Consider the following 71,138-nt stretch of genomic DNA (forward strand, 5'->3'; position numbering starts at 1 on the left):
TGACGCGCGCCCCCAACGTGAAATTCGAGAAATAGCGTGGGGCCCCCAATTGCTTGGGGCCGGGTTGTGTCGGCAAACATGGCGGCACCCTTTAGGCTTAGAAACGACCAGGATCGGGGACGATCTTTAAAAAGGGGCGAGCCCACCGCTCATTCTTTGTGATTTGAGCCAGATAAAGCAAAGCGAAAGCCTGTTGCATCATTCATTGGCATTGAAATGGGCTTATACTGCAGCGACCACGACGAATTTGCTCCGAAGTGAGCGAAAAGAGCGCCGCGATGTTCGCCGACGCAACCCCGCCCCAAGCAATTGGGGGCCCGAGCGCCAACCCACTGCGCATGCGCAGTGGTGAGCTTTTACCTCGTTGGGGCCCCCAAGCTTTGGGGCCCCCTATTCTAAAACTCTCTAATGTCAGCATTAGTTCTATTACTCTCCCTAGTCTTCTATCCTGTGCGAACATGTCAAAGTTCCTATTGGATTTGATTCACGCCTCGAGTTGTCTGGGTTACCATTATCGTGTAATGTTATAAATCAATTGGCTAAATATTTATTTTAAAAATAAAGTATATGTAATCATACACCCCAGATTTTTTTTTTTTTTTAATATTTCTTTAGCTTTTAGGATTTTCAATTTATGTGCCTAGCAAGGGTTATGTATTTAGTTTTTCCTTGGTTGTATTTACTTATTTGTTTTCCGGCACTCGAGGCAGCGCCATATTTCCAAAATGTTGGGAGACCTCGGATTAAAAGCGAAACTGAAGCGGTCTTGTATTTGAGGAAAAAACACTTAAAATCGTCTTCATTTGGCCTACAAAATCCCAAATATAAGTTTTTCTTTTTATTTTGGTGCACGGAGATTGCAGAAAGAGGCAAGTGGGACAGCTCAGAAACGACTGGCATCGCTGCTACCAGAAGGAACTCCTTACCCTCTTCCATCCAATTACTCAAGGTGGGGAGGGTATGCATTCGACGCATCGCCGCCAACACAGCCCTAACACCTGTGCTGAGAAGGAAATTTTATAGATCACTCAAAGAAGACGACCCTGGTCCAGAGCTTAACTGCGAGACTTGCAAAACCCCGGCTACTTGTAAACATCTAACATGGGACTGCGAAGCGAACCAACAACTAAGACAAGACGTAGTCCTCAGCATTCATGTTCCATGTAACATGTTACTTGCTGAAACGTACACGAGTAAAATCTCAGTTGTAACTCAGCTCTGCTTGTGCACTCCTTCCACTTGGGCAAGTTAACCGCCGAATTCAGAAACCTCACTCAAACTAGACTCAAACTGAAGGGCCCCTCCACTTCCTCGAGGAAGGCGCGAGGGCCGGCGCTGACCAATCGCGACGGCGGATCCGTCCTCGCGATTGGCCAGCGCCGGCCCTCGCGCCTTCCTCGAGGAAGTGGAGGGGCCCTTCAGTTTGAGTGTAGTTTGAGTGAGGTTTCTGAATTCGGCGGTAAGAATGGAGATGCTCCGCCTCCAGTGCGATCTTTCTGCCGTTGATAGCACTTCGTCGCACGCGCAGTCAAAGCCCGGCGGAAGGGAATGAGCCCGTGCTGGAGACTCGGAGTCTACTGCATTCTTAAGGCTTGTTCACACTCCGTTTTTCTTTAGCGTAAGAGCGTTTCGAGAGCGTTCGAAAAATTCACTTGCGTAGCCCCACAAGTAGACGTTTACAGTACTAGTAAGACAAAAAAAAAACTAAACGTTAACACCGAGAGTGAAAGGCAGCGTGTTTGTAGAGGTAGTAATGATAATGATAATGATAATCTTTATTGGCTCAGGAGAGCCGTGGCACCGCGGAAAGGCGACAGCCCGTACCATGGAGGCCCGCGGTGCCACGTCTAGTGATGATGATTATGAGATGATATGTACAAGGGGAGGACGACGACGTATAGATGGCAGAGAGCTGCTGACGATATGCAATAAAGCCCGCGGGTGAGGGCGCGGGTCGATGTTGCGGGCGATGTGGGCCCAGTGCTTCCCAGTGGGCTGCTCGCTGGGCCGGTCCCCCGTCCAGCTGGCAGAAGTGTCCTGGCAGGCTTTCCAGGGTGGCGTCCGCAGGCCCCACCATGCTTTGGGGCTGGGAAAGCCCTGGCGGCCCGGCGGTGACAAAGACGCCATGCATGATGAGGACGACCCGCTCCTCCCAACCGCCGCGCGCGAGTCCTGGAGCCCGGTGACAGCCCAGGCGAGCAGGCCAAAGAGCCAAGGCGACCCTCGGCGGGCCGTCCGATGTATTAATGGCGAATTCCTGGCGCCTGACGGTGCGGTCGCTCGCTTCGGTGAAGGCAGCGGCTCCAGAGGGGTGGCCCAGTCGAGGTAGACGGTTTAGAGCGGTACTTACACTGCACGAGCGCTCGTGCTGGTCAAGGACGCTGAAAAGTCGGCACTCTCTCTTGTAGCTTCTGCCCTACTCGAATAGACCGATCTCACTAGCCAGTTTGACTACGCCACCGGTGCCGCAATGCATCGAGGGAACTTTAGTCTTTTTGCACGTGCGATAACCTCGCTGGAGCACTGCGCGTGTAAAGCACGAGAAGGCACGAGCCCGCGCGTGCACGGCCGTCTGCCTCCTGAGAACTAAAGTTATGGCGGCGTCACGCATGCGCCGAACGCTTAGTGAGATCGGTCTATTAAAAATGAAACGGATTTACGTATTCGAAGTAGAAAAATTAAAGGGCGAAGTTTGCGCATCGCGAGTACACCCTTTTGCGAAGTACGTGTACAGTGTTGCACGCAGCGGCGTAGACTTTCCCCGGGGGGGGGGGGGGGGGGGGGGGGGGGGGGGGGCAGGGGCAGGCTAAGAAGTTCTCCGGGGGGAAGGTGCTCTTCCGCGTATTTTTTTTTACACCGGCAATTATGAGTAGTTTATTTCAGGGGGCACATTTTACAGCGTATGTGAATCGCCGTGTGTCCGTCGCTGTGTGTCAATGTCAATCACAGTGCAAGCGTAGCCGTGAGTTCTTCGCCGGTACCACGGTGCATGCGCCGGCGAGCACAAAACTGAAAAACAAAAATGCTTGTGCCAGCTGCGAAGTTGTGGGGGTAGAACCCAGGCCCCTGTGCTTCTAAAGCTCTAATCCACGTAAACAGCGTCTCGGTAAAATTCATGGCCTCGGGGGGGGAAGGGCGTGTTCCCCCTGGATCTCACCAGGCAGAACACGAGTTCCGATGCCCCCCGTAGTCTACGCCTATGGTTGCTCGATGAATCCCTGCTGTTCTCAAAGAAGAAGACTTCTACTAACGAGATTAATCTGGCGAGACGTCGAATCTATAATTTGCACCACTCATGCCATGAAGCGCCGAAGCTTCCTTTCCGAACACGGTCTGCTGGACATTGCCAACGAAGAAGAGAAATCTTTTAGGAGGCAATCCCGCTTTCAGAAGGACCTGGCTGCTCTGCAAGCGGGCCTCCAAATCCCAGCACCTGTCAGATCAGCCGAGGTGTTGCCGATCTTGTCAGACGCTTTGCATGGTTCTTTGTCGACTGGCCTATTCCAACCGTCTGTTCAAACCTGAATGAGCGTTTGACGGAACTCGTCGGTGTTCTCCAGTATTGTGAGCCTCATCGTGGGTCACACCAACAAGAGGCTCGGCCACCTGCTCGCTGTCATGAACAAACATAGTTGTTAACCCTCGCGAAACTGGAGCTGTGCTAAGAGGCTAGACCCTGCAGGGTTTGTGTAAATTTCGCGTTTCCATTGTTTCACAGCTGCTCTGTCTGGTAGAAAGTTGCTCTTTTTGATACGCCAATAATTTACATCTTTACTTTTGTTTCGGCACGAAAAAAAAACAAAACAAGGTGTACATGGGCAGTGTCAGGACAAGTCACGACAAGCGCGTTTGTAATCTGCGAGCTTTAGTAGGCCACTTTTATGAGCCCTCTATGCTCTACTTTACACTCTGCAAGAAGCATCGTCCCCACCGCGCATGCGTGCCCGCTCTGAGTTCGAGCGTATGGTTAGCGGAGTGAGCGTGCGCTCCGCTTCACAAGTTGCAGAGCGGACTGCCTTCAGCGTCCTTAGCGTGATCGCTTAGATCTCAAGATGACTGCTCTTACTCAATACGCGTCGATGTTTTTCACCGTGACTTCAGCATGAAAGAGACCGAATCAAGAAGTAAAGCGTACGCCCCACGCGTGAAGAGTAAACCTTTCCGTTTGAGTTAATTCTATGTAAAACAAAATAAAATAATCCAACGAAGTGAACGAGTATCACTTTGCAACCAGCACGCTGTCGGTAAAGTTGTCGCGTTTTTGTGGACCTTCTATGGCTATGCAGTCATACGTACGGGAGCGCGTGCTTGAACGCCGATTATATTTGTGCACACGCCCTCCTGTCGAAAATGCCACTGAAAGTTGTCCACCAGCATAGCGCTCGCAAGCCGCAACAAAGGAACCCGGTTCCCTCTCAACTTTATTTATCCACATTCGCGCGAAACTTTTTAATTCTTTAATGCCCGTGTCCCACTAGAGCGACAGACAGAAACAAACAACAGCGACAAGCCTCAAACCAGAGTCTTTTGCGATTTGAGAGGCTTTGTAGAATAAAGGATGGTATGCTCAAACACGAGCATCTTGCACGCGAAGGTATCTTTGGCAGGCTTGCAATCGCTCGTGCTCACTTCACGAGCACCGAACGACTAAACGCCTGCCAAAAATACCACCGCGAGCATGCTGCGTGGGTTTGAGGCACTGTAATTTAAGGATTGTCGCTGTTTCATTTTTTTTTTTTTTTTTTTTTTTTTCTGACTGTCGCTCTAGTAGGATACGGACATAACTTTCCTCCGGAAATGTTCGCTTTGGATTTCCTTTGTAGATTTAGAAAATAATAGAAACTTGAATACAGCCTTTTTAAAAGTGCATGTCATGCTGCCAATATTCTTCGAGGACGCCTTTTTTTAACCATGCGCCTAGGAAACAAGAGGGCTGCGTCATTGTTTGTCGCGGATGCGAGTCTAAATGTATTAGACACGAATGCTGCGTCAATGCTGGATATGAACTCGGATTAGTCACAAGTCTCGCACTAAAAGCGATGCCCAAAATACGGCGGCCAAATATGTCCTGGCAGTGTTCAGAAAATAGTTACCAAAATCGGTCGAAATAATATTCCACGTCAAGTTTTTGTCTGGTAAAAACCAGACAGGCATAAACAATGCAAAATTTAGTAAACACAACGCTGGACTTAAATCAATAACGGTAGATTAGAACGGCTTCCAGGAAGTTTCGTTTTGAATTCCGGCGTAGCGGGCCTCACATGCACAGTTTGACGGCCTCAGAGCTTAACAGAATTAAGGAACAACTATTTTTTTTTTTTTTTTTACGATACACATTTTTTTACAACCCTACCATGAAAATACGCTTTATCTTATATGAGTAACAAGTCCCATCTCACATGTTTTGGTAGTGTTTAAATACTGCCGTGTTGTAAGTGTGCCTTTATGTTCTTTTTATTAGGCCGTCAAAGACAAGGGAACACCCCTGGGCAACTATTGGGGTTTCGTTGACCGCACAGCACGCCCATAGGCCGTCCATCAAAGAATCAGAAGCCATACTTCTCTGGTCACAAGAGGGTGCTCGTCGTGAAGTACCAGGCAGTGATGTGTGCAGACGGCATAATTGGTCAGCTGGACGAACTTTACGAAGATCATGGGCATAATGCAAGGGGTCTAACATTTTTTTTTTTTTTTTGCTCAATATTAGAATGCGTGAACTGAACACAGCGAATCATATCCAAGCTTTTGTACTGAGCGAAATACTTGTCCAACTAGGCTGAAGGGCATCTAGAAACAATTTAATAAAACAACATTTACTAACGACTGTCATTTTACTTCTCAGGTGTGCGTGTGAATATTGCATTTAATCAAATTAGTGTTACTATTGACTACAGCATTCTAAAAGTAGCGTGTATCGACACCATAGCACAAGTGAAGCTAAAACTAGGCAGGAGCTCGAGACGATAAACGCACTTTCAAAAACACACAAAATAATTTAAAAGAAGTGTAGCCAAGCAAAATGGCTTCAAGTAATCCCCCAGATACGTACACTGCGCTCCACTGTTAATACGAACACGATAAAATCGCTTTTATTTGCAGTTTATTTTTTTGACAGTTATCGAGAGCTGAAATTTTGTCGCTCACATTAGTGCTCCAAACGAGCGCTTTATTCCACACCAATAAGCAAACACGATTGATTGTTCCCGCTAACGTTGTCGCGCAGTGTGCATAAACACTAAGTTGCCCTATCACAAACCGAGGCATACGAAGAAGAAAAAAATAATTTCATTGGGAAAACAAAAAAGTAAAAATGTAAATGGATACTCACTTTCGCTAACTTGGACTATATTGCTGCCTAAAGTAACCTGACAAAATATCTGCCCGTTTGCCGACTGCTTGCATAGAAAAATCGAGCCCGCTGGCTTAGACAAGGCAGCACCTGTTCCCATCTTTCAGGGGCCTTGAAAGGATTGCGGCCAGCGATTTCCCGAAGCAGCCGGAGGTTCTCGACCACAGTTTTCTGGATGACGCCGTTTGAAACAAAGTCTGCGCAGCCACCTTAGTGCAGCGAGGTTCACAACGGCGAAGCGCGCTCCCAAACATGTTGTCAAGTGGCGAGCACCCATTCCGAATTCCCTTCAAGAAAAACACCGTCTACTGAAGCTTTACTGAGAGTGGAACGCGCTTCCTAAAATGGCGAGGAAAGCGGAGCTGACGCTTCACGCTCAAAGCCCAGAGCGGGTCGCGCATGCGCGATGGCGACTCCGCTTTCCATAGAGCGGAGCAAGAAAGCGAAAACGGTCTACTAAAACTCTCTAATGGATCAATTAGGCTGACGTAAAAAAACGCTGGTGCTTTGGAAAGACGCTCGCTAACAACATACAGTTGTCAGCTCCGGGCCGCTGACTAATCGGAGCAGGCGACGATGTCCCGGTCCTATACTTGGTTCCGCCGTTTGGATTAGGGCCCTTGGTTTCATTTGCGTGAAGTGTTCTCTTCTTTGTTAAGTGGTACATAGTAGAGCGCACAGATGCGGGCGAAGACTAGACTGAAAGTTCTGTCACGCAGGCTGCCGTTGACAAGATAAAACAAATTCCAAAGGCCTTTCTCGGACACGCGTACCACCGCGCGTTTTTTGTTTGGTGGACAAAAATTACATTTTTCAGTCGTACCCGGTCGTTTCCGAATTTCTTTTACCGGATTTTTTTTTTTTTTTTTTTACACCGTCATTGCACTTTTAGGAAGCTCTATAATTGTTCCAAAGCGGACGGACGTAGCTGAAAGACGCCATTTTGGACGCGAAAAGACGGTTTCAGACGTGTTTGCGAGGACGGGCCTTCAATCGAGTTCTTTTCTTGTTCAGGGAGTCCCAAGCAAGCAATGCTGAGCGCAGTCATGGAAGCGGTATCTGACCTTTTGTAGCAGGTTTTGTAGCCGTCAAAAATAATTGGTTTGGAGCACCCTCAGACACTTTTAGAGCAGATGCTAAGATCTGTTACCACATCTTGGAAATGAAATTTGTGATTGCATGGATCGCTAAATTGGTTCATTTGTGAGAATTATTAAAGTTATCTTTTTAATATTGAACCATATTAAAGGAGCTGAGCAACGATTTTAACGTTGAAAAAATTGGCATCTTCTGCTTTTGATATCGTTCACCTTGTCACAAATGACAGAATGACAGAATACAGAACCTCCTTTCATCGAAATGTTCCGATTCCGCCGCGTAATAGCGAGGCAAAACAGAATATTCCCCGACCTGCAGCCGCGAGCGGCGGTCATGAGAAACACGCGGCATGACGCCAATGGGGAATCTTGTAGAAAGGTAGCAAGTTGTGCGAAAAGCTGCTCGATAAAAGGAAACTTTTCTATAAATCTTGACGTTCCAACAATGCGTCAAAAACCTGGTATCATCGACAAAACTTTCATTATACGGAGTTTCAGTGGCGCCATCTATCCTAGGTCCACAAAACCGTCAGCTCTGAGCGCTAGTGCGAACAGCCGCCAGAAGCCAGAGGGGGAGGGGGACAGGGCCGGACGAGTATGGCCGGACCACGGTGGCCGGACTCAGATGAGTCTTTCCTCCTTTCACCATATTGTTCGCGCGGCGCCCGCCAGCACGTGGTCACGCGGTAGCGAGCGGATGAGTTCTCGCTGCTCACTGATGGCTCTAAAGAGAGAACTTTACCGGAACCACGCGCCTACCCCATCGACGTCACTGCGCACGTGACCCGGAAGACGATGTACGAGTTGAGAGGTGGCAAAGACCTGGATCTTTTTCACTTTTAAAAATAAAAACTAGGGTATCCAGGCAAAATCTGTTTTCTGTAGTTCACTTTAGAAGTGTCAGGCATAACCTTCCACAATTATTCAAGCAAAGCCCTGAAATTGTTGCACAGCTCCTTTAATAGCCTTCTTCTTAGAAAAGGGAAATAGTGCAGAGTAGGAAATTCAATTTACAATGGATTGAATCAATTTACAATGGTTTAAACTGAAGCATATATATGTAGATTAACACTTCAGTTCAGATAAAGCCTCCCTCCCCCTCCTCCTTTTACTCGGAAATTTATTTAGCCTGTTTATGTATTTATTGTAAAATGTCAGCAAAAACCAGCATATCCGCTAAAGCAATTAAATCTATCAATACAAAATGACCCTCCCCCCTCCCCAAACTTTATGAAGCTACCAAACTCAAGATCATATAAACTGCAAAAACCACCACCACCAAATATTATGAAAGCCTTCAGTTGTGCTTTAGAAGTGACACTGCGCTTTACCGGCGTTGGAAACAGAGTTGAGTCAAAGTTTGCTATCCTTGACTACTACACAGGAACTGCCTTGATTTAACGTGTTTATTTAAATACAGACCAGTTTTTTTTTTTTTTTTTTTCCCCTTTTCGGCACAATCTTTTTAGAAATAGAAGTCAACCTATAGTCAAAACCACAAAAGGTCGACCAGTAGTGGTACTCAGCTTAATTTCCGAGCCGATCGCGCTAACCCAGACGCATCTCAGTGTCAGCTGCTGCTCCTAGCACTCTGGTGCAAAGCGGTGAAGCTCGACGCGCGCGCGCTGGAGTCGGGCGCTGAAAGTTGACGCGAGCAGCGCAAGTGCCAGATAAATTGGGGCGTGTGTATGTTTATATAGACTAGAACTTAGTCCGCCTCAACGAGTGACTTGTCTCCCAGCTGTAGATAAGAAATTTAGCCAGTGCAGGACAACCGCTAGCCTGGGGTCTTCAACGTGCGTCACGCAGTAGTGATAAACGACCGCACGCCGATACGATGTTCATCCAGATCGAAACGAGCAGGGGTGGGGACTAAACCCAGGATCCTAAAAAAAAATTTTTTTTTAAATGCACATTGAGGTATTAACGATTGTAAACGAGGACTGGTTTCCAATTCTACGCTTTGCGAATGTTTTGTTCTAAGCATTTTAAACAGCCAAAAAGGTTTCACTGTCCCTTCGAATAACGGTTCTTGCCGATACTCGGTTGGATGATAGGCCCTTCGCCGACGCGTGACGTCTCGTTCGCGTCGGCGCGTGACGACGCGAACGATCACCGACGCGTGACGACTCGTTCGCGGCCCATTAAGCGCACGCCACAAATTAAACGGTCGTGAACCTAGAAACAGGCGCGTTAAGACGTGTCTTTAATGAGCATGTGTGGCTGGCACGGCAGTTTCGAGTACCAACACTATTTATTTCTTTAGTTTGCAAACGTACAAGCCACTAAAAAAACACTCCAAACGTCCGAGAAAAAAAATCCCGAGATCCCATTTTAAATCTTAATCGTCAAATTGGTCACACACAATTTCTGACGTCTTCGTACAGCTAAACAAAAATGAAACAATCACCCCCCCCCCCCCCCCCTTCCCCCATGCAATGACTTCACGAATTAGTAGCAATGAATGTTTTCCTTGGGTACACCAGAACAAGAGTCGACAAGGTGCCGATGGAGTTCGTAAAGCAGCTACCTTTGAGGAGGCGACCCGTCGACGACGCGGTTGAACAGTTCAGAGTCCGAGCGACGCAGGAGGGGAGCAGTCGACGTTGCCGCTGCCGGGCGACTTACCCTGAGGAGCGCCGCAGTCTCGAGTGATCTCTTGAACTTGAACGACAAGCAGTTCGCCACAGCCCGGCGGAGGAATACAAAGGCGCGTTCATGTAACAAAAACAATCACGCTGCTTTTATTTGGTTTTGCGACCGGCGCAGGGCCATTGGGGGCGTCTCGCGCCTGCATTTGTTTTGAAAATACGCCGCGGCGTCGTCGCCTGTTCTCCGTGGCACTGGCAAAGCCGCGCTTCGTCCACCGCTTTCGCTCGGTAGCTATGTACACAGGTTGCCACACGCATGCACTCACTCACACACTTCATCACGCCGTCCCACTGACCTCCTCCACTTCCGGGGGCTTGGGTGCCTCAGCCTTGTCCAGCACATTGTCCAGCGCCCTGTCTAGCGCCTTGCCTAGCGCCTTGTCCTCTTTCGACGACTGTGAGCTGCTCCCGTTGGCCTTGGAGACCTCTCCGTTGGTCTCGACAGCCGACGAGCTTTGTTCTAACGAGCTGTGGCTCCGGCCTGAGCTCCGTTCACGCTCCCGGTCAGTCTCGCGGCTTCTCCGGTAATCCCCTTTGCTGCGATCACGCTCACTCCGATCACGATCACCACGGTCTTTATCACTGCGCTCACGATCCTTGTCGCTACGCTCACGATCCTTGTCGCCCTTTTCTCTATCACTCCGATCTCGATCCCTATCACTTCGATCGCGGTCTCTACTTCGATCTCGGTCTTTGCTCCGGTCCCGATCTTTGCTCCGGTCCCGATCTTTGCTTCGGTCCCGGTCTTTGCTTCGGTCTCGATCCCTGTCACCGCGGTCCTTGTCGCTGCGATCCTTTTCACTGCGATCTTTGTCGCTGCGATCCCTGTCGCTACGGTCCTTTTCACTCCGGTCCCGATCTTTGTCGCTGCGGTCTCGGTCACTCCGGTCCCGATCACTACGGTCACGATCGCTTCGATCCCGGTCGCTCCGATCCCGATCACTTCTTTCCCGATCGTTACGGTCCTTGTCCGAGCGATCCCGGTCGCTTCTGTCTTTGCCGTCGGTACGGTCTCGGTCTCTGCGGTCACGGTCGTTCCGATCCCGATCACTTCGGTCACGATCGCTTCGATCACTGCGATCTGCGCGATCACTACGCCGCGAGTCCCACTCGTTGTCTTCCCGAGACCAGCGGCTCCTACGCTCCCCTCGACCGCCACTGCCGCCCCCACTGCCGCCGCCGCCGCCACCACCGCCGCTCCGCCGCCTTTCTGACATTTCGCCGAAGGCATTCGTGAACACGCGGCGATCGCCGCCAAACCCACCGCCATCTTCGCCGTCCCTGCCTCCCCAGGCGTTATCGGAACCGCGATCCATTGGCCCATCGTTGAAGGCAGGTCTGAAGCCGGACCGCTCTTCTGGACCGTCAAACCTCGTACGGGGTGGCCCAAAAAAGCCAAAGCCTTTCCTGTCGCGATCGCCGTCGCTCTGGGGACCCTTGTCGCCGTCGGGTCTTCCGAGCCCACCGTCCATTAAATTTGGTACACGGCCGTCTTCGGCGCCTCCCACCTGGTGATTCCAGTTCTTGGATGGCTCGTTTTGACTGTTTTTCTTTTCGTCCATATTTGCCTCCCTATCGCCCGAGTGCGCGTCTTTACCACCTTCACCGGCATTGCCTTCCTCTTTGTCAGTTGCCACCTTCTTGCCATCAGAATTTGCCATCTTATCTGCCGGGTCCGAGTCTGCTCCGCCTGGACCATGGGGCCCCATCTGATTCGGGCTCATCATGCCGAAATTGGGTCCCAGCATTCGAGGTCCCGGTCCCAACATTCGCGAGTCCGGCGGTCCAAGCTTTCGAAACTCCGGCGGTCCACCCATCATGAAATCGGGAGGTCCGAGCATTCGGTGGTCCGGTGGACCTCCCATCATCCTCTGGTCTTGAGGTCCTGGAAGCATTCTGTGTTCAGGTGGACTGCCCATCATCCTGTGGTCGGGAGGCCCGCCCATCATCCTATGATCCGGAGGACCTCCCATCATCCGATGGTCTGGTGGACCCCCCCTCATCCGGTGTTCAGGGGGACCTCCCATCATCCGGTGTTCTAAATCTCCTGGCCTGCCCATCATCCTGTGCTCCGGAGGAATGTTTAACATCCTATGGTCTGGCGGGCCTCCCATCATTCTGTGGTCCAGCGGTCCACCCAACATTCGGTGGTCAGGGGGCCCACCCATCATCCTATGATCCAGGGGCCCACCCAACATCCGGTGGTCTGGGGGCCCACCCATCATTCTGTGTTCAGGAGGAGGACCACCCATCATTCTATGCTCGTGAGGTGGACCGCCCAACATTCTGTGCTCCCGTGGTCCTCCCATCATCCTCTGATCTGGTGGACCACCCATTAGTCTATCATCCGGAGGACCCCCTAGCATTCTTGGTGACAAAGGACCTCCCAGCATCCTTGGCTCCTGCGGCATGCCCAGAAACCTTTGCTCCGGGGGACCCCTCAACATCCGCGAGTCCGGAGGCCCACCCATCATCTGTTCTGGAGGGCCCAACAGCCTTTGCTCCATGGGACCTCGCATCATCGGCTGTTCTGCCCCACCCATCATCCGCTGCTCCATGGGACCACCCAACATTCGATGCTCATGAGGGCTTCCCTGTCTGAAGTCCGAAGGCGGTCCCATCATCCTAGGATCGGGCCCCAGCAGTCTCGGACCTGGAAAGTCCATTCCAGGTCTTCCATCGGGCATCGGTGGACCATCAAACGGAAATAGGGGCGGTCCTCTGAAGCGTATGGGAGGTCCCCCCAGTCCTCTTGGAGGCATCGGCGAGGAGTTAAAGCCCTGAAGTCCGACCGGCAAAGGTATCGCCGAGGGTGACGTCTCGAAGCTGCGTATCTCCGTCCTTGAGTCGCTCTGTTGTTCCTGGGAGTTGGAGTCCTCAATCTGCATGCCTTCCGGTGGTGGCTTCTCTTGAGAGATGCCAGCGCCCTGCACATTTCCACTAGAAGTTTCTTGACTAGATCCCGGAGACTTGAACTTAGCTTCGGCAGGGTGCGGTTCCTTCTGAGCACCCACCAGTCCCTGAGTGACGAACTGCGAAGGAACTCCTGGCGGCGCAGCGAGAGGCGGAAAAGACATTGGTGGTGGCAGAAGTTTCCCAAACACTGAATCCTTGGACGCCTCGCCTTGTTGTTCCGGAGGGTCTGCCGGAGTAGGAATGGCGCTCACGCTGTCCATGACACTCGTTCCATCCTCGTCTGTCGGCGTTGCATCCCCGTCGATGGCCATGGGCGTCGCAGTGGTCGCAGTAGTGTCGGTCGTCACCGTAGCCGTCGTGGCCGCCGCAGCTGCCGCCGCCGCCATGAGCTGTGCTGTTGTTGCCACAGGCAGTACAGGGGCAGACTGGGAGGTGGTCGGGAGGCTCATGGGAGGGTGCAGAGAAAGACCAAGGGCAGTTCCTGAGATTCCCAATGGCGGTGGACCGAGGAGTCCCAGTGCACTGTGGCCCAGCAATGTTTGGGTGCCGTGGGGTGGCACCATCAGCATGTGGTTTGGAGGAGCGGGCACCCCCATGGGCACTGGTATCTGTGGCATCACCAAGCCCTGCGAGGGCAGCATGCCTGCAAGGGGGAAGTAAAGTGTCAGAGAACCTCCTCCTGCAAAATGCCCGTTCAGTCACCATCATCTGTCCGAGTTTATCGTGCCGTTTCCCACCGGCCGCTCTCACTATAGTTAAAAAGATGGTACAACAGGATTCCGGTCAACATTCTAGACACACAAGTATGAGAACCCAAGTGTCAAAACCACAAAGCCAGAATGGTCCAAGGAATTACAGTTCAGAATTTCACACTTATTTTTGTGGCCTAATATATTGAGTTTGTCTGACGTGACACTCTGCAGCTAGTGTCATATAAGAAAAAAATTATACAACTCGGAAAAGTTGAAATACAGAGATGCAATCGGTGTTACCAAGTCTCAAGAGTGGAACATCTTCTTTTAAAAATTTCCACACAGCTGCATGCCACAGCAAGATTAAAGCAAGGAAAAAACACCGGATAAGATAAAAAAAAAGCTTGCTGAATGCAGTTTTAATATTAAAAGCTTGTAATGCGATCGGATAGAAGACCACTCCAGGGTGGTCTCAATGCTTGACACTATCACAATTGGCACATCAGTAGAAAGATGCATGTGGCATCCCCAATTCAGCTTTTCTTCTGCTTCAAAGTCAATGCAGAAGGCCACTGCTTGATGGAGCAAAACGTAAAATATTACTGTTTTACTATCCGTTTATACGGGGTACAATAATTTGAATACACACAACCCTCGCCACTAATCTCTGCAAGGGAGCTGGATAACAGCCCACAGATTCCACTGTTAGCTCTAGCTTGAGTTTGAAGTTCATGTTTTTCGTGCTCTTTCCTGAACTGCTTTGTTACCACATTTGCCAAACCTAGGGTGCCTTCATGTCTGCTTCGCATAGAGTGATGCCAACTGCCTTTTTCCCTTTCCCACACCCTCTTCCACCGCCATTTTGTTTCTCATTGTTTCCCCGTGCACCGGAAAGTGGCCTTTGTGTCCATCGGTCCTCCCATCCGAGAGGGAAAATGCTAATCCTCCCTCCGTGGGTTCCACAACGCTGCTCCGAACTTGTGAGATAAGGGCTTGCTTCCGGGAGGGCTATAAGCCCCACGGATTATCGCCGAGACCAAAATGGCTGCTGGTTTGTCGGCGAGTGGCAAGGAGGATAGAAGGGTAGGAGAGGGCATGACGTTGGCCCGTAGCCTCCACAAGCCATGCTCCCTTGACGCCTTGCCTCTTTCTCATTTTCCTACTTACTCTCCTCACTTACCATGCCAATGTGACGACATCACGTAACCGTAGCTAGCCTTCGTCTTGCCATGAGGTACTAGAATACACCACAGTCTAGCCTTCGATCTGATAAAACCTACCGGACGGAGCGCGCGCAAGCCTGCAGAGTCCTTCCACAATCAACCGTCAATCTCACACGCGACATGTCACGCGCACCAATCGCTAGAGAGATCTGTGGTCACGCTGGGCACAAAATCGTTTAAACTTTTTATGACTAGGCTTCACCAATATTGCAACGTGCCCCCTCCTAGTACTTATAACCTCCTTGGCGAGTGGTATTACAAAGGGTGGCATCACCCTAGCAAAGCGCACATGAAGGCTCCCTAGCCAAACCATACATGGTTCTTAAGAATCCATTTCTATACTTTCATGTACCCTCAAAAGTGCACTGGTGGCATTACCTTTCTCGTGGCTTTTTTGTGAAAAGCTAGCTTCTTCAATATACTAACAAATTACTATTCATTTTTAACAAAAAAAAAAAGAAAGCCGTCTACAACTCCCTGTAACGCCGAATTACAGTGCAGTTCTTGAGGAGGAGGAGAGAATGGTACTGAGGGGAGGGTACACCCCTCCTTCCTCCTCCTTATCCTGCCTGCTACTCCTCCTTCCGAGCGGCGTCGGCATCGCCGTAACCGTGAGGTCAAGTGACCCTCGTGACGTCGCGTGACCCTCGTGACGTCGCATGACCCTCCTGATTTTACGGGGGTCACGTGACCCCGGTGGGAACCCGGGTCACGTGACCCCGCGCAGACGTTTCGGCACGGTGTTGAAACGTCACCATCTTAAAACATCGCCACAATCACGCCAACGGCGACGCCGCTCAAGCCGGAAACGGGCGCCTAAGAGCTGCGCTCTTAAAATTAAAAGAGCTTGGCAAGAAACAGCAATATTGCACCTTTTGAAATGGTAAGTCAAATGCGACAAACTTCCAGCGGCTTCACCGGTGCAAACAGCCTGAGCACAGGCACATGGTATTGAGCCACCAGGAGATTGGTGACCCCGACCTCTCCAATCCCAATACACTGCATCGTAAACTCGGAAATACCAATCCAAGGTCAATTCCAAGTGCCTACAAATCGACCATGTTTGGCAGAGCTACAGCAAGAGAATCTCGGATCCTCCGTACTCCACTTCAGGTTAAGGTTTCAAAAGCCACTACTAAAGCGTCAAAATGAAAAATGACTGGTGAATGTCCCCCTCACCCCCAGTTTCAACATGAAATCTATGGTTTCAGAACTTGGCGTCACCAGACAGTGGCCAAATTGGTGTGTCCCCAACAAACCCTCCCCATGGCAGCACCATACTGCTTCCAAACCAGTGTCTTATCCTACTCCTAGCTTTATTTCCATGGCTGCACTGCTGGGAAGGGGGAGGAGGCTGTGGAAATCATGTCCATCCAAAGCTTTGCTTAAAAGGGTACTTCGGCAATTTCTTGAGCTACTCCAATTAACTATTTTTGGAATCACCAACCTTTACCCTTTCCAGTACACTACTTAGTATTGCAAAATTCAGGATAGTCATTGTGAAATCTGCAAGGGAAAATAATGACAAAACCAACGTTCAAGTATACCCGCACTTTCAGTGCTGCGAAGTCAGTTGAAGGCAGGCTTGCAGGTCCAGCGGGCAGTCTAGAAATACACTATGGCCAGAATTTGTTTCCTGCTGCTGCCCAGGTTCTGGAGGGAGCTTCCAAAGCATTAATTTTACACTATGAAACTGCTTGTAATCAGTTGGGAACAAAATTTACAGTTCAAAGAGTAAACCCCTGCTTTCTGCTGAAGTCACTTTTTCATTGTTGCCAGTAGAGACTTTCACTTTGAAAGACACTGAGCACAAAAATGTAAATTCAATAATATTGCAAAAAAAAAAATGTTTTTTTGCCCAATTATTAGCTTATTATTTTAGCTCTGCTTATTGACGTATTCAGCCAATTTTCTGGCAAATCGGAGACTATGAAGAGAATGCCGGAGTACCCCTTTAAACACCTCCCGCAAAGTGAATGTTTTTCAGGGTCCCACTATACGGTTCCGGAACAGCAAGAAATGGCCCTGGTTTTGAAGCAATCAGTTGGAGCGGTGACAGGACATGAATTCTCCGATACAAGACATCTGGTGGTTCGAACCGAGGCACGACACGGGTGAATGTTACTCAATGCCACCACAACAGGCGGCCGAAGCCTGCAACTTGTAATTTTTACATCCTTGCGATCTGCGGAACTCGGGTTATCATACCTCTCATTAGAAACACAATGAAAGACTTGGCTATGCTCAGTAGCGTCGCAGAAGTTCCACGAGTGCTTTGAAATGGGAACTGTTAGCCCCACGAGTTCCCTTTTTTCTTGTTTGCTATATGTTCCCAGGAAAAGAACCTTCTCGAGAAAGCAGCCTCCATCTGTACCCGACGCTAAATATGCCGTCTCTTTAACAAAACAATAGCTGACATTTCGAGGTTTTCAGGAGGCTTTTTCTTTTAAAGTTCTTTCTACCATCTTTGACTATCCTCACTTTGTGTAGACTTGCTGTGAAGATTATACTTGTCTCTATGGCGATAGAACGCTGGCAAACAAAGCACGAAGCGGCAAGCAAAGCTGCACCGAAGAAACTACAAGACAAACAAAGTGCACGGAGAATGCGAAGGCGATAACATGCTCCAGAAAGGTCGCCCTGCAAACTACCGATGCAAGCACACTTAACCTTCCAAGTACCATGCCCAAGTATACTCAGGCGTGTCCCTGTGTGCTATCAGTCTTAGTTCGCTCTCTGCCTCATCCAACTAAACTCTAATTTTTGTTTTGTTTTTTGTGTGTGCAGTTGCATGCAGGGTTGTATATTGGGAGAGTGTAGCCTGTTTATGATCTCGCCGCCTAACGCCCCCCCTCCCGAGCAAGCCAATCAGCCCGCGGCGCAGAGTGTGAGGCACGAGCGCATGAACTCTTGGCTGCTCCCAGCTGTGCAGGGAGGGCCGTGACTTTCATTCATTGACCCGGTGGAATGCATAGGACCGACATCCACATCTCGCTTCTTTCATTTTATTCAGCTGGCTCTGGCAAGGAAATAATCCTTGGTGGGTTAAAAAAAACTAGCAAATATGTCTTCTCCATGTTTTACCGCTAACTTCCATTCAGGTGAAAAAGAAGTCTGCTTGTAGCAGATGACGCATAGCCTCAATAATGCTCTGCGCCGAAAGCGTGTTACGTCAAAGTAGCGTTTGTTTCCTCTTTGCTCCCTCCTTCCTCTCTCTCCTTTGGCGTGCTCTCCCCCCTTTCCTTCAATTTTCTCCTCTCAAGTGCCTTTGTTGCAATGCCTAATGGCCATGGCCAGACTCTCCCAATATACGGCTCTGGCAGCATGAATGAGCAAGTGATGAAAACATTGTTTTATCTTGTGATGGCATGTAATCTTTTTTGTTTAGGAGACATCTGTTTCACTATGCTCCTTCGCTGTCACAGAATGGCGAAGCTGTTGTTCAACCTCGTGCTTCATGGCAACACCGAGATCTAGACCCCCCCCCCCCCCCCTTACTAATGAACTCCGTACTCAACGAATGTAAAACCGAGGAAATTACGGTTCCGAATAAACAAAGCCCAAGTAAAGTCGCTTGAAAGAATGACCTCAAAGTCCGATGTCGAGATGCCACTGCATAGTACCGTGTAACAAAAAGTACAATACGAGAAATATGTCGTAAGTTGGTGGCATGCAGGTGTCAATTAACTTTATGCCGATAAAATAGTCTTTCTTATAAATAAATATTTTTCACAAATCGCATTACCGAGACTAAAATTTGTGTTCAACACGTGGGGGGGGGAAGGGGAAAAGAAGCATAGAGGAGAGAGTTCTCAGTTTACATTTCACAGAGACAAGGAGGCTACTAGCAGACGGTAAGAGTGCAGCAGGTACCTACACACGTTTGCAAGTACGGCCTCAGGGTGTTGCTATATTGATCGCTTGGAGTGTGCTTGGGCACGTCATAATCCAATTACGTCGTCTTGCAAAGGTGTCGTCATCGGATTTTGACGCACTCAACCACACCCCGAGCGAGCACGGTGGCGGCGACCCAAGGCCGTACTTCTAAATGTGTAAACAGTGATGTCTCGTTAATATGGACACCACCGTTCTCAAAAAAAAAAAATGTCCATAATGTGAGTTATTCACATTAATGAGACAAAAATGCATGTATTTCCCCAGTTTGTCCCTGAAAGTGGTGTCCATACAGCAGGGTATCCATATTAACGAGACATGACTGTAGTACCATTCGTCTATACTAGTGACATTTGCACTGCATGCAGAAGTACACATTCAGCGCAGAGAGGTAAGCTGCGGTGTGCTGAAAAACAGTGGATGCTAAATGCCAGCACACGCAGGAGTATAGCAGAGTGACACTGAAAAGAAGCTGGCACCAAATATACCTCTAGAGCTATTACCCAAGCATCAAGGAGCATGCCGAGAGCAGTTACACACGCTGCACATGCCGCAGTAACTGTTCTAAAGCAAACATCTAAAACAAATGGCACTAGGCATGCGCATTCATCAATGTATTGTTCTAATCATTTACTTCTAATATTTTATGCATACAAGACGAGACTGTGCACCAACATTCACAGCACGCACGTCTGTGCCTAGGTAATTTGACAGAACGTCTGTTCCCTGATGGCTTCAGGATCTCTCTCATAAAGATGCAATAAGATACTACTCTATTCTGTCTCTATGTGCCCAGTACAGGCGATTGGGCTCTTTCCCTTCCCTCGCCCGAGTCACTGGTCACGGTTGAGTCGTCAGAAAATATGCTCCAAACATGAACTAGACACTGTAGTCAATGAAAGAGGTGGCGTACAATGACGCCCGTGCCCACAAAAGCCACAAAAGAGAAAAAAGAGTGAGGCTGCTAAGCGGCAGAAGTATCTGAACTACTACAAATGCACAATACCTGTCAAATCGCCAAAATACTTGTGTATAAAAAAAAAAAAAAAGTTTGTTGGAAAAAAAAAAATTAATTGGGCACAATCATTTTGAAACCAAACCTTCTTTGCCTAACCTATCGTAGTATTCACCGACCCCTCACCGCAACCTCACGAGCATCCGATCTCGTCGCCCGGTAGCCTGCACCACAAAAGCGAGACGGAGAAAAGCAAGTCTCTCTGCGTCAGAGAGCGAGGTCGGGGATGGGGCTTAGCTTTCGAAGTCGCAATTGCCGGGGCCGAGGTCCTCCGTCGTCCCTCCGAGTGACGAGCCGATCGGGTCCGAATTCTTACCGCAACGTGCTTGGATGCGACGCCAAGTGCCATTGAGTCGCACTGCCTCGGCAGTCGGCCGAACGTCGCCTCGTCGTGACCGGCTACGGTCGCCGAAAGGATGAAAACGGCGGGGCCCGACCTTTAGCACGCACGCATTGCCTTCCATCATGCTTTGACTGCGCGTGCACACTCGAGGCTTGCGGGGCACCCAAGCGCCATCGAAGATGGGGAAGCTCGCGCTCGGGGCGGGACGACCGAAGGACCCCTCATTCTCATCCTGGCAGTGACTATATGTAGCGCGGGCCAAAATGGGAATGCGTTCCAGCAGGCGTGCGACTTATACTGGATTTCAATGGATATTTCGGACGCATCCTGTCAAAAAATGAAGTTTTTGCTTAGATGGTCCACACGTTGTGCCTAATCCGAACATAAAAATTACAGTAAACTTTCGTTAATTCGACCTCGACGGGACCTTGAAATTTGGTTGAATTATCCGAATGATTGAATTAAAAAAAGGACAGAAAATTGTTAACCGAAACAAATAACAAAAAAAAAAAAAAAAAAAAAAGGAAAAGAGAACTTGCGTTTTTCGGCACTCAAGATGGACCGCACACGAAGCTACAAAAAAGCGCTTTGAAAGCGCGCGCTGTCTCCGCGCCCAACCACGTGCTATGTTCTTTGCGCTATTTTACGCCAGATTGGTTGCGCTGGCTCGTGTAATTGGCTACGGTCCATCTCAACAGCGAAAGAGGAGCAGGCGCATATTTGCGTACATTCGGATTGGCAGCAAAGGGCCAGTCTTTCGCCGTACGTTGGTGGTTTTTCTGCCGTGGTGCCGCGGGACGAATTATTTGAAGCGGAGTCTTCCCGAGTTCGAACTATCAAACTTTTCCTCCCATAGAAATGTATGGGTCCTCGCCAGGACTTTTGAACACGATTGAATCAAACGAAAAGTCGAATTAACTGAGGTCGAACTAACAAAAGTTTACTGTATCATATGCAACACACCTTGACAAATGTCTGCTGAATTAGCTCACAAAGAAGCTTGTATCGTACATAGATCGGCACTAATTTACTGTTATTTATAAAATCCTTTGCGTCTTATCACAGCGAACGATCTAGAAAAAAAAATCCTCGTATGGTCCGCACGTGTAGATAGTCCGCACAGGGTAAAATGTCAACTTTTAAACGTGTATAGTCCGCAGAATACAGTCCGGAAAATACGGTTGTTTCTACCTCGTCCATATTGCTCTAGAAGTGACAGGAATGATGGTGCCCTCTAGTTTCATATGAAATGATTTCCATTTCGTGACTTTAGTAGTGGCCAATTCTCACGACAAAGCAAAGACTAAGCTTGCAAGTAGCTTCTCTTCATTAAATGTCGCGGCACAATTGCATATTTATTGATAATGCAAATGTGGAACAAACATACACCGGGCTTGGTTAGGCTAGGCAAAGCACTTCTGTCCACCATGGCTTCACGCCCCTCATAAAACCCAACAGAGCAAAAAGTACCGGTCAAGGGTAAGAACTCACATGCACCTTTTATTTCAGGTTCGCTCGGTTTAACTTGGACAACTGAAAATTACAAACAAGCAGCATGAGCATGGCAAAAAAAAAGAAAGCAGCAGCAAGCATGCAGGCAAAGGCTCTACAGCATCGGAACTAGATGGTAATAACCACATGCAACCCAGTCGAAACAAAAAAGAACCCCGGTTACGTCTGCAATGCCAAATGTATGAGCTGTGTACAGACTGTAAAAGGAGCAATGTGCATTCCAATTAGCCATTTGTTAAAGGGGGACACAGCCTAGAATCAACCTCTGCAGAAAAAGGTTGATTTTTTTTAGACATGCCAAATTGAGGTCCACTAGCCTCTGACAAATACCGAGCATATATTTGTGTCTCGATAAGGACCCACCACTCACTTTTGAAGCAGTTGAAATGTAGTTACACAATATATCAAGCACTAACCCCAGCAAACTTCTGAGCTAACCAAAGCGCTCCTTTGCATCAGCTGCTTCTCCGAGAAGCTGGTGCAAGGCGGTGAAGCTTTACGCACGTGTGTCGGTGCAAAGCGGAACTTGACATGAGAGCGCTTGGCACAAAGCATGCTTGACAAGAGGATTTTGCCAGACCCCTGGTATAGCTCGTGCGCTGTTCCGTCGGATCAAACAAGGGCCTACCCTACCATGTGCCCCTTCTGCTTTTCTGCTCTTGGACATGGTTCCTCTCCATTTTTTCGTGATTATCTCCAACTTTTGTGTGGACAGTTCTCCACAAGGTTACCTTTGCATCCTGCTCCACGGTTACCTTGTCGATTATTTTGGCGCATTGCTGCTCGATAAAGGCAGAGCTCTGGACATGAAATGCATTTTTCTCGATTCTATTGTTTTCATATAAATTTAATTTCGGTCAACCTATCATTTTTTATCTGTGACTAAAGGAAAGGTTTATACTTTTATTTTCCTTACAGAAATTTAATGAAGAATGCTCCTGTGGAATTGCTCTTCTGGTTTATAAATATATATTTAATACGAACTGTAGAGATTTTGTTGAACACAAAGACAAACCGTTATAAAGATGAGCTGCTTTTCAGGAAAGCTTTTCCACAGGTGCATTCTACAGACATCGCGCTTAGAATCTAGAGAAGTATGTTAGGTATAACATTAGTCTTTTAACAACAGACTGACCCCTGATATCAGCTACTGCAATATTTTTTCACAATTAGTGTACACAGCAAACTTTCCATGGCATCCTTCATCATGTTAGCAGCCTATGCTGCAAATTTAGATAATTTTAAGGCAGTGGCTCAGAAGCTGAACTTGTGTAGTGTCCTCCCTTAACATAGCTTGGCCATCAACACAGTCTGCACGCATGTGGCTACCTACAAACCAGTCAGTTTGTGCCAATATCTTTCCAGCATGGAAAATTCAACCGTTGGTGAACTATCAAAGCACACTTGACATTAAACATTTTAAAAAATACCTTATTTTCCGGTCTGTAAGTTGCACCCCCCCCTATAAACTGCTCTTTTCCCCAAAAAAAAGTTGGTATGCAGGTTGCACCCGCGTATGAGTCACACTTTTTCACTGACGTTGAAATGACTTCCTGCAGCCCAATTTCCACCTTCAGCGCAGTTTTTTCTTCATTCACACAAACCGGAATTTTTCAATGTAGCTCTTCCGTGTCCTTAGCGGTGGCCTGTCGCATTAAGACTGTCTACAAGCGCTGTCCCAATGCCGGTGAAACAGAGAAGAACAAATGTGGTGACGGGAAGTCGGCGATGGATGCCGGAACTCTCAAAGGACCACATAGTTACAGTGTGCTACAAACAATGACGCATAGAGTCGCTGCTGCAGCAAACTCATGCCGCCATGCATCGCCAGAAGGGTGGGCATCGGCGGATGCTCTGCCATCCCTCCTTCGTCTTAAATGCTGATACGGCCTACATCTTGCACAGATAAGGTGCACGCTTATGAGCAAAATGCATACAAGACACCGATACGGGGGGGACGGGAGCGGAAAGGGGGGGGGATGCAACTATTACACCGGAAAATATGGGAATTAGAATTGATTCAGTTACTTTAAGCGACTACCTGCGATTGGAAACCGTTGTAAAATTGAACCTATATTTATGATATAATTAAAGCTCAGATAACTGCAACTGCAAAGGCCGACTAGATTCACCCTCAGCACTAGGAGTAGTACCCACCCAGAGGTGACATGTTAACGCTTGTCTTTTCTGCCTAAGTGACCGACTTACTGGGACATTAGGAGTGCTGTACGCGTGCGCTTAACATATGATGTTACCTAGGGGCACCCACAAGTCAATGTGTTTTTGGTTGACTATGTTTACTGTCCGTCTGCCCGACTTGGGACTCGAAGCTCGGAGCTTGCTGGTTGACAGACATCGAGGTCCGGTAGGAATCACTTCTGCGTGGATACCACATTTTTATTTTCCCAGTGTGGTTATTGCTGACTGCCATTTTCTTCATTTCTGTAATAATAATTTCTGTAATTCTTTTTTTTTGCAATACTTTATCCTAAACACGGGGGTGCGGCCCTTACACGGGTGTGGCCCTTACACGCGATTATATGGTATACTATGAACTAAAAGCGTGGTACAGGCAAAACTGTGGCAGCAACCTCAGAAACTGTTCATCTGTGACGTTTTTGTTTTGGCTCTTCTCGATACATTGTCAGCCGATTTGACCTGGCATGCTTATTAAATCGTTATGCTTTTCTCGCGCTGACCTATCTGCCTCATGGATGGCAAATGACGCTGCCAAAACAATACACTTCTTTCAAAACTTTGTGCAGTGATGCAAGTTAGCAACCACAACTGTGGCACAACAACAATAAATTTACCCCTGGGACACAATCGCTAGAAAACCATCCGCTGCTCAAACCACTATTCGAAATGCATCATTTCGCCACTTCCCAAAATACAGAACCAAAAAAAGAAAAAAAAAAAGAGTGCAAATTGAGAAAGTTTTGCTGCCAGTCACTGCCTTCCGGGAACACGGAAAAGGCTAAAGAGGAGTGGCAGCGTTTTGGCACAATGACTACTTACAAGAGGTCAGAACTGCAACAAACTTTATTAGCGATCTATACTGGCTACATCAAGCAGAAAAATAAAACGTCCTAACGGCAAAAACTTTATTTCGGACTCTTTGAGAAGAACAGCGGTAATTTATTGCAAAACCGGAAAGAAAAAGTGATGTTTCGAATGTGAGTAAGGTGTCGTAATCAGCAAGACCTACCCCATTAAATGCTAGAGGCCCGTGGTAGTAGGGGGTTTTACTAGACCCTTCTGATGACTCCGATACGTCGCCAACGGATTTGCAAATGTGTCGTGTCGTTGCCAAGTTGCGGTGCAGCCGACGCACTCCACCGCCAGCACCATATTCGTTCAATCAACAACCAGTCGACACGACCACACGAGATCGTTGAAACTAAATAATAAGGAAAGTGGTCGCGTTCCAGAGTAAGTGAGAATGTGCATTTCAGCGAGCGTAATCGACATCCTTATTTACAGCATAAACTGAAAACTTAAATCTGTCCCAACTCTTGACATGACAGTACCACTGTTCATCTTAGACACATGTCACAAGCCCCAGGCTTTTGAAACACCCAAACTAACTGGCACCCAAGGATGCAAACCAAAGCAAAATAAAGGAAAACATGGAAGGATAGAATGAAAGGTGGGATAATGACAGCAGCGTGGCCCTGACAAGATGATGAGGCCTTACCTGGTGGCAGCGGGATCCCAAACTGTGCCACGGGCGGCGGCACCATGGCCACCGCAGTGGCGGCACCCCCGGGGGCAGCCATGGTGGTCACCACTGGGGTGGTCATGGCGGCCCCCGGAAAGGCTGCCATTGCGGCCACCACGTCGGCACCGCCGCCGCCGGCCGCCGTGGAGGGTGCCAGACCGGGCCCACCCTGAGTGCGCTGCTGTTCCTGGGCCCTCCGCTTCTCTGCAATGCCGAGAGGCAACAAGATTGCTTCCCTGCGCAGCTGGCATGACTCGCAGTGCAAACGCTGACAATTTACACGGCTCAACTGTCCACGTGTCTACAAAATTGTAACGAGAAAGATTAAGCTGTTTTTTGTGAGGCAGTGAGAGAACAGTTCTAGGCATGCACATTATTTTTCTTTTATCACTTATTACTTGACTTGTCGGCCGCTTACATAGGCGCCAAGACAACCACAACCACGCAGTTACTTTATACTTTTCACTTACAATTTTAGAAGCGAAAAAAATTGCAGCTGCTTTTACAGAAACATGCAGTACATTTTATGTGGCCCTTGCAATTGGCACTGATGAAAACTGTGATTAGTGCAATCTTAACCCTTTAACCGTTCTGGACGAGTCTAGCTCGTCAAAGAGAAACTGTCCCCAAACCATTCAGGACAAGTATAGCTCGTCTGCTTCCCCCAGTTCACGCACTCAACAGTTTTGGACGAACCAGGCTCGCTCATTGCTTAATTTGCAGCTCTGCCAACAAATGGCAGCACTGAATAGTTATAAATTTTGCTCCCATTTTGTTTTTGGCTAAAATCTTTATTTTGAAGGCAACAAATGTAATTTTTAAGACAACATTTAAGCAGCTGAGGGGATAGAAATTCTCCATAACTAAAAACGGTCAAGGGGTTAACAGGACACGCACCAAACAATCCCCAGGATTTTCAACCATGCATTGGGACTGAAGCCCCTTAATGTACCTGTGTTAGCCTTGCAAGTAGCGTCGAATGCACTAAATCCCGAGGCCCGCGCAGCCTTTGGAAGCAGACGGTGCACAATAACTAAATTCGTTCTTCAAACACTCTGATCAAGTCTGCGTAGATCTCGACCTTCCCCGCTTTGGGACAAAACTTCCATCTTTTGCAAGTTAGCTCGTGAAAGTGCGTCGGACCGCTCACCTCTGAGGTCCTCAGGAAGAGAGTCCTCGTCGATGACTCCGCCCTCTTCCAGGGACACGAGGTCGACGTCCTTGGGAAGCTTCTCGTACGGGATGTAGCTCACGCCGAGGTCAACCTCCCAGAAGTCCTTCAGCTCCTTGCTCTTCACGCCCTTGCCAGGGGCCCAGGCCATCTGCAGCGGCCGTCCAAAACAGTTTTACTTCACGCCTAAGCAAACTGTCTCCCAACACCACCCCCTTCCAAAATCCCCGACTTCTTTGGGAAGCGCTCGGAGGACACTACTCGGAAAAGTTAACTTTTTGACCGCTAGACTATTTTGTATAAAATTTGCAGGGCATATTTAGAGCTGGGAAAGAGGTTAACATGCAATGTTTCAAGTTTATGAGTTTATTCTTCAAAGAGTTGCATAGAGGTGCATAAAATAAACACTGCATCCCCTGAGAAAAACTACTGTTTAGAAAAAGTAATGATAATGGCCAGTTATTTTAAACAAACATACAGTAAAGCACCCGTGTCACGCGGCTATAAAAAAAAAATTACAGAAATGAAGTTTTTATTTTTTACATGCATTATGCTGAATATACTGCAGCTTCTCATTACAAGAGACCATGCGAATACTTGAAAGGATAAAACATCGAGGACGGGGACGGTAACAGGACTTCTTTCTTTGAAAGAAGTCCCGTTTCCATCCCCGTCCTTGATGTTTGATCGTTTCAAGTTTTTGTATTTATTCACCACCACGCTCGTGTTCAGTTATTATAAAAGACCATGAATATGCAAAAACTAAGCTCACAGCTGCATTCCTTACACAATACAGTACAGCAGCTCCAAAAACTGGCATCACACATCAATTCGTTATCAAATGACAGTTTTCCTGAACCGAGATTTGATGCCAATAAGAGAAACCGAGATAAACGGGTTTGAAAGTTTAGAAAGCTAAACTTTAGATGGAACCGGCATGTTGGAAATAATTTAATCTGGAAAATTATCTTTAGAGACAGGAGTGGAACTTTCGGACAACATCCATCGGGATATTTAAAAGCTGATAAAACTACTTGTTAAAAATTTAACAACAGTCAAATCTCGTTAACTGAAACTCTCCTAATTCAAACTTCTGGATAATTGAAACTAACATGCAGGTCCTGTCCTATACGCCTCTATGGGAGAAAACTACTGGTAATTCAAACTTTGCTTTATCCAAACAAATTTTCGGTCCCTTCGAGTTCGAATTAACAAGATTCACCTGTATGTAAAATTTAAAAAAATTATGATTAAGAGACACTGACGTCCCCTCTGCTACAGCAAGGTGTAGGACACTAACTAGCCCAAAGTTCTTCCAACGCAGAGCGACACATTTGCTCAAAAAAGCTATCAAAGTCACACCGATATCAGAGAACCAGGGTGAGGGACCATGACGTCAGAGTGTATGGGACTATGCACCCAAAGTTCCTTTAAATCAATGTTTTTCAATGCGAAAGCCTTAACTATCCCATGGAGCGAAGCCAGCGTTGTCTGTAATCATCTGTAGCAGCGAAACGGCAGTTAAATTCCCACTGGCCGGTGAAACGGCAGTTAAATTCCCACTGGCCAAAAGTACAGCAACGCAGATGCATCATCACGACAGACGGCGGGGCCGTTCAAGGTCAAAGCGGGCGCATCTCAAAAATAAAACATGGAGAAAAGCACAGCAATGCAGATGCATCATCACGGAAGCCGTGGAGCCTGTGGGGTTTGCCGCGCCTGCGCCAGAGCACGGTGTGAAAAAAGAAGACGTGGCGCGCTGTTCGTAAGAATGTTGTGCATGTAGGAATGCGAAAGCATTCCTACACGTAAGCAGTTTTAAGTGTCCTCTTTACTCTTTCCTGTCTGTTTTGGTGGCTGCAAAAGGAATGCGATACGGAATTAATTACTTTTTATTACGAGCATGTGCCTTGGACGGTTCGAGCTAAGAAAAAAGAAAGAATATCTGGAGTTTTGTATCACCACCGCACATGGTCAAGGAAAATAGGGTGAGGGTAGCATTGAATTCTCGATTCTCGCCGGGCAATTTAGTGCAGAAAAAAGACTGATTTCGTGTCACATCTATTTTTTCTGGGTAGTAGAAGGGCCTTGGTAGATTGCGCCAGCAGAAATCTCGACAAGCATTAGCACTCCGTCAACATCCCCTAATCACAACAATAAAGCTGCCTTGGCGGGCCGAAATGTGATAGGATTTTTTCAAGTGGAACCTCGATAACAGGAACTTTGCAAAGTGTTGATTTCGTTCCCCCCTGCTTCAAAGTGATTTCTTCTGATGACAGGGACCTACGATATGCGGAACAACTTTTCCCGGTCCCTTGGGGTTCCACTGGAAGATATTGTACTGTATATTCGCGATGATCACCGTCTGTAGTGATGAACGGCATTAACAGATACCGAAACATTGCACGAGGGTTCTCCAAAACCATGTGAAAGAAAATGTGTGTTGAGGCATTGTGCCGTATCTACTTGAGCAATAGATGCAATGTTTATGAACAAAGCACACACATCCACTTTCCCATGGCACACGCTCAGCCAATCATCGTGATCGACAGAGAGTGCCCAGCAAATTATAAGAAAACGTCCTCAGGAAAAAAATGTGATCTGCACAGATCGCATTTTCGCAAGAGCTCACTCTTTCGACCATGTTATTCGCTTAGTTTCTCATGTAGAATGTCACGATTGGCTATATGTGTTGTTTATAAACAGTATGTGCATCAGTTGTGACAATTGGCAATTTTTAATAGCATCCTTGACACTTGGGCTAACCTCCAGGGTTCCTGAAATCCCCCCCCCCTCCAACAAAAAAACATCAAGTTCTCCTTATTTCCACTGTTGGTGACACCGTGCTAAAACATAAGCTACTAGATCACAAAGCAAACACCCGACACACTTACGCAGAAGCAAATACAAAACTAAGTGTTTACTACCTCCAGTGAAGGCTACAAAGCTGGAATTTTTGAAAGGCATGAACTGAATAAGGCACTTAAGCCAAGACAAAACCGAAATCAATTTGTAAATCACCAAACATGTCATGAAACAAAACAAACTGAACCAAGCTAAAAGTTATTCCAAAAAACCGAACAAAAGTTACCATCGCTGAAATTTCACTGCAACTTGGGAAGGTAGACTAGTGCCCCACTGATATGTTTTATCAAGGACTGCGGTAAAACTAAGCGTTTTGAAAATGTAATGACCGTTAATGCTTTTGGTTGCCTTAAAGGGTAACTGCAAAGAAAAAAAAGTGTACTTTTAAACAGCCTAATTGGGACAAGCATGTCACAAAACAATGTTTCTAACAAAAACAAAATTTTTTACAGCAATATTTATCGCGCGGGACTGATTTTAGTTTGCGACTATTTTGTCCGTTTTAAATAGCACGCCACAAAGTTGGTATTATACGTCACGGAGTGGCTGCTCTACGTCACGAAATGACGTATTCCAGCGACTCTGCGCGCGTTGAAAGAGCGGGAGTTTCAGATGTGGAGAGGTTGTGACTCCGACTAAATTACGAACCTGTGGCGTAAATAATGCTAAAAAAAAAATTTTTTTTTCGCGGAAGATTTGTTTTGTGACATGCTTGTCCCAATTAGGCTGTTTAAAAAAACACTTTTTTTTCTTTGCAGTTACCCTTTAAGATGAGACAGAAAGTAACTCTCACGCAGAAATTTATTTCCACGGACTTTCGCAGTCGTGGAGAACTACCATATCTATTCAAACGCAGTACAGGACTGGGCAAGCTGCTTTCGCAATGCAATAACAATCTGTGCAGCAATTTCGGCAAAGAATATTTTTGTTTGTGAGATTTCACCAACTATGATAACTCAAAAAATGAAGAAAAGCCCAGACTTGCCTTGATGAGGCTCCCCTGAAGCTTGAGTGCTTTTGCGAGTTTCTGCAGGGCACGAAAGGCATCCTGCCGCCGGTCCATGCACACGAATGCACAGCCACGAGGGGCGATAATCTGAGGAGGAACATTAAACCCGCTTCACTCTTCTTCACACGCATCCCTTTTTCGCTTTATTACAACTCAAATTACGAGTGTCACCGACTACAGCTTTTAACCTAACGTCTAAGAATACCCTACTTGCTTCACCTCTACCCTGGCAAGCCATCTATGAAAGCTGCAAGTGTAAACTCAAAGCTACTAAAGGATGTCCAGTGGCACGTGGTTGCACAGTGGGAGCATTTTAAAAAATCATGAGTTTGTGATGTCCAAAAATGTTTTGGACAAGTCCAAGTAGAGAACACAGGGCTCATGCTCATTTTGGGCACAACTGTGAAATGATGGGGAAGCCCCCAAAACAGGATATGCAAAACAGATTCCTAGACAGGTACTCCTCGAGATGACGCCTCTATAACCCACGTCGAACTTGGGCATTTTACGGTAAATTCTCTCGGATGACAGATGCAAGTACTAAGTTTTGTACGACGGAAGTCTGTATGATATCTTGCCTACAGAATACATAAGTCAATCGCAACAGTTTGCATCGAGGGACGCGGCAAAGAGTAAGGTTCAGACTGGGAAATGCAACTTGCACCGTGATTTCAAGCACGCAAAGGTTGCGCTCAGTACCTTAGCATTATGCATTTGTTATACACTCGTGTCTAGGAATCTAAAGCTGCGCGGTTCTTGTTGTTCTCCAAGTATGCGGTACAAGGTGGCACTCACAAGCTCAAACGGCGCACCAATCTACCACAAGTACCCAAGATCGGGTATCTTTACCCCGCCTCTTACGTGTGAGTCAGAACACTCACCTCAATCTTGACGATGCTTCCAAATTCGCCGAAGGTGTCGTGAAGGTCCGTCTCCGACACGGACTTGGGCACGTGTCCCAGCCACAAGGTCGAGCTGCACACTGTAAACCAACGTCCACTTTTAAGGCCTCCAATCTCCTACGCAAACGAACCGCGTCGTCTGCCCACTAGTCGAGCAACGCTCGCAATGCACCGGAATGCTTTTCCGAACAAGAGCGTCGCGAAGATCAAGCGGCAGTGCAACACACTTCGCAATTCTCTCTGCCTCGGACAAAACTTGCACCCGATTTCCAAACCTTCTTAGGCTCGCAAAAATTGCCCCCCCAGACAAAGAAGCACGGAGAATGTCCTCGTTACGACATACCATTATGGCAAATTCCACTAGTTCCTCGGCTAGCGAAACGCACGGACTGTCTTTCCCGAAGCATGCACCCCTCACCAATCGACCCGAATCCACACCGTCGTCTTCCCCTTAGTATGGTGCGTGCAGTGCGTCTCCAACTGGTACGTGCACTGCCCTATCCCACCCATACATGGAAAGTGGTCCCCAAATGGCAACAAATCGCATCGCAAGGAGTCGGCCCATCACGCCCGTTGGATGTCGCAATTCCCGCGGTTGGTAGTGGAATTGCCGGCGAAAAGGATGAGTGGACACAAAGGATGCCGTCACTGCGGCATCCCGTTTCGTGTCCGACCTGGTTTCCGTCAACCGCGTCTGGCCCGCAGAGCGACCTACGGCAGGCGGGCATCCGCCCCACACACCCTCTGAGCATCGGGCACCGCTTCCTTAGGCGCTTCGAAGCGGTGCCAACTCCCAATTTGGGACTGGATCATGCAAAACCCGATCCACGACAGTCGGCGAATTCTGCCGAAAGCTCTTGAGGGAGAGCTGCGGCTAAGCGTACAGACTACAAGCGCCGGGAAGGAGTTCGGAACGCCTCCCCGAAACGCCAGTCTTTTGCGGAAGAAGGAACGAAGTGCCCTCACCGCTGAGGCAGTCCTTCTTGACGGGGGGCAGGCCCTTGCGCCGGCGGTCCCTCTCCCGCTCCCGCTCCTTCTCCCGCTCGCGTGACCGGTCCCGCTTGGCGGCGTTGTACCGGGCACCCGGCGTGGTGCGCTGGGAGGGCGACCGAGACCGGGAACGGCCACGCCTCCGAGGAGAGCGGGAACGACTGTGCCGCCGCCTGTCTCTGCAAGAGTGGAGACTGTTTGTTTCACTACAATCACAGATGGCCACAATTGTCGAGGCACTGCATGAAGCAACTGAAACCAACTCTAGCCAAGCCTGACACTAAGAAAGCCCGTAAGCCTACCCTATCCCCAGCTTAACTAAAAGTAACTGAACCTAACGCTTACCTAGCTTACATCTCTCCTAACTTAACCTAACATCTTTCGTTGTAGAACACTCCAGCTGGCAGTCTAGGCACTGCAAGAAGCGATACATCATATGATGAGCCAGCCGTTTCGTTTACGGAGGGTTTTGAGTTTTACACAGAGTGCAAACGCATAATCGCTAATCCATAATGATGTTGAAATCTGGTCATTTGGACTTTTTTGTTTTCACTACAGCACGATAGAATGTGCGCTCACCCTAACCGCTTTGTTTTCTTTCCTCCTCGGGCCACATCAGAAATGCTTGGTGACACACCTTACACCCCATTTTGCCCATCCAGACATGTCTAAATAGAGAACCTAGTTAATGCGCTTTTCAGGAGACCACAAAAAAATAGTTTGGTGTAGGTGAATCCAAATACATCCTTGGACCTCATTACGTCACTTCCTACCATACAAAGGTTCCTCTGTAGTACAGTCAAACCTTAATGTAACAAACTTCTATGTAACGAAACCCTCGATGTAATGAAGTACACAACTTTTTCTAACCGCAAGTGTATGCACGCCATGTATTTTTGACCTCTATGTAACGAAGACCCGTTTGCCGAAATTTCTATGTAATGTTTCACGGACAATTTGGCAAACACTTTTGGGTCCCAAAGGAGATTTTGGGAAGAACATGCGCTTTAACGGGCCCTTGACAAAGCTCGAAGGGTGAAACGGGCCGAATCTGGCGAGTGGGGTGTACAGAACGGCCACTAGAGGACACTAGAGCCGCTGCCGTTTCGTCTGTCAGCTTCGTTCACGCTGCATAGTTTGTTTCGAGGCCTAACTAAAAGCGTGCGTTTCTCGTTGTCCAGGGCGATGGAGCCTCGAAGGCGATGAAGCCACCCCTAACAACGTCGACCTCGACGACTTTCTATTCGCCGATTCTGCTGTCATGCGACGGAGGAGGTGATCGGCGAGGCGATAGCTAGCAATGTTTGTGGGAACTCGCGAGACGGGGACGACATCAAGCCTGATGAGAAAGACACCTGCGATGCGCCCGGAAACCGTGAAGTGGTAGATGCGATCAACGTCTTGAGGCGGTTCGCAAGCACACAGCAAGACGAAGACGCGATGCAGGTCGTCTGGCTATGCGAACGTCGTGTGACGCCAATAATAATGCCAAGAGTGGCCCAGAAAATGGCGACGGACTAGTTTCAATCGAAATAAAGGCGTCCTCGGTGAGTTTTGTGCACTTGAGAAACCTTTGTGGAAACTTTCTTTATTGTTAGCCCCAAATTTCTATGTAGCGAAATTTCAATGTAACGAAGTAAATTCCGAATTTTACCGACTTCGTTACATTGAGGTTTGACTGTACAGCAGAATGCAGGGAAGGTCATAAAAACTGAAAAAACAAAACATTAAAGGAAAAAAGAACAAAAAAACTCGCAACACTTTCCAAGCTGCTTTGAAGAAAGCAACCAGGCTGAAATTCGACATTAGCAAACGCATACAACAAAACAGTGCTTTCCCAACCCACCCAATCCTGAAAAAAAAAGTGAGTCTCTTTGTCTTGTGTCCCCTTGGGCGTTTTATTCCTTCGGTTTATACCGCGTAAGTCTAAAAGCAGGTTCAGACATTTGCGTTTGACCGCAATCCCTCACGTTACGAAGGCTTACGCAAGACAGTTGCCACGGCGATTGTGTTAACAGCAGAAGCCATTAACACAATCGGTCGTGCTCTAAATCCTACCATGTTTGCACGATTGTAATGCACTTTTTTTCGCCGAAATCGGTGCCCAAAAATACATGCTCATCACAATCAAAACCAAAAACCGAAACTCAAAAAGAAAAAAATCACTCGGTCTCTTATATTATCAAAAGCCCAAGTGCTGATCCCGGTGATAGCAAACCTTTGAAGACAGCGCACTCTCTGACGACGCACTTTTGGGGCTGTTAATCTCACGGCATGTCGCACGCCCACTCTTCTCCGCTGCCCAGTGAGTGTGTCCTCCTCTCTCGCTGAGTTTGCGCCGTGCGCGTGCCTTTGCTGATTCTGGCACAAGTAACGCCATCTGATGGTCCAGTGGCGAACCCCGGCTTTTGGTACCTTTCGTGTCGCCGACATGTTTTCGTACCTTTCGTGTCGCCGACATGTTTTCGTACCTTTCGTGTCACTGACGTCAGGGCTTAAAGTCTGGGGGATCTCGGGGGCCTTGGACCCCCCACCGATTTTAACGGGTGGTCTGAGACCCTCCTCCACAGCCCCGGCATTAGTGAAATCAAAATCATATCTTGCAATAAAATAGCTTGTTTTCAGGGATGGGACATTTGGGGACTAGCAATTTGAGGGTTGCAGGTACAGCGTGGGCAGAGTCAGCAGTCGGGTTTATTTTATGTTTATCTAGTATATCGCGTCAGAACCACCCTCAACTTACGGGAGACTTTAAGCACTGGCCGACATGTTTTCACTCAAGGACTTTGAAGGTCGACTGAACAATGAGACATATAAGGCAATACTCGGTATAATGTGGCTAGCCCCATCACTATCGAGACCGTTTGTTTACATTCACCATTTTGGTACCCGTAGCTACATATCACGCATATTCTCTCGCGTCTAGGACTCGTACCTGCTGTCTTGAGATGGAAAAAGAAAAAAAGAATTCAACTAGGAGTCATTATTTAAACGAGAGGCCATCACGCTGGCGGGAAAATGTAACGGAGGAGCACTGCATGGCCTCGCAATCCCAGCAACCCGACGAGCTTGCAAAGTTGTTTGGAAGACGACCAGAGGTCGCGTTCACGTACTCGTACAAGTGCAAGAAGTGCGGCACCTAAAATGCTTTAAACGGAAGCAAGGATTACCTTTGCGAACACCGAAAAACCATCGTCAAACTCCGAAAACGCCGACTAGTGCACGGCATTTATTTTCATATTGGCGTGCATTTCACAGAAGCTGTTGTACGAGGTATGTATTCAGCCTTCCTTTCTTTTACCTGCACAATACAACCGCCATCAAATTATTTGCAGAATATTTGAGTGCTAAATATACCCACAAGCTACAATTGGGGGCGCGTCACAATCGTGCTAACACGGTAGGTCCAAACCAGCCTGCTGCGGAAGAGCTTAGCAAACGACGGCGAATCCCCACCTGTCCCTGGGAGGGGACAGACCCCCTGTCCTGAGGTCCAGGTCCCTTCCGCCGGGCGCCAAGACAGTGCAGCGCTCGTCCATGTCGCCCCCACTCAGGTACGCGGGTGGGGCCACGCCAGCCGCGGGGGGCATGGGCACGCCCTCCAGGCCGGAGAGCTCGCCCATGGGGGGGGCCAGCACACCTTGGGGGGCCGGCGGGTACCCCTGGGACACGGCGTCCGGCCCTATTGCACCGGCCCCGTAGGGGACTCCCTGAGGCATCGCCATCGCCGGCGGGTAAAGGGGCATCTGGAAAAGGCAGATCGACAGCCGCCGGTGATATGGTGAGAAACATGAAAGCCGTGAGGCATGTCCACATGAAAAACGCTATTGCATGTGCGTAACTTTTTAAATTCGGGGCACTTTTAGGGCCAGTTCTTGCCGCTTTTGTGTTTCGCGTCCAATTTGTAAACTGCACGCTCTGCGCGCAATCGGCGGCTGCTCATAGAGCGCGACTTCCTTCGGTGTGCGCACCCGGTGGCAGCAAAGCGGAGCATGCTTTGCTGCCACCGGCTCTAGCTTGCGAGATTTGTGCACTGTCAAAGCGGCACGGGAGCGACGATCAAGGATAGAGCAAGGTGAAGAGGGAGGAGCGAGGGACGCAGCTGCAAAACGAGTGTACTGGGCCACAAGCAACATGAAGCCAGTTGCCGTCACACGGCGACAAACCGGCAGTAAGTGCGCCAGTTGACGGGCAATCTGCTTGGTGCGGTGCGCGACAAACTGCGTTTTCGGGCAGACGCGCGCAAAGGCGTCCTAAATGCCACGCATTTAAAACGCCCTTGGGAGATGCCGAGACAATTTTTACTCGGGCAGATAAAACGTTTCGCGGCCGTTTCTCGTCCGCTTTTGGAAAGGGTTGAAAGCACGTGTGGTATGCTGAGTCCAAAGGCCTTTATTGTAAGGGCACAAGAGACCGCAAGTTTCGCTGTTTTAAGGTAGCTGTGCAGGACGTCGTATCTCGACGCGACGGCGTTCGAAGCCAGGCACGTTGTCACCATGATCGCAGCCGCTCCGATTGTTTTGGATTGAAAACAAAACTTTCAACGTTAAAAACAGTTTCTCGTACTGCACAGTCCCTGGAAAGCGAGCTAAACCCTGTTCTGTCCCGTCCTCCTTTCAATCACGAGCAAACTCGGGTCCGCAGTGCAGTCTACTGCCCGTCGCCGAGAGACAATGCTCGAGTTTGCGCTACCCTGCTCTCTTGGGGAGCATCTAGAGTGACTCTAGGATGAATAGGCCCAGGCGGTGCGGACGCCAGCCGGGACTCACGTTCAGCTGGCTCAGAGATTCGGGCAGCAAAGGAGCACCAGAGGCCCCCACAAAGTCTGTCTGGAAAAGCTGGGAAAGCCCAGAGCTCACCGCAGGCGCCAGGGAGTTCACCACCGAGGCCGAGGCCGTCAGGTACCCCGCAGTCGTCGCCAGCGGCTGCCCGTCCGGCCCCTGAATGACCCGAGATGCCCAGTATAGTGTAAAACAATTTCGAGCGAGGGGACGGAAATCTGACCTAGCACAGACAGACAGACGGAAAATTAACGCAGGGTCCTCTCAGCTGTGGTCAATGGTTTTCCCCCGTTTTTTCACCACATTACGCCAAGTCCATACTTTTCTGCTACGGGGATTCCTGCGGTACTTTCGACCCAACATTCGAGGGTAATTTGAGGATCTCAAGGGTGCCAGACGACAATATTCAAATACCATCAAACAATTTTTTTTTTTTTCCTGTATATATAAAAAAAACAAATCCCATGTTTATGTGCATTTATAACTTTTCACTGCGATGCATCAACGGTGCGAATGCACGTCAACCAAATTCACGTCTCCTATTGGATAAGGGCCTACCTCACCAGCACCGCGATCATAAACAATAAATAGCCGGCAAATGTTTCTTCATAACATTATCGTCTGATCCACATTTTGTTGAATTAGCGATGTGACAGAAATTGCCAAATTTTGTAATGCTCGAAGCTATGCGCCATCCATCGTGGGGTAAACAAAGCAAGAGAAAGTTAAGACTGCGCTTGCGCTATTTCACAGTTCCTGCTCTCTGCTGAATGTTGACGTGGTAGGCGTGGTGGAAGCTCATTGTTCCGCGTAGAGCGCTATCCTTGACTGAACTTTCGTCGTGTGTCGCGACGATAACCCAGCACGTCCTAGAAGGGAAGATCCATCTACTCGGCGTTGTCTACATTTTTCATTCTCTGTTTAATTTCTGAATTTACTACCTGTTTGTTTTTATGTTTTCCACCACTCCCCTCTGTAACGCCCCCCGGGCCTTGAAGGTACTGAAATAAATAAATAAATACTCGTGCGGCGATGTTGTGGCAGCACCCTCAAGACAGCGGAAACGCTTGTGCGAATTTCGACACATTTTCATCACCCAAGAAAAATGATTAGTGAAAAGCATTCCTGAACGATCACAATGTCTATGTGATCACGAAATCACATTTCTATGTTGCTATATCTCTGCCAAGATTACATTGTCTTTTGCAATCATAGAAAAGGCGTGCGGCGAGATTTTTACTATCAGTCAAGTTTCGTTTTAAAGTCGTGATTGTCGCAGACGGCATAATGCATCTTTTTCTTTGCTTTTTCTTTTTATCCACTCTGCCCTGTGAGCCTATCCTGATAATAAAAGTTAATAAAGCTTGATTCAATAGATAAAAAAACTCTGTGCATTTCCTGCTACACCATTGAGCGACAGTGCATTGCCTTCTTTTTAGCGATAACCGAAACGGCTGACGGCAGAGGAGAAGCGGCTGTTGGGCTGACGACTTGTTGCGCTTCTTGCAGTGGATGCAGAAGTGTGTACGCATGGCGCAGAGCGGTTGTTTCAGTCGCTCTGGTCACAACGAACAAAGTCGTAGCTAACGCGGTCGTTGCAAGTGCCCGAATTTCAGTTTGTGCAGTCCGGAGCTCAAAAAGGAACAGTTGCAGTTTCACTACTTGCCACTCAAGGAACCACGTTGAAGCACCTGGTGCAGGCTCATCGGTTTGAGGGACCCCAGGTATAAGGTCATCCGAGTGTGCTTGAAACATTCCGTACATTGGAGTCGCCACTCCTTATCTGATTCCGACGAGGAACTGAAGCCTTCGTCGGAAGAGTCAGCATACTTTCCAAAAGGCGTACCAGGGTATAGGACCAGTTTCGTGCTGTAGCTGTAGTGCAACATATCTAACTGAATTTCACGCAGCTGCGATGTGCCCATGGCTATCGCGGTGATGAGGCGCCGATTCAGAAAATATGTCGGTGGCATCGGCGCCATCAGCGCAGTGAAACCCTGTGGTGAAACCTACCGGCACACCGCCAGCTCAACGCTCACATTCCCATTCTCCTACTGACGAGAGAACTTCCGGTTCCGGTGACAAAGTATGTCACAACCGTCCAAATTACGCCGCGGCTTGTTTTGCGGTGAGTTGGAGAGGAAGAAAAACTCGACATGTCGATAACTTTCATGTAGAAGTTAATAAACCGAAACGAAAACGGATGCCTGTTCGGCGTTAAGTGAACATTGAAAGTTTAATGTAAAAGTTATTTGGCAAAAATAAAAAGGTCATTTAATGGTTCCTTTAATAATAATAGACAAAACCTCCACCTGCTTGACCATGATGGGTTGCCCCACTGCTAATTTTCACTTGAGCTATACTCCATTCACCCCTAAGATGACCATGCAGTGAGAGATATGCCCTCATCAGATCAATCAACAACTTTTATTTTATCACCTGACCCCACGTGGCAAAAGATAGACGAAACAACTAATCTAATGAGCACTTATTTTCCACCGCAATGCCAGCTTAAAGGTGAACATAGCATAGGATGACCTCTTTGGAAAAGCCTGCATTCCACCCCCCCTTTCCCGACCAATCTCATTGAACAGGGCGGCCCTTCAGTGAGATTGGTTTTCCTTTACACCTCTTCCAGAGTTTCTTCAGTTGGCTCCTCTCTTTTAAGGGTTACAATAGAATGCATTGGTTTGCATCGACCTGCAATCCCGGCCGCTTGATTGAGGCAGGGACCCTAGTGCTTACAGGATCTCCAACTTCCGAGTCCGGTATCATTTATTGAGCCCACGCTTGTTTCTCCACACCTGCCGATGTTGCACATTAGATGTACACCGAAAAGCCAAGGGAAAGCAGAAATAGTATAAAATAAGCTACGTCTGCAACGAAAACTCTCCAGGGGCGTAGCGAGAGCAAAACAATGTTTTCCTGCATACCAGAAGTTTTTCCTTTCAAAATGAAGACACCCGCATGAAAAAAGTCTATACATCACTTGCACACGACGTCACCCCATCACGCCGGTGGTCACCCTTTGTTTTTGCCGAGAACAACAAATTCGACGATGCGAAATGTATGTTGCAGAACGTACGCACTAAAAGCAAGCACCCACGTGGCTGCCATTTTGATGTCAGTGCAAGCCCCGTATGGTCCCCGTTTCTACGAGAAAAGGCTTGTGCCCGGTGAAGGGGGCCTCACCTGCGGGGTCTGCGGATGAGGGGAGGGCGCCTTGCCAGTCTCCGAGCACTGGGGGAGCGCGGCTGTGCCGAGCGACGAAGGGGCCGCGGGGGCGGCCGACGTCTCCGAGCCCCTGAGCACCTCCGTCTGCTGAAGGGTCTGCTGCATCTGCTGCAGCTGCTTCAGCAACTCCGGATTGTTCAGCAGGTTCTGAGCCATGCTGGCAGGCGAGAGAAGGGAATAAAGAGTGTGATGGGTCTTTTCAGGCAAAGTAGTGCGAGAAGCGTGCACCATTCTTCCCACAGCACTTCTGCACTCAGTTGCAAAACGCTTAATCCCCCTCCTCGAGTTTTTGCCTTTCAAGCGTATTTACCAGAAGGGAAACTTTATTCTAAAATCTATACATGTATAAATATTTCGAGCTTTAAGAGGGTTGCTGTCAGCTCATTCAACGACAATTCCCTCAGAGAGTTGCTTCGAGGCCCATAGTGGATTGGTGGCAGAGTCGCATGACTGAGCACATTATTAATAAAGTATACAGTCATACCTCGTTACAATGAAATCGCTTTTTACAAATTATCGCTTTTATCTATGTTCAACATGGTCCCAACCGAAATGCATACATTTTTAACCGGATTATTTTAAGTGTATCGGCGCCCCCTTCACGCTTATTACGAAGGTCACGCTGCTAAAAGCACGCAAATTTACACTGGGGCGCACGGACACCCTTGCATTCCCTCCCCCTTCTTCACCGAGGCAAACGGCAAACTGGGAAGACGGCAAACAAGGAAACAGAGTAAACGGGTGACGGAGGGCACAGCGCGCCGCACAGAACGCCGCTTGCGATGCCGATGCGCCAATGCGGACAGGGAGCAGCAGCGCATTGGCGCAGCGTCCACGTTCCACCGCTACTCATGACAGCCATGGCCGACGCTGCCCGACGTGGAATCGGGTCAAGGGAGCAATGGAGCCTAGAGAAAATCATCCCTTTGAAGGTCACCGACGTGCACCTGCGCGGGCACACTTACGGCGTACCATATGCGCACGTACACTGTATGGGAGATTGGGAGTGTTTCCTAAAAGTCGCTTTGACCTGTGAGGTTAAGAAACGTGGCTGGCCCTAGTCTGAAATGGCCAAAGAATTCAACATTCCGGCATCGGCTGTTCGACACTGTCCACCATTTTGCAGAACAAGCAAGGTATTGGACGGGTTCGAGAAGCTTCTCATGCAAGAGAAGCCTCTCAAACCGAAAATGAAAGAACGCCAATGGATCTTCGTTTGTGAGCATGGTTGCCGAGCTGGCGCATGATTCCAAGAGCTGTAAAACTCTCTACAAGAGCGTGTGAAAACATGTTGGCAATGCCACCGAGGACAACTTTGATTCGTTCGCACTTGTCAATGCGGACGGTCCCATTGTTGCTCCTGCCCTGGATACTGAAATCGTAGACCCTGCGAGCGGACAGGGTAAACATGAAGCAACGTCGGGGAAGCACCTCAGGAAACGCAATGGCTGCGGAGACGTGAAACATCCTACGACTGCTTCGAAACCAAGTGGAGTGCAGCAACCGTGACTGTGTTCTTGCGATGCCTGAAGCAGTTCGAGGAGATGAGGAGAACTGATGCCCGGATGAAATAATCGGCAAACTCAACTTAATTATATTTTTACTCAGTAAAGCTGCCACGAGATGTTCATAATGAAGGCTTGTTTGATTAAATATACAGTCGAAGTGTATCGTAGTGTTCCCGTCTACCTTCAAGGCTGCTGGCACTGTTTTCTTGGCTCTCTCGAGTTACCACTTGTATCAAATTTTTTTTGTCGTCCCACTGACTTTGTTATAGCGAAAGATTACTGTATTGGAATCTATATAAAACACAACTTTTAAGACCACCGAACCTATAAGCGCACAGTTGCAGGGAATCAAACGATCCACGTGACTTCTGGGGTTTCCAACGTCGAGTCATCTGATGTGGTCGTCCAGTTTCACTTTGATTTTGTATTCCACAACAAATACAGGAAAAAAAAAAAAAAAAGTTGGGCAGTTTTGTGTTAATCTACAGTAGAGTCACAACAATAGCTGCGACACGTCCCAGCAAAACTGTTGGGCATCGGCGTCGCATTCACGCACCAGTGGATGCATCAACAAAAGCGTCCGGAACAAAATAGACATCCGACCAATTTGTTTCAAACATTTTCGTTTCTTTTTCTGGACCGCGTGAATGCGCGTCTCCCGTCAATGAGCTCTTAGCATTGACGGTCCTAGGTACGGCATTTTGTTATCGTATATTTCTCCGTATTTTTGTACACAGCGCGTGCAGTGGGCATCGGGTACAACAAATTTCGAATGCTTTTTTTTTTTTTTTTTTTTTTTTGTTCTGGAGCATGTGAGAGAGCGACGAACGCCCTAACATCGCCAACTATCCCACCAACAACGGGAACCATTACCAGTAGTGGGATGAGCCAATAACAGCCATTGCTGTAAAAAAGGAAATACTGAGGTTTTATCTCACATGGCAACTTATGCTATAAGTAACACCTCAAAGATTCCCTGGGGAAGGGACCACCCAGGGTTTGAACCCTACTCCTCCCGCTCCGGAGGCCGAAACGAAATCCCAACGCCACAGAGGCAGTTCAAATTGGAAGCTCAGCGGCTGGCACCTTGACTCCGTATTCTAAGAGCAGAGGCTAGGCGAGCAGAGGCTAGAGCCCTTTTAGAAGCCTCGGGTCCGAGCCATGGTCACCGGGCTGCCGACTCACCTGAGTGCCAGAGCATTGGGTTCTGACGGCCGTCCTCCGGAGTCCTCCAGGTTTGTCTCGGGCGGGGCCAGGGTGCTCGTTTCCTCCACGGGTTCCTCCTCCTCCTCTTCCTCTTCGTCCCCGTAGTCAAAGTCCAGCAGTTTCTGGGAGAGCAAGAACGAAAAGTGAATACTGGCACCCGTTTTCATACCACTCTCAACCCTGTTCCTCGATTTGCAGCACAAACATTGAATTGGAAGTTTGTGAATTGCACTGACACTAGCTTCCGGAGTATGTGCCATAATAAACCGTAGTTCTGCTGGAGCCCGCACCTTTTTTACTACAGCTAAAGCCATACCTTTCTTACTCCAGATGTAATTGAGTTACAAATGCAGTAACATTCTAATAAATGTATTGTTATTAGACCTAGAGTTAGTAGCAAAAAGAAGTGACCAAGCTAAATCTCAATTAGTTTTAAAATATCCCACGATATCGAGGTGCGGCAGCTGACCCAACAGCCCGGTTCCTACTGCAGAAAAGTTGTGGACACAGCTTCCTTTTGATTGAGTACTAAATCAATGTCAATTCGCATCTATGTCAACGGAACCAAGTAGCATTTACTGAACATTAATAGGAAGAACTGATTACGCTGCCCTTCAGTACTTTTGCTCAGCTACTCTGCGGCCCTGGTACCTTGTTGAACTTGACGGCCGGGGCCGAGGGCTGACTGGGCTTCTCTTCGGCAATGGCGTTCCCGCTTCCCAGCGCTCTCGCCCCCAGCAGCTGCGACGCCAGGCTCTGGAGCTTCACCAGCATCTCGGGGTCCGGGGCGCTCGCGCCTTCCGCCTCTGCCGCCAGGGCTAGGTTCAAGTTCTCCTGGGAAGGTCAAGGTACGCTCGGCTGAGTATGGTACCACAGCAACTGTCCCTCGGCTTCGCTAACTCCTACCCAGCACACAGAATGTATGCTCGCTTTCTCACAAAAGACAGACAATCAGCACTAAATCAAAAGAATATAGTACGCAGGGTTTGCTGGAGGTACAGTGGGATGGAGTACTGCTGCAGGCTTGGCAAAGTTGGCAATGCTTGCAGCTGCCATGCGGAAAAAATGGGATCAAACCCTGCCAGGACAATACCTGGCTTTTATTAATCGGAACTCTTTCGACCCATTCTCGGCTGTGATCGAGTGTACTGGTTCGGAACACTTCCGAACGTACAGCGAACATAAGAGCAGCACTAACATGCTGCTTCGGGGCCGTCGCCCTTCCATCGCCGACGCAAGATGCGTTGTATTTTTTCCTCCAAGTTCACAGGCACAACTTTGTCTAATTAAACATTTATTTTCTACATTCGTCTACCCTTTTCTATCCAAAACAACATGAGCTGGCCCAGTTTAGTGCCTGCCAAAAAAAAGGGGTAAAATGCTACAGGAAGTGCCTCCGGCACACCCCAGCGATAAAACCAAATGCCACACTACAGCAATACAAAACGTGGCAGTCCATTCTTACCTCTTTACCCAGGCTCCCCGCACAACCTTTATGCCGCCCCGGCCCGAACGCCGCCGGGCCAGCTCACATTGCCAGATTCCGTACTTCCATAAGGCAATGCTTTTCTTCTTTTATCTCGCGCCATATTCTTCCAAAGTCGGCGACAACAACGATGCGCGTGCGGTGTCACACACGCGTCTTTCTAAGGACCTGCGTAGCCCACAACAGACTCGAGTCACCAGAAGCAGGAGTAGGTAGGTGCAGCCCTCGTCTAAAATTTCCCCGTTCCTTTGCACGCCGGCTAACCCAACTTGCAACTTCGCTACAGTTTGTTTCCCCTACATCGAGCTCCTTTCTCCGTTCTGATATGGCTCATGCCCGTTACTTCTAATAGAAGACGCTCACGTCCATCGTGCTCTGCTCCCTTCCAAATCCGAGTTCTCGCACGACGTGCGCGACCTAGGTCGACTTGTGACCTCGTTCTAGACCGGGCTCGCCGTGATCTCCGACTTAAGTGCGCCCGCTCACCTGCGTCAGGGCGTAGGTCTTGGTCTCCTGTGGAGGGGCGGAGGCATTGTCCTGGACGCTGTTGCCTCCCAGGTTCCAGCCCTTCCAGGAGGCCATCTGGTCCATCGCCGCCTTGCTGGGGGGCTTCGAGTCCAGGCCCATGTCGGGCCCCTCGCTCATGTCCCCTGTGCGTCAGATGTCACGTCAAATGGGGTAATTGTGAAAAGTATAAGGCCCTATCTGCGCCTTAAGCTCACGCCAGCGTGGGTGGCAAACAATAAAGCATTCTATTCGGTTGTTTGTACTTGTTTCACTATTTCTTGTACGGGACTGTTGTAGGGTGGTAAAATAATGCTTCCCACATTGAAAGCCCGAGACAAAGTGTGACACAAAGGGGACACAAACGACCGGTCTCGGTCAAGACCCGTTGTGCGTGCCCCATTTTGCTGTGTCGTCCTTCACTTAGGGTTTTTAATGTGCAACTTCAACCGTCCCGCCTGCCTCCTTAGTCATTCGCCAGTTATATATATCTCCTTCATTTTGTTTGATGTCGGCCTCGCCGTCCGAAGTGACCATGCCACACCTTGCTCTTCCCGACCCTGTTGGAAGCCCGATGATCATGTTTATAGCGAAATTATGACCTCTTAGCTACCCCGTTATGAGTCCGTGGAGAGTTTTGTTTTAGGGCTTACCTCGTGAGGTCTGGAGGAAAAGGAACTTGTTTTTTTTCTTGAAGTGGGATGTTCAGAGAACAGGGACATTAATATACCACTTGCCGGACTTAGAGGATTTTTTTATTTTATATCGCCTTTTAATTTTTATTTTAATCAGACTTTCTTTGGCTTGCAAATAGTATGTCCACGATCAAAAATTTAGGTTTTCTTGCCTGAGACGTAGCGAATGGTTGCTTTGAGCAAGACTAGGGTGGTCCTGATTGCATGTCCATACAACCCGATTAGAAAGCATTTTAAACAAAAATCGTCAAAACAAAGGCACTGGCGACTACGGCCTCCCTGTTTTCGCAGCAAAACAGGGTCAATTGGGTCCAGCCTAACTCGCGCGACACGGGATTGAGACACTTTACCTTTGGATGGAAGTGCCGAACAAACAGGGATGAAGGAGTAGACAAAAATGTGACGCTCACCTGCCGCCAACACCGCACTGGGGCTCGCCATGTCCAAAAGCGGCTGGATGACATCCGGGGGGAACACCTGGTTCTTCTGCCACAGGTTGAGCACCCGCACAATCTTGGGCTGCGAGCGGAAGAAAGAGAAGTGAACCTCTCGCAACACGCAATGACCAAAGCACTGCTACGTAAAGTTTACCTCTCAAAACCTTAGAGCCCGCATAAAATCTGATCCACACATTCGCATCCAAGTGCGACCGATTGCGTGTCAATAGTCACCACTGTCCAAGACAACGAAAACAGACCAGCACTATCCGTCGGGTAATTTTTCACGCGTCATTCTTTTGCCGTAGCATCGAAATAATTCTGACAGTGTTAGATGCAACCATTTTTCATAGGTAGGGCACCGATTTGAGCTCTAAGATACTGCGAAACCTTCTATTCAGTTCAAACGCAAATATGCGAACCAGCCTCACGTGCAAGTCTTCGCAACGTTCGGCCTGCCAAGTGTCGACTGAATGTTTGTTCATGCTTACCCTGCATCACAGTCCTTAACATAGGCTACTTACTGGCCTTAAAACATGGGCGGTTCCTGCCCTATATACACGGGGTCTATGCAGTCAAAAGCTATAGGCACACAGGCACCGATCAAGGCTATGCACAAGCACTCTTCAATTCTTGTGAACTGCCACAGAAAGTTGCCCATGAATATACCATAAAATCCCGTGAAAGCACCCTCCCCCAAGAGATCAGACATCCTGTTTTTCTGGTTAAATGTCTGTAACGTAAAAAGTCAGGAATGTCACCCAACTCCTATTCCCGTCCGACCTCACGCCAACGGGAATCGAATCAACTGCGCAATCTGCGGTATCGGCTCCTGTGTTGCGTGGTTTGTAGCGGGTGCCCCTTATGTTTATCATTAATTTCTGATAAAGTTTTGCTGCCTCATCCCCAAAGATAGCCCACCTCATGTTTTTCGCCATTTTTCTCTTCATTTTGGTTGGGTGCCCTTACGGGATTTTACAACAGTTAATCCTGTCACCACTAAATGGCACTGATTTAGATAAAAATAAAAAAAAAATGTTTCTTTAGGTGTTGCGAGCGATCCGATTGGTTGACTCCTAACATCGGCAGCGTGCCTCCGGTGCTTTTATTTGTCCCTAGGAAGATTCCAGGACGGGAAGTCTAAAGACCACAGGTTGTGGAAGATGAGCAAAACGTCGGCGTGCCCTTACTCTGTCCTCCACGGGGCACTTGAAGAGGTGCTGGAAGGTGTTGTGGATGTTCTTGGTGAACCGGGGTGCGAACACATCCTTCTCCTGGCCAAACTGGTGCCGCGACTGGCGCACAATCGAGTCCACAACGTACAGGCCTGGAACCTTGTACTCGGGCCGGCACTGCAACGGAACAGGATGAGAGAGAGGCATCAATCTCGGCCGCAGAAGCAGCTTCCGGCTAACACTCGACACACCCCAAAGGAGCTCTGCAATTTACTGTTACAGTTCTACTCTTTTGAATCATTCACCAGTTACAATTCACTTGTTGTGTTCTCAGCAATAAAAGAGAAATATGTTAACTTTTGCTTAAATATGCTACATTTCTGTATGTCTTGCATTTCTCGTTTTTTGATTATCGTGTGGTTATTGTCTTGTTTTTGACATACAATACTGTCACAAGGATGTAATGTCATTTCAACTGTGTAAACAAAGTAAATTCATAAAAAAATTATCAGCCATGCCTTAATAATAAAAAAAAGATGCCTTCACGTCGTCATAGATATTCTACACTCTGAAATGCAAGCATGTGAGCAAACGAAAATAGAAAAGCAATGTTCAAGCACCAAGCTCGTTACACAGCCGAGCAGTGGCTGCAAGGTAACCAATATAAATACTCTACTGTTCAGATCACTTTCTGAGGCACTCGATGAATGAAAACGCGAAGCTGCTCAGCTGTCGTACCCTCTTTACGCATGCCTATAGTGACCAGCTCGCCGTCAATCGAGTCACCGACCCTCCCCACAGGAAAACGGAAAGTTAGGTAGTAGGCCCACGTACCTTCTGAACGAACTTCTCCACGCTCTGAACTATGTGTTTGTAGAATTTGATGCCCTTGATGGCAGACTTTGTAATTGCTGTCATCTTGGCTTTCGAGATGGGAGGCTTGCCTTCATACAGCGAGGAAAGCTGCAGGGAAAAGAAGCAGAATGAGCCGATGCAGGGTGTTCAGGATGTTTCAATTTGTCGATCGGAGCAATGTTGTCAAACGTTTCGGGAAACACCATTGCAAAGTGTCAGTGGTCATTCCTGCTTATCACTTTCCCTCAAGCGACACTTCTAAGACAAAAAAATAACACTGGAGAAGGAATGTTTGCAGAGGGTAACGCAATAGCTTTCCAGACGCTACATCAATACAAGTCATTGATTGCTAAAATTGCCTGGCCTATTCCCTATTGAAAAGTAAGCCATGCATGCATGCAGTCTTGTACTGCGCTACCACAAACACAGTGACACAGGGATAATGTGCACTTTGCGTAGCATCTGTGACAAGTTGCAATGAAACCGCAGATGAGTCGCAAGTAATATACTTAAAGTCACAAAAGCATTCCTGGTTCTTCATGTAAATCAAGGACGTCAATTTCGCTACTGCACTGTATAGAACGAACGTTGGTGTTAAATAGAGATCAACATGGACAGCAATCTGAACAACGCTAAACACCCTATTTTCCTTTCTTTTTTTTTTTTTTTTAGTTTTACTAATTCAAATCTATTAGCGTCAACTATATTTGCACAAAGAAATTCAAAGAACAGCTGTAACTAGTTTATTTCAATGAATGAACACCACGCAAAAACGAGATGCGTACCAACAGAGGCGGTAACAATTAATTCGCTTGTCGAGACGTGCGATAAGCGATGATTAGTTCACCAAACTCATCGGTAAAGACGACAGACAAGAAGCACCTCCGCATTTCGCAATCGGATCACAAGTCGTCGGCGTTCGGCGCGAACACAGAACCGCGCACAAACGACCTAAACGAGCAGGTGGCGACTTAAGAGACGTTACAAATAAAGCGTGTTGTCCGGCAAAGGAACGTCACCGGCGTGCGCGTGCAGCTTTTGGAATGCTGAGCCGAAACGATCGCAGATAGTTGACGCGAACCTTCCGATGTCCACTCGGCGAACAGAGCGCGATCACATCTCTGCTCTCCGATTGCGACGACGTATTTGCAGTCACGCCGGCGCTTGGGGACATTATGAAAGCGAGGTTCATTCACTCCGTTAGGGACGGCTTCAGTACGAACAAGAAAAGCGTGACGGCGGGGATTGAAGGTTATTTAACGGAGAGGCTAGTATCCACCGCCGTGCAAACACGCCGGTTAGGCCTCATACGCCAGTTGCAAACACGACGGAAACGATCGGCTGCGTCCGCGTTCTCGGCGCGAAAGGGGAAAAAATCGCTTACCTCGCCGTTGAAGGCTTTAACAACCTCCATCTTGAGGCGAATTTAAAGGCGTATATCTTGATCGTTTTGGGTGGTTTTCTTTCTTCAAGAGTCCTCGCCAGTATCCAAGATGGCGAGCAAAATTCAGAATAGTGGTGTCTCGCAGCGAGATGTTAACTCTGATTCTATTGGTCGGCATCGCGAGCCGTGGCCAATGAAGGGCTGCCGAGGACAACCATTTCTGTGACGTCCCAATACGTATGTTTGGGTGCCAACGCGTAGCGGTGAGAGTTTGAAGTATTTTGTGAGCTTTATTCATCTAAATATCAAGTTAAAACTCTTCACGTTTTTTTTTAGCTCAGTTATTAATTCAGTTAATGTTATAAAACTTAGTAACTTCCTAATATAACAGATGTAGTACATCTGAGTGTTTACCGTGTTTACCCCTTTACCCCGGTGACCGCGTGGTCAAAAAAGTGGTCCCTCGAGTTCCACCTGATGACGTCATTAAAGCATGTTTGCGCGGCCGCGATCCTGGCGGCGTCACAACAGCAGTGTTGTTTATAGCAGACGCCTATTTTGCTGCAGGCGCTCCACAGCTTGACAGCCCACGGAAACTAGAGGAGCCAGAAGTTGGGACTCTGTGAAGCAGGGGGGTAAAGGTAGGTGAGGAGGAGTGGCAAATCCCGTGCGCCGACACCTAGAGCACTATATAGCTCCTTCGGAGCAGAGTAGCGCAGAGCCGTTTATTGGGAGAGTTTGGCCATACGTTGGTTTGAATAGGCGAGCATCTCAGAGCCAACCACAGGCCGCGAAACTGCCCCTAGCGGTGGTCGTGTGCTCTAAATTTGTGACACGACTAATTTAAGCCGTTTTAGCGTCGCTAGAGTGAAAAGGTGTGACTCTCAGTGACTGAAAACTTGGCGCATGTTAGGTTGTCGTCACGCCCATATTCAACGGTAGAATAAACGAACATGCGTTTCAAACCAGGGCAAAGCGAACTGCGTAGTGCGGCCAGTGCGGCGAGATCGACTGGAGCCCGAGTGACGAAGAAAAAAAAAAAAAGTTGAGAGCGGGCCTTGCGGCGCTCCCGCGCTCATTTGAAAAAATGGGCGGTTGCTGTGTGCTGGGGTGCGCGAACAGAAGTTCCAAGGTATATGTACATGGGTAGCGAAGCTTCGGCCAAAAAGCGGTTCAAAACAAATCGCCAGCGACATCGACCTGGAGGGTCACGTGAAGGATGCGATTGAAGCGCGACTAGGAGAGGTGGGGACAAACATTATTAAAATTAATTAGTTTGTGACTAGAAGTATAATCATTGGTATTTTTAAACAACCTAAATATAATTATTAGATAATATCAATCATATTTAACGCGTAACGAAATTCAAAACTGTCTTTGTTTTTGCTAATATTATGCATACTTCTTATTAGCGTCCTCTGTACGCCACTAGCAAAAAGGCCGACTAGCAATAGCGATATTTGCAATTTTTTGTAGACCTCGTGGCGCGCGGAAGGGCAGTCTGCTGACGTCCGTCTGCTTGCTTGTGTTTGGGCCTCCATGTGCTCTTCGCTTTTAATTTTTTTAGCGGCAGTTAACACCGTTTCGGGAGTTTTGTTGTTTGCTCGGGCGTGATTAGCCCGGTTACCTGCGCGGGAACTCGGCTGTCGTGCGCTTGGATCTTGGACGCTACTGCGCCCAAGGGGCTCAACGTCTTTTGCGACGATGAGCACAGCGCGATACGCAAAGAAACTGTGCTCCGTGGAAATGTGTGAAAGCAACACCCGCACGGCTGGCATCTCGCTGCACCGGTTTCCCATCGACTCTCGAAGGTGAGACTTCGCTACAGTCTGTGACATGCCTGCGGTGTGATGTATGCCCCTTGTTCGGTCTCCTCTTAACTCTTGTTAGTTTTACCTAAAACTATTAGGGTTGTCTGGATGTGCACAAGAAACTACACCTGAAGGCGTATTATGTTATACTAGGAATGTTTTAAGTTCGAAATCACTCTGACTTCGCAGCGTTGTGTGCCGTCATTATAAAAGTGCCCACGATATTAAAATTTACCTGTACCGGCCTTGCTCTGAGGAGCCTAGTGTCGTGATCATCGGCGTTGTTATCAGTGGTACAACACCGATATATAATAGGGCACCTGTGCGTAAGACTCGTGTTTTTACTCTTCATGATGTACACAGAGCAGCGATGTCATGCATTTGTTAAGGTCCTTGCACTGATTTGCTTTGGTTTGTGGACATTTTGGCTACATTTTCTTTCCGTAAGTATTCATGGCACCCTCATAGCACCATGCCTTATCTGCAGGCGCGAAGCCTGGGTTCGGTTCTGCAACAACCGAAGTCTACAGGGGAAGACTCCATGGCAGCTACGAGACAGGGTAGTTTGCTCCTTACATTTCGAAGAGTCATCTCTCCTGCGCCCTGGACACCTCCGTCACAATGCGTTGCCAAGTGTGCTTCCCACAAAAAGTAAGCAGACCAATAAACCTTCCGTGCACTTTGTGACAAAGCATGGTTAACCCGCTCTTAGAAAAATGGTTACCACATGGGGTTGAAATATTGCTTTTGTGGGCTCATAACATTTTTATATTATTTGCAGGGACGACACATGGCGACATTTCCAGCAAAAGCTCTCCAGGTTCAGCAGTTTTGCATGGTGAGCTTTTTCATTTAAACTAAGATAAAGTGGCAGCAACTGCCAGCACCACTGAATTACCTCATGGTCTTCATGACTTGAGCATTTTGCAAAAGAACTAGGGGAGATTAGCTGGAAAAAGCTGGTTGAACATGGACAGAGGTACTGCTAGAAGTTCATTTCAGGCCCGTTTATAATGACATGTTTTACTTGAAGTGACATAATCAACGTCACAGAGCATCTTTTGCCGTGCCGACACCCAGTTTTCCATAATAAAGCTGCCCATGAAAGAAAGTGATTTACATTTTGTGTTAAAATAGGCGAATTCACCATAAATTTGCAGAGGTGAGTGTGACACCCTCATTGACCTACACATGCTTCGGCAGTTCAGACTCACGGAGCTTCTGTAGTCACCCTGACGACCAGTCTTCCGAAATGAAACTTTCGTGGGAACAAGGTGATTTTCTTTGTCGTGTGTTAGAATAGACACAGAGGAAGGAACTCAACTACTATTCCATGGCCAACTTCACGCTAAATTTGCAGAGAGGATTTCGCCAGCCTCATCGAGCTGCACATACTCCGGCCACTCAGACTGGTGGAGTTTCTGTAGTCACCCTGACGACCAGTCCTCTGAATTAAACCTGTCATAAAAGAAGGTGAATATACTTTTTATGCATTCAAATAGGGGAATAAGGGAGGACTTCCTCTTCTCCTTTGCTAAGTTCACGTTAAATTTGCAGAGCGGATTTCTGTGGCTTCATTGAACTACACATACTTGTGCACCTTACTAGAGAGCAGTCGACTAGGGGCCAATAATAAGTGGTGGCCGAATATTGCTTGTGCTATCTTTTTTATTCCCTTTTCTTTGTGAGCTTGCTTTCTCAAGTAGCAGAAACAGCGCGGCTTGACGTAAAACAGGAAACAAGGAGTATACAGACAGGCGCTGTAAAAGTACAAAGAGAGGCACTGTTTCTACCATCTTAAATGAACGACCAACTCGTCCAACTTTCCACTCTGTTGAACTTGCTTTCCTACTTGCAGTTTTTACAAAAGCTTTTCTTTCTTTCTTTCTTTTTTTTTGTGGTTGATCACAGCTACGCTCTACGTCAAGATGCTGCTCCTGCTCAAGAGTCCATCGGCGACGTGGCTGACATGGAGATTTTGGTTTCTTCACCATCGCCTAGAGACTCTCTCTGGCTGTGCTGCTGGGCGTTCTCACAAATGTGAGTGCTTTCTATGATGCAAACTTTTTCCCTTTGCAGTTTTTTTTTTTTTGTGAAGCTATAAAAGATCAGGCCGCAAAAATAAAAAGCCAAGGCTCGAAAAACACCAGGGGATAATAAACTTTATCTTGAGAGCAGATGACGCAAAGGGTCACATAACACCAGACCGACTAGCTGGCAGCTACAAATCGAAGTTTGTTCAAAGTTCACCACATTTTTGTTTCACGGTATTGTCATTGTCAAGCACACAAAAAGACAAAAAAAAAATGTTCCACACGCAGGTGTTAACACCGTCAAATCAAAACAGCTGAACCGGTTTCACTTAATCATAAGTCTTCCCGCAAAACCTCATGTAAGACAGTGTTTTTTAAAGTTATCGAAAAGCTACCGTGGTCATATGTGTGTGATGCTGAGCCTGTCATGGTCCCTTGTCCTATCTGCCAAACTTTAGCCGCCTGTTGTTGTGCGAGCGCTTCACTGTTACAATGCCATGGGCATAAGTAAGGTATGGTCAAGCTTTAAGAAAATGCATTTCACAGTTTGGATGCCTATTCTGACTTGCATGTTTCTGTGTGCGCTCTTGTTTTTTTGGACTATCAGGTCTCTGGCCAACATGAAGCGCCTAGTCCAACATAAAGGTGTACTGTTGCTTTCCTAAACTTGAATTGCATGTGTAGTTTGTCAAACTTGCGGTTCTTGTTTAAAGACACTTCAGATCATTGAGGAATGTTCTTGAGCGTGAATAGATTACATATTTAATAAATTGATGGCGAATGCAAGTTTTTCTTGGAGACCTAATCTGGGTCATTTGCCAAATTGCAGCACCCTGCAAAAGCCGCAGCATCGGCAACAAGAAGGTGAACGCCTGAGAGCCAAGGTGCGACAGCTTCAAGAGGGTAACAAGAGGCTGCAAAGAAGGCTGCAACGACAACGTCAGATGAGGACTGTTGCCGAAGTCGTTGAGAGTGTCCGCGTTTATGTGTCTCCTCGTGTCGCCGCACTCGTTGAAGCCCAGCTTAGAATGAGCAATGTGAGCCGGTTTGGCCAGAGATGGTGCAGCCACAACAAAGCCTTGGCTTTAGGCCTCTACCTTCATAGCCCCAAAGACTATAAGTGTTGCAGGCGACTGCTCGGGCTGCCATCAGTAAGGTCACTGCAGCTATGGCTTCAGCGGTTGCCACTAAAGATTGGATTTTACCCTGGCATTTTCGAGCTGATAAAGAGGCGGACAGCTTCTTTTCCTCGAGCCGATCGGGCCTGCAGCATAGTCTTTGATGAAATGCACGTCAAAAAAGATTTCATACAACCCCTCGTCTGACAGGTTTGAAAGAATTAAAGAACATAGTGGACAGCAAGGCAAAAAACTGGCAAATAAGGCTCTCATATTCATGGCGAAAGGAGTCGGAACACCGTGGAAGCAGCCGCTTGGCTATTTTTTGCTCACAAAGGCACACCTTCAGATGTACTAAAAGATCTCTTTTTCCAGTCCTACAGCGCCCTTGTCGACGCCGGCCTGAAGCCGGTAGCTGTTGTATGCGATGAACGGTGCCAGAACGTGTCTCTTTTTCAAGCATCGTAACTGCCGAAAAGCCTTACGTAGAGATCAATGGCAAGCCAATTTTTTTTCCTTTTCGATGCTCCGCACCTTTTGAAGTGACTAAGGAACATGTTATTTAAATACGACTAAAAAGTTGGTGATTACATAGTGAAAAGTTCCTACATCAAGGAAGCTCATGAAAGGGACCGTAAACTTGAGATCGGTTCTACGCCAAAGCTGAGGGAGAAGCATTTTAATTTGACCTTCTCGTCAAAGATGTCGGTGAAGCTAGCAGCTCAAGTGTTTAGCAATCACTGCACAGCTGCAATGTATGCCCTTGTTACTTCTTAGCAATCGCCAGTCACAGCTGTTCACACAGCGAGATTCGTTGAAAGAATCGACCGTCTCTTTGACAGCCTAAATAGCTCGCAGAAATCTGCAAAAACGCCATATGCCTCTGCAATCTGTAACGGCTCTATCCATGAGGTGTTTCTGAAAGAGTGCATTCTGGTTTTTAAGAGCCTTCAAGTACTCGGATGTGGAAGGCAGCCGCACTGCATTCGTGGCTTCTGCTTAACAGTTAGGTCTCTACTGCTGCTCAGCAATCACCTCGCGGTTAATTGCGGTTTTTCCCACCTTTTAAACCGCCATCTGAACCAGGACACCCTCGAAAACACTTTTGCTGTTATACGTTCAAAATCAGGTGCAAACACGATCTCCACTTTCGTCAATTTCAGGCTGCGTTCAGGCACCTTTTGATTAGCAACCTATTCACGCTGTCGGAAAAATCAAACTGTGCTGATGACATGTCTCTCCTTGCTACGTTCCCAGCAGGCCTTTTGGCACCTTCTCCTCGTCTTGCCTTAGGAAGCACAGTTTTTTTTACCACGGCAGACGATTCGCCTTCAAACTACCCTGTGGCAATAAGAAGAACAACATGGTTTATTTTGCTGGGTGGCTGGCATCGAAATTCCTCAAGGTTCATTCCTGTGTAGGAACATCCCAGAAATATGAGTTGAGGACAGAAAATGCGTGTTTTTCTGAGGGAAATCAAGTGCTCTTCTATTTCAGTGTGAAAGGAACTGCCGACTCCCACTTTGGAATCCTCTCAGTTCCTTCTGCTTCTTTCATATTATTTGTTGAAGCTTGTGAGGAAGTCTTCGAGACATGTATCAACAACCTAATTTCAAAGGAGAACGTAGGGCGGACTCTTTGTGTCCTTTTTAACCAGAAGATTTCAAAGTGTCTGACTGTATGTGACGAAAGTGTTTATGATAATTTGTTTTCTCTGATTGCCAGAGTCATTCTGCACTGGTTCGCGCGGAAAAAAAAAAAGCTGAATATTTGATACAGTAGCAAAGTGTAAAGCTAGGCAGCAAGTGCGCAGACTACGTATGTGAGACCACCCAGAGTACTTTTTAAAGCAGTGCAGGCATGTTCTATTCGAGCCTTTCATTTTCTTCAATTTCTTGAGGAGTAATGTAGCCTTCTAACTTATTCACATATATAGAGTTTAAAGCTGTGAAGCAAAACTGGCTTATGAAGTGCAGCATACCACAGGGCTCCAAGAGGGTTTACTCCACTTGGCTTCCTTGACCTGCACCAAACAATCGCTCCGTTGCAGTGTAGCAGCTACAGCAGATGCAAGTTAAGATATTTTCAGCATTATGGTACCTTGCCCAAGGAATGTGTAAAAAGTGTAGCTTTTCTGTGTATTACAGTGGTGGCCTCAGTTGTCGTCGGAACACTGGAACCTCAGAGTTATTAGTGGCTGCCTATCAACTGTCAATGTCCTCACAACATCCAGCCGATTGTACAATGTCTTATGTTATAACAGTATGCCTTATGTACCGATCTACTAATTTTCTTCGACCATGACCTTTTGAAAATAGTTGATACCGATTGTATAATTCTAGTGAGTAATCTGAGTGAATGATTGTAAGTGAATAAAACGAATAAAACGCGACTGTAAAAGCGACGTTGGACTTGCATTAGAGTTACTGTTGTGTATTTCATACGCCCAACACACTCCAACAATTTGATTCACTCTTTTTTGTGACATTACATAATTTGCTTTAAGGTTTCTCACATATTTCCCAGGGATCCTGAAGGAACAAAAAGCAAAACACTGCGGCTGGAGTTTGACCACAGTGCAAAGACACGATGGTGTGACGAAATGAAACTACTGTCATAGCAGGTCGGCTAACAAAGTCGGCTGCAGAAAAAAAAACATTTCGAACAAAATATAAGAGCAAGGGCAAATAAGGGTGTAAACGATCCAGTATTCCAGTATAGAGTAAACATAAGGTGTAAACACCCCAAGAAAAATCCGAGACTGCAGGTAAAAAGAACGACATATACACTAAAAAGTATTTAACAAAGCTCATTCACGGAGCTATGTTTGAGACTTTTTAGTGTATATGTCGTCCATTTACCTGTGATCTCTGGAATTATTTTTGTTTAATTTTCGCGCCAATCCGCACGTACGCATGACGTCACGCTTTTCTTCCGGAAGTGTCGTCATTTCCTGTTGATTTTTTGTTCCGCCGGAAGTGTCCCCACGACTCATAGATGGCGCTAAAGCAGCTCCATGGGCCGCCATTTTTTCGACATGTGGGCTTCTATGGAAGCTTCGCTACCCATGTACATATACCTTGGAAGTTCTGCGAGAGTTCGGCTGTTTAAGCTCCCGAAATCACCCAGGAGGAGGAAGCTGTGGCTGGATAGAATAGGACGCGGCGCAGGATGGAATCCCTCTGCCTGGACGTACGTTTGTCAGGTAAGGTATTGCTAATATTGTCACGCGAGAGCAGCGAAATAATCGCTCCGACATAGACCGTGAAGTATTTGTTTTGTAATACATTGTCTGGTGCATTGGAAGCGTCTGTGGACTTTCGCGGCACCACAGAAAGACGAGCGGTCCACCTGTGGCGTCGTACTTATCGGGCGTTACGGTGGAATTCTAAAGGCGCGTTCACACCGGCGATGCGATCGAGTCACGCGATAACTCATTGCAAAAACGACCATCCCGAAAAAAAAAAAAAAAAAAAGCGACGCAATTTGAGCAGTCGCTAGCTGACCACTTTTTGCGGTCCGATCTAGTCGCGGAGCGGCCTAGGCAATCATCGGCGTTTGGAGCAAATGTTTTCGACAAGTGACTCGCTCATCGAACTCGCCAGTGTGACCATTTTTGAGTGCGCGAGCCTCGTCAGCTAACTATACGTCGACTGGAGCTTCCGCATGCCCATGTTTGACGTCGCCCAAAACGTTATCCGCTGCAGGACCACTTCGAACCCTCGCAGTACCAGACAAGGCGTTTTGACGGTTGGAGGAAGCTGAAGGCAACAGCTGTTCCAACCATCTTTTCAGAGTCAAGAAGCCAAGTGAGTGCCTGTGGCAAGAACCCAACTTTTATTCCAGTTAATCTCCATTACCCTTCATCAGGTGTGGTTCATTAGTGTAAATGGTGATTGGGTCTTGGATAATGAGAGTAACTTAAAGCAAGTAATTATAAGAGTAACTTTGAAATTAAATAATTCATCTTCTACTGATCTGGTTTTAAAGACACAGGTGACCAACTACTGGGAATGAATACTGTGGCATTGATTGACTTGCAATCTAATAGAGACCCTTTTTGAATTCTGAGTGATGGTCGTGGAGGAGTGCATGATACAACATCAATCAGTTTTGCAGCCTAATGTAACTTAAACTACGGCGTGGAGACGACAAGTGGTTCAATGCAAATGAAAAGTTTTATTCTGTTGTTTTTGTTAGTGGCACACAAAAAGTTCTCTTCACACTCGGCTGCCTTGTGATGCAGCGACAGCCACCGCCAGCAGGTGCATGTCGATACGAAACAAAAGCATTTGAACTTTTAGTTTAACTCCTTCTCAATTGTACCCTTCTTATTTTGACCATTCTCATCTCAACTCCGGCCGTCTCAAAACGCCCTTCACATTTCAAGCTTTCTTGTTTCAACACATTCTCGAGAGACTCCCTTTGTGTTACAATCTTTCTCATTTAAACTCAATTTTTTCGTTTTGACCCTTACCGTTTCAACTTATTCTTAAAAACACTTTTGCATTTGAACCGGTCCTGTTTTAATCTCTCCACAAATGCTTCTTAAATATCAGCTTCGTTTACAGAAAGCTTTGTATCAATCAACTGTATCCCAACAGTTTTGCAGAGCACTACAGCCTTTCAAACCCCTTGACAAGATCATGAGGCATTAAAGGGGTATGGAAACAAAAATTGAAATATTCAAATTTCGTACGGAAATGAGTTAAGCATGACGGAAAATAACCGTATATGATAATCGCACGTTTGTATTTTGAACGACTGGCTATATTTGTCGTTCCAAACGGTGCACTCGAGCAAGTGCTCGAAAAGAAGCGAACGGAGAGCGCGATGCGTCATGGGATATCCGACGCAAACAAAAACAGAAAGAAGAGATTTCCCACATTCGTGGAGTAGCAAGGCAGGCGTGGTTATGAGCTTTGCCCTTGGTGGCGTCAGCGTTGTGGTGGTGTCAACAGCATCAGCGCGTTACAACCAAGTCGTTCGAAGTACCCGTGGGGTGACTAGCATGTGGCTGGCCCAAGGAGCACGTAACTTAATTCCACAACACTGTCAGCTTAGGGCTCAATGGGGTGGGGAAAGCAACTTTTGTCCGAGTTTTGAGTGACGGGCTAATCTTCTAGGGGGAGAGTGGCTGTGTCCGGTTGCACGAATGAGGGTCCGAGAAAGAAGGGAGACCTTCCTTTCCATCTTCTTGGACCGTTTGGTACAATGCGCGACTTGTGAGTTGAGGAGGAAAGCTAAGAGGGAAGATGTTGAAATGCCAAAGAGCGGCGCTGCTTTGAAGGAATCTGCTACGTCACGACTACATAGCAGATTCCACAACGTTGCTAGACTACCTCCCAAATGGGTTCTGCAGCATCCACCAGGTGCACATTGAAAGATTGTTTATTTCAGGGTGTCGAACCGGAACCGAACTGGTATTTTTTCCGGAACTGAACCCGAACCCGATTCGGAACTGAACCGGAAAAAAAATAACGGTTACCGGTTCATGTCAAAACGGTTAGGCCACGCGCTGTTGACAATGAATGTGCTATCAATACCATTTGTTTTTTAAGTGCCGTCAACTGACACACACCTCGCTTACATATTTTTCTTCTCCACTCAGTCTTAGGAATATGAACGCTGCATTTATGAATCTTGACATAGGAACCAGTATTGCGCTGGTCGCGGCTTGCACGGAAAAGAGAATTGGAAGGCTGTGCAAAAAAAAAAAATAAATAATCGCGTCACGGGATTTCATTTTCCTACAATCTCGTAAAGCCTAAATGCTGCTGTGTGCTCATTTCCTAACACGTTTCTAGAACGCGGGAGTTCTTGAAGCTTGCTTCCATCGGAATGAGAAAAGAAAATGCTGTGGAGTTTGATAATAATGCATCCGGTTTCGTATAGGCACTTAGAAGCTAACATATATGTGAGACAGCAAACTCTTCTATTATAATATTTATCCTATTACGTCCTTCTGGTGTTGCGTCCGGTGAAGTGTTCTTCATATTCCGTATCTTGTTTAATGAAAACTTCTTTAAGGATCTAATTTGAGTTACCGAAGGCTAGTTCAAATAAAGAAAGCTGTATTTTCTCCTCACTGTTCCTTCAATTGCTTACACGCCGAGGTGGCGGGATAGTTAGCGAGTTCTACTTGTAAGTGGGTTTGTAAGGAGGTCGCGGATTTTACAGCTACTGCGTCGGACACAATTAGATGAAGTCCGAATGCGTAAACGTCGGTGTGGCAACCTTTGAGTGCACATAAAGAAACCATTCCTGGTAGAAATCCCTGAGCCTTACACTACGATGTATCCCGTTTCGTATGTGCTGATTTCAGATGCTTTATTTGTAATTTATTTTGATGTTGCAATTTGTCATTTAGAATTTCCGAACCGGTTCGCGGATCGAAATAATCGAACTGGAACTGAACCGGAACAAAATTAATTTACCTGAACCTGAACCGTAACCGAACCCGTATTTTTTTCGGTTCGACACACTGGTTTATTTAGCTTTAAAATTAGTTTTCTTGTGCCTTTCCACGGAAGACTAGTGTTTTTGAGGTTAGGGTGCAACATGCAACACATTCAAGCTAGAAAATGAGCGCTGGAATTTTGTTTCCCTACCCCTTTAAGGTGCTTTTGTCATCATGCTGTACTTTTGTCCAATGCTGCGGCATGCGCGGTCAGCCTTTATTTCAAAGTTTCATTTCCTCTCACAACTTTTAAATAGAATGAACACAAAGGAGGTTAGAAACGGCGTCAAAAATACAAATAAACTGGCTAATATACTCTGTTTCAGTGTAACTTGACAAAGAATGAAGGCTGCTTCCCAGACGAGCCTATTTGATCGTTAAAGGGATACTTCAACGAAATTTGAAATATTCCCGTCGTGTTCAAAAATAGGTTGAATATGATCCACAATATCCGTAAATGACAATCGCACATTTGTATTTTGAGCCTGGTGGCTGTATTTTTCGTTATAAACGGCCCACTCTGGCAAGCGCTCGGAGAAGGCCCAGCGGAGACCACGTGACATCCAACGCAATCGTGACGTAGGTCGTCTCAAGACGAGCAAAGCTACGGCGAAGCTGACGTCGAGAGGATGGCCTAGTCGTTCCAGCAACCGAAGCGGCTGCTTTTGTACAAAGTTTGAGTGACGGGTTAATCTTCTATAATCTTGTAGGGGGACAATAGCGACTTCTGCGACACACAAAAGGCATTCTCGGGAAGAGGGGAGTTCCTGCTGCCCCTCTTCTCTCGTCGTGGCCGGAGGCGAGACAACCTCCGTCACTAGCTGCCAAGGTTCCTAGACGGGCATTACAAGCAAGGCGTTAGCGACATCCACCAGGTGCTCTTTGCTAATCGTTTAATTCGTTTTAAAATTCCTTTTTGTGACTTTTTTAACAAGATATTGGTATGTTCCATGTGATACTGCTCCTTTGAACACATATAGACCAAAAAATGAGCGCCGAAATTTCGTTGTAGTATCCCTTTAAGGCGAGCCACTGACATTCGCCGTCACTGAGCATTACCCCTCTGTGAAACAGTGCCCATGCTTCACTCCGTCGCACTGATTGGCTCACGTGGGCCGTAACCTTTGTTGTTCGTCGACTTATGGTGAGATGGAGCAGAGAGTTTGCCCTAGTCTTGTTTAGAAAATCACGCAAAGAAATTTGCGTCGCCAAGTGGCACAGTATGTCCGAGGCATTTCTGTTCTTCTTAGCCCACTTCTGGCCTCTGCCACACCTGGAACTTCCACTTGTTATACCTGCGCATATTCAGGGTGTTCCAGCTATGTCGAACCAAGCTTTCAAAAAAGGAGTGCTTTAAAACCAACTGTCTGTTGTTAGTAGTCACCTTTTCTATAAAGCAGTATTTTTCATTGATTCTAATTAAAGAATTAATGAGAAATTGACCTAACTTTAAAATATTGATAAAAGGGCATAAATGTCAATTGGAAGTGAGGTGTTTGTATCGTAGTGCACCTTGTGTGTGTCTTTTGTCCAGCCCTTACGAAATGACCGTCAAATATGGTACCACGAGACAACGTGCTATTTTTGAACACCCAATTATGGCGCAAAGGTGGGCCGTGAATAAGCATTCTTCGAAGGTTTGAATAAAAAGCAGGCAAAGCATACCATATGTTAAAACACGTCGAGCGGGTGCTCTCTACAACTTGCAAATTTACACCTTTCCTTGATTCACCATTTTAAGGTCTTCTAATTTCTTTTAATGAATTAATTAGGCTAAATAAAAATATTGTGACTCTTTGCCAAGACACCTACTAAGAACATTAGTTCTGTTTGCATAGAGCACTTAGTCATCTTATTAAAAATCTTGGTTCGAGATAACTGGGACACTCTATATAGATCCGGGTTGGGGCCTCACTTTTTCTGGTAAAAACAATGAAGGAAATAACCTAATATTTACCCTCTCGGGCATGACACTATTGTTGTCTCGTGATTTTCCCCGTTTGTTTGTCGGAGCACCCCTTTTTCCAGGATTCCAATTTTGAAGCACTTTCCTACTCGTAACCGTGGCTTCAAGGAAGACAAGTAGAGATATAATAATGTGGACAACAAGGGAGCCCTCATTTTGGTGTAAGTATGCCCAAGCATGCTAAGCATTGCTCAGAGGCATGAATGCCAATGCTACCAGTTTTCTACAAGTTCTCTGTACAGCAGTCCACATAATAAAATGAAAGTGGCATTCTCACTAGGCTGTCAATGGGAACTCTCGGTTGATTTAAGAACATGCTCTTTATCGGTATGTGATATGTCAGTTTGCATGTATGATATCCTCAGGCAGTCTTCCTGCCAGAACAAACTACCCTGCTGACAGATGTGTGCCGTTCCCGTTCGCCTGATTAGTGAAATCCAGGTTAATAGCAGTATCAAAAGTTCCCATTCACAAAGATAAATTAATTAGTACGCTGAAATAAAGAAGTTGCTTCGAGAGTGGATAAACAGTGAAAGGTTGTTTTGAGAAGGGTCCGATCACAAAAGTTTTTTTGAGGGCTGTAAAAATGAGTTTTATTGAGAAGGGATAAAATGATAGTTGTTTCAAGAAGATTCAAAATAAAATAGTTTTTCTGAAATCTGTAAAACTGAGATTGAGAGGGGATAAAATTAGAAAGTTTGTTTTGAGAAGAGTCGAAATGAGAAAAGGAGTTATTTTGAGAAGGTTAAAATGTGAAGGCACATACAAGAACAAAAAGTGTGAATCGGTTAAAATGAGAACCACCCCCACTACCAGGTTATGTTCCATGGTTCTTGCACAGCTTGGAGTGATCTTGTGACGCGAAGCATCATTCTTTTCCCATGCTGGAATTGCAGGAACCAGCAGCCGGGGCCTCGATGGGAACCCTGCAGGCCTGTCTTCGGACAGCGCCTTCCACCGCAACCAGTGGGATATGCTACGTAAGTGTCTTCAAGGGACCTGTGTAGCCCTGAGGCAACACCACCGCACTTCTCACAGCAGGCAGCAGGGGCCATGCAGCATCTTCAGACCAGTGCAGAAGCATTCCTTGGCGGAGCCTCCAGCAGCGGGGTATGTCCCATGGTTCCTGCACAGCTTGGATGGATCTTGTGATGTGGAGCATTATTTTGTTCCCATGCCATGATTGTAGGGAGCAGCAGCCGGGAGCTCGGAAACCCTGCAGGCCTGTCTTGGGACGACGCCCTTTACGGCAACCAGCGGGTTGCGCTACGTAAGTGTCTTCCTTCTAGAGGCCTGCGTAGCCGTGAGGTAACACCACCACATTCTTTACAGCAGGCAGCAGGCACCGTGCAGCAGCTCCAGGCTGGTGCAGAAACATTCCTCGGTGGAGCCTCCAGCAGCGGGGTATGTCCCATGGTTCCTGCACAACTGGGATGGATCTTGTGACGCCGAGCATCATTCTGTTCCCATGCCATGATTGCAGGGAGCAGCAGCCGAGACCTCGGAAACCCTGCAGGCCTGTCTTAGGACGACGCCCTTTACGGCAACCAGCGGGTTGTGCTACGTAAGTGTCTTCAAGAGGCCTGCGTAACCCTGAGGTAACACCACCACACTCTTTACAGCAGGCAGCAGGGGCCATGCAGCATCTCCAGACCGGTGCAGAGCCATCTAGCGATGGAGCCTCCACCAACAAGGTATGTACACCCATGGTGCCTACACAGCTTGAATTGATTTCGTGACGTGAAAAATCATTTGGTTCCCATGCCGTGATTCCAGGAAGCAGCGGCCGGGACCTCAAGGGGAACCCTGCAGGCCTGTCTTCGGACAGCACCCTTCACCACAACCAGCGGGATATGCTACGTAAGTGTCTTCAAGGGACCTGTGTAGCCCTGAAGTAGCACCACCGTGCTCTTTACAGCAGGCAGCAGGGGCGATGCAGCAGCTCCAGACTGGTGCAGAGACATTCCACGGCAGAGCCTCCAGCAGCGGGGTATGTCCCATGGTTCCTGCACAGCTTGGATGGATCTTGTGATGTGGAGCATTATTTTGTTCCCATGCCATGATTGTAGGGAGCAGCAGCCGGGACCTCGGAAACCCTGCAGGCCTGTCTTGGGACGACGCCCTTTACGGCAACCAGCGGGATATGCTATGTAAGTGTCTTCAAGGGACCTGTGTAGCCCTGAGGCAACACCACCGCACTCCTCACAGCAGGCAGCAGGGGCCATGCAGCAGCTCCAAACTGGTGTGGAAACATTCCTCGGCGGAGCCTCCAGCAGCGGGGTATGTTCCATGGTTTCTCCACAGCTTGGATGGATCTTGTGATGCGAAGCATCATTTTTTTCCCATGCCATGATTCCAGGAAGCAGCGGCCGGGACCTCGGGAACCCTGCAGGCCTGTTTTGGGACAATGCCCTTTACAGCAACCAGCGGGTTGTGCTACGTAAGTGTCTTCCAGAGACCTGTCTAGCCCTGAAGTAGCAACACCGCACTCTTTACAGCAGGCAGCAGGGGCCATGCAGCAGCTCCAGACTGGTGCAGAAACATTCCTCGGCGGAGCCTCCAGCAGTGGGGTATGTCCCATGGTTCCTGCACAGCTTGAATAGATCTTGTGATGCGAAGCATTATTCTGTTCCCATGCCATGATTGCAGGAAGCAGCAGCCGGGACCTCGGGAACCCTGCAGGCCTGTCTTTGGACGACGCCCTTTACGGCAATTAGCGGGATGTGCTACGTAAGTGTCTTCAAGGGACCTGCGTAGCCCCGAGGCAACACCACCGCACTCTTTACAGCAGGCAGCAGGGGCCATGCAGCATCTCCAGACCGGTGCGGAGCCATCTAGCGATGGAGCCTCCACCAGCAGGGTATGTCCCATTGTTCTCGCACAGCTGGCATCGATCTTGTGACGCAGAGCATCATTCGGTCCCCATGCCGTGGTTGCAGGAAGCAGCGGCCGGGACCTCAAGGGGAACCCTGCAGGCCTGTCTTGGGACGACGCCCTTTACGGCAACCAGCGGGATGTGCTACGTAAGTGTCTTCAAGGGACCTGCGTAGCCCTGAGGCAACACCACCGCACTCTTTCCAGCAGGCAGCAGGGGCCATGCAGCATCTCCAGACCGGTGCGGAGCCATCTAGCGATGGAGCCTCCACCAGCAGGGTATGTCCCATTGTTCTCGCACAGCTGGCATCGATCTTGTGACACAGAGCATCATTCGGTCCCCATGCCGTGGTTGCAGGAAGCAGCGGCCGGGACCTCAAGGGGAACCCTGCAGGCCTGTCTTGGGACGACGCCCTTTACGGCAACCAGCGGGTTGTGCTACGTAAGTGTCTTCAAGAGACCTGCGTAGCCCTGAGGTAACACCACCGCACTCTTTACAGCAGGCAGCAGGGGCCATGCAGCATCTCCAGACCGGTGCAGAGCCATCTAGCGATGGAGCCTCCACCAGCAGGGTATGTCCCATGGTTCTCGCACAGCTGGCATCGATCTTGTGACACAGAGCATCATTCGGTCCCCATGCCGTGGTTGCAGGAAGCAGCGGCCGGGACCTCAAGGGGAACCCTGCAGGCCTGTCTTCGGACAGCGCCCTTCACCACAACCAGCGGGATATGCTACGTAAGTGTCTTTAGGGGACCTGTCTAGCCCTGAAGTAGCAACACCGCACTCTTTACAGCAGGCAGCAGGGGCCATGCAGCAGCTCCAGGCTGATGCGGAAACATTCCACGGCAGAGCCTCCAGCAGCGGGGTATGTCCCATGGTTCCTGCACAGCTTGAATAGATCTTGTGATGCGAAGCATCGTTCTGTTCCCATGCCATGATTGCAGGAAGCAGCAGCCGGGACCTCGGGAACCCTGCAGGCCTCTTTTGGGACGACGCCCTTTACGGCAACCAGCGGGTTGTGCTACGTAAGTGTCTTCAAGAGACCTGCGTAGCCCTGAGGTAACACCACCGCACTCTTTACAGCAGGCAGCAGGGGCCATGCAGCACCTCCAGACCGGTGCAGAGCCATCTAGCGATGGAGCCTCCACCAGCAGGGTATGTCCCATGGTTCTCGCACAGCTGGCATCGATCTTGTGACACAGAGCATCATTCGGTCCCCATGCCGTGGTTGCAGGAGGCAGCGGCTGGGACCTCAAGGGGAACCCTGCAAGCCTGTCTTGGGACGACGCCCTTCACAGCAACCAGCGGGTTGTGCTACGTAAGTGTCTTCATGAGACCTGCGTAGCTGTGAAATGACACCACCACACTTTTTACAGCAGGCAGCAGAGGCCATGCAGCATCTCCAGACCGGTGCGAAGGCATCTAGCGACGGAGCCTCCACCAGCAGGGTATGTACTCCCATGGTTCCTACGCAGCTTGGATTGATTTTGTGACGTGGAGAATCATTTGGTTCCCATGCCATGATTCCAGGAAGCAGTGGCCGGGACGTCGACAAGGACCCTGCACCCTGTATGTCCATCGCTCATTTCACCTAGACTCACCGAAGATGTAATTCTTCAGATGAGGAGGAGAATTAAGCACCTGGAGAATGAGAACCGCCGCTTGGTGAGGCAGGCTGCTTTGCAGAAGACTAGGGAAGCTACATTCCACACACACTTGCGCAAGATCTTCACTGCGGATCAACTGTTAGCTTTGTCAAGAACTAGCAACAGGGGATCCAAGTGGTCTAACGAGACTGTTAAAAAGTCTTTGCAGATGCGATTTGCCTGTGGCAGCACGGGCTACGACCTGATGCTGGAGGGGGGCTTCCCATTGCCATCGTCCAGAACGCTGAGGCGGAGACTTGAAGGCAAGTTTGTTCTTGGGTTACTCATCTGCCTCAAAGCTCCCTGTTGGTTGTTAGCAGATGTAATATCTTTGTAGTAACTCTACTATTTTGCAGTCTCCACAAACTTTCTGGATGTAATGAAGTGGTGTCGTGGTTTCTTTTTTATTTAGTTCCGTGTGATATAAAGGGGCAGATCAAACATATTGGGTTCGAATGCTTATCTCATTGCACGCATACTAGCACTAGTTTGTCCTCAGTATACTTCCATGTAGCACGATAAACCCAGAACTTTCTGTTGGGAAATGAATTTAAGGTTAAAAGAAAGTCATGTTTTGCATTATTATTTTTTTCTAAGCTCACTGTTGTAACTGTGAAGATGATAGGAGGCATTCACTTGATCGAAAAATGTTTTAAGAAACGAAAACAAAACCACGACATTTCATTGAACGGCACTTCAGCTAATGGTGGCATTCATGTTAGCAATGGCTCTATGGTTTGGTAGGTTAGCTTACTGAACCCTCTGCGGTAAACCCAAGGTCCGGGGGGGCCACACTGACAATGTCCAAGAGCCACAAGCAAAGTTGTTCATGTTTCGAGAGCTGCATCGGGGTGGGAGGGGGAGGGGAGGGGGATAAGAGTTGTATTTAGAGAGAGTTCGCCGTAAGGTAGGATGTATAGGAGGTAAATGATGTGGCGCCATTGATCGAAAGCAGGCTGGGTGTGTTCCAGGTCACCTTCACAAATTCGAATGAGGCCAGCCAGAAGCCGCCAATCATACCCTGGTGGTCACGAGAAACAAAATAAATATGTGCGTCGGAGTAACTTTTGGTGGCTGAAAATATGCTGCACGTGATTTTTCGTTCATGGTCATGCAAAATAGAAACCTAGCAGAATGAATGACATAATCCACATGCCAGGGGCCGAGAGCCGGGAATCTGCCGTCTGAGCGGTCAGACTTTGTCCGAGCAAAACAGGGTTCAAGCGGCACATTCAATTCTTACATCTTTTTCCATGATCATAATTGAAACATTACGTGGACCATATTTTCAACTTTAAAGAGTTACTACATTTAACTCTTATGCGCCTATTAAAACTGTTTCTCGCTACCACCGCTAGGGGTGTTTTTCGGTTTCTGATTGGGTGAGCACGTCAAGCCTCCTTTCTGCGTCTGGCGCACGCCCTGGCTCTGCCCGTTCCTTTTATTGACCAAACTCGCTCTATATATGGTTTGGGGGAGGGCGGGCAGGGCAGGGCGGGGCGGCGGCGTAGGTACATGATGGAAATATTGTTTCTTTCATGTGCTCTTGGCATTATTTTATAAAGCCTTCTTCATCATACTTAAAGTTTGGTTAAAATGTTGAAATTATGTTTCGTAGTGCTTTGATTTCACGCTATAACCAAACGCTTTCATCAAGAGGATATATTAGATGACTCGGCTTAGTAGCTTTTACTGATTGTGTGCATACCCGGAACAGTGACCTCGTTTCTTCATTAGGCTGCTGCATTGCATCATTTGTAAAAGAACAATTTTAATAAGCAAATGTAGGTCGATAAGTCATTTATATCAACGATCTTCCCTCTTCGATTACCTCAACCATCCGCCTATTCGCAGATGATTGTGTTATTTATAGAAAAATCTTAGACCCGACAGACCATAACGTCCTCCAAAATGACCGTTACTATGAAATCAAACAAATCATACAGCCAATATACATTACTCATGCAGCAACTTGAATGTGTTTCACTATACAAATACTTAGGAGTAAACATCTCTGAAACTCTCTCATGGAAACAACAGATCGATAACTTAGTCACCAACTCATTTAAATCTCTAGGTTTCTTAAGGCGCACCCTACACCTGGCCCCCACTTCAACAAAACTGCTAGCATATAAAACAATTATTCTCCCTAAACTAGAATATGCAAGTATCATATGGCATCCGCATCAAAATTATCTTTCTTCCAAATTAGAATCTGTCCAAAGCAAAGCAGCCCGGTTCATATCAAACGACTTTTCGCCTCAAACTAGTGTCTCAGCTTTAAAAATAAATTTGGGTCTGGCTCCATTGTCTACCCGGCACAATATTTACCGCGTATGTTACTTTCATGACTTGTACTACAGCAACTCGTGCTTTAAAAGCACCCATTGTCATTCCACACATTATATTTCTCCTCGAACCGATAATTCCTGTAAGGTGCAGCAATACCAGTCACACACTAATTCCTTCCTGGTTTCACCCTTAATATTATTGATTACTGAATGGAATAACTTGCCAGACGAGATGGTTACTAACACAAATCCCGTTGAATTTAAAACAATGTGCGAGCGCCTGTGGCATGAATAGTACACGTACATGCTTGTTTGTTGTTTTCATAGTCGCTTTCCGTTTTTTCATATCGAAATTGTTGTTTTATATATAGTTACGTCCAGTTCAAAATTGCAGTTGTGTACGTACGATGTGACTTCCTTTTTGTAAACTGTGCTGGGCTGATTGCAATGATTTTGTTATAACAATGACTGTGTTTGAAAATTGTGTGACTATGTTGTTACAAATGCATGTACCACCTACCCCCCTCATGTAATGCGTCCTCAAAGACGCCCTTGAGGTAAATAAATGAAATGAAATGAAAATGTAGGTCAATAAGCAAAGGTTGTAAACAATTTTGGGCAGAACGTTTCACACAAAGCTAATGCTGCCTCATCTTACCATGCGAGGATGTTGCAAAGAAGCTAGAAAATAAAAGCAATAGATTACGGTATGTTCTAGCTGATTTGCCTCCACCTGACCATTACAACTTAATGTAAAATTTATATTGATCTTTATTGGATCAGGAGGCCAATAAAGATGCGTATTGACAACGAAATCGCAACTTCAAACCAGGCTCGTAGCCAGGATTTTGACTCCCTCCCACTCATACAGGACAAAATCCTGTATGAGGGGGAGAGAGGAGAGGAGGCCCCAGCAAAATTGAAGATTGAAGAGGCAACTCCATGGGTCCCTTTCCTGGCTACGTGCCTGCTTCAAACCCAGTATTATTAATGTCATGTTTTCCACCTGTTCCCCACTGTAACATTTTTATAAAGTTTCGTGTTTCAGCCAAACTATTTTAATTTGAGCCCCACGAGAGCCGCACTTCGGCCCACAAAGAGCAGTTTGGTTATTCCTGCCCTAGGTGGTTCACGCTTGAGCTTGATAATCTCATTTCCCCCAAGCGACAGTAAAGGGTGAGTGCATGTAGCATGGTCTGCTGGAAGCCTACTTTGCCGAAGGCTATGAACAGCCTATTTGCTAAAACGTCATTTGCTATATAATATCGCCCCGAAGATAACTCTGGTTACAGTCAGGGGGAGCACCATGTGGTGACGATAGCTA

The 71,138-nt window shown here is 47.6% G+C and overlaps 2 protein-coding genes across 4 annotated transcripts; one reads left to right on the forward strand and one right to left on the reverse strand.

The window, feature by feature from the left end:
• Positions 1-10,165: 10,165 nt before the first annotated feature.
• LOC8053310 (SR-related and CTD-associated factor 8) lies at positions 10,166-49,758 on the reverse strand. 3 transcript variants are annotated; one of them, XM_029990002.4, is made up of 17 exons: positions 49,616-49,758; positions 48,211-48,339; positions 47,392-47,553; positions 46,175-46,283; positions 45,052-45,215; positions 43,731-43,913; positions 43,059-43,201; positions 40,324-40,522; positions 37,210-37,290; positions 35,807-36,096; positions 32,327-32,529; positions 31,340-31,440; positions 30,435-30,545; positions 26,564-26,735; positions 25,390-25,617; positions 21,678-21,713; positions 10,166-13,656 (listed from the first exon to the last, which is right to left on the reverse strand). In XM_029990002.4, exons 1-17 carry the CDS (start codon positions 49,643-49,645, stop codon positions 10,376-10,378), a joined length of 5,622 nt encoding a protein of 1,873 aa, XP_029845862.2. In that variant the 5' UTR covers positions 49,646-49,758; the 3' UTR covers positions 10,166-10,375. The 3 variants fall into 3 exon arrangements, with proteins under 3 accessions (XP_029845862.2, XP_029845860.2, XP_029845861.2); XM_029990000.4 differs by having other exon boundaries at positions 37,120-37,290; XM_029990001.4 differs by lacking the exon at positions 21,678-21,713 and having other exon boundaries at positions 37,120-37,290.
• A 14,449-nt stretch (positions 49,759-64,207) lies between these two features.
• Positions 64,208-66,775, forward strand: LOC115323880. Its single transcript, XM_040209957.3, has 18 exons — positions 64,208-64,273; positions 64,339-64,407; positions 64,487-64,567; positions 64,626-64,697; positions 64,780-64,863; positions 64,922-64,993; positions 65,073-65,153; positions 65,212-65,283; positions 65,363-65,443; positions 65,502-65,573; positions 65,653-65,733; positions 65,792-65,863; positions 65,943-66,026; positions 66,085-66,156; positions 66,236-66,319; positions 66,378-66,449; positions 66,529-66,612; positions 66,671-66,775. Exons 4-18 carry the CDS (start codon positions 64,641-64,643, stop codon positions 66,773-66,775), a joined length of 1,173 nt encoding a protein of 390 aa, XP_040065891.3. The 5' UTR covers positions 64,208-64,273; positions 64,339-64,407; positions 64,487-64,567; positions 64,626-64,640.
• The last annotated feature ends 4,363 nt before the right edge of the window (positions 66,776-71,138 follow it).

The sequence above is a fragment of the Ixodes scapularis genome, unplaced genomic scaffold, assembly GCF_016920785.2.
Source record: "Ixodes scapularis isolate PalLabHiFi unplaced genomic scaffold, ASM1692078v2 PGA_scaffold2__306_contigs__length_199485367, whole genome shotgun sequence".
Taxonomy (NCBI): Eukaryota; Metazoa; Arthropoda; class Arachnida; order Ixodida; family Ixodidae; genus Ixodes; species Ixodes scapularis.

Bases quoted from the DNA above. Each gene is read 5' to 3' on its own strand.
- LOC8053310 (XM_029990000.4), bottom strand. From the start codon at position 49,645: ATGGAGGTTGTTAAAGCCTTCAACGGCGAG. The intron at 48,340-49,615 runs GTAAGCGATTTT...TTTTCCCTGCAG, and splicing joins TTAAAGCCTTCAACGGCGAG to CTTTCCTCGCTGTATGAAGG. The intron at 36,097-37,119 runs GTGAGTCCCGGC...TGCCTTTTCCAG, and splicing joins AATCTCTGAGCCAGCTGAAC to ATGCCCCTTTACCCGCCGGC.
- LOC115323880 (XM_040209957.3), top strand. From the start codon at position 64,641: ATGCAGCATCTCCAGACCGGTGCAGAGCCATCTAGCGATGGAGCCTCC. The intron at 65,864-65,942 runs GTATGTCCCATT...CCGTGGTTGCAG, and splicing joins ATGGAGCCTCCACCAGCAGG to GAAGCAGCGGCCGGGACCTC. The intron at 66,450-66,528 runs GTATGTCCCATG...CCGTGGTTGCAG, and splicing joins ATGGAGCCTCCACCAGCAGG to GAAGCAGCGGCCGGGACCTC.